Raw genomic sequence first — 63,486 nt, forward strand, 5'->3', positions numbered from 1 at the left:
TGAGAAACCATAAAACATCAGTAGGAATAGAGAAGTGCAAATTAAAATAGCAATGATTTTCCCTTTCCCTTTATCAGATGGCATTTTTTAAAAGAATGATACTCAATGTTAATGTTCAAGAACAGGATCTTTCACACTTGCTTTAGCAATCATTTTCAGGATGTTCTAATTTCTTGTTCGTCTTTAAAATTGCATAGATTTGAAAAAAGTCTTACTTAGTTACCTTATTAACTAAAGTTTCCCAATTTTTCTACAATAAATATCTACCCTTTTTACAGTTAACACTATATTCAAATGCATTTAAAAAAAAACTTATATAAATTAAAGGGAAGATGAGGAGAAAGAAGGAAAATATATTACCTTAACTCTGATAAACCTGATGGCCACTAACTACCTGTGATTAATCCTCACTTCAGAGAGCTATTGTTAAGATGAAAACAAACCCCCAAAATATGTGTAACCTGTTGCCACAGTATGTGGCATTTTGTAAACATTCAACAAATGATGGTGTCTATAATTTTTCTTTTGTATCCTCAGCATAGAGTTTTAGTGTTTGGGATGTGGTAGGCACTAAATTAAAATATCTACCTGATGATGTGCTTTCATTTGGACTTCTAGTATTCTTCCTACCAACCCTGGACTCTTTTTCCCCTTTTCCTTTCTTCCTGCTTCTTCCACACCTGTCCATCCATCCCCTTCCTCCTCATCACACTCCATGTCTTGTGGAATAATCTTTCCCACGTACTCTGAACAGCATTTTTCAAAATCTTTCTCCAAAATCCACTAACTTGTCAGCCTTACCTGAAGGTTAGCAGCAATGAAATGGGTTGCAGTCTTTTCTTCACTCTTGCTCCTTGTTTTACTAATACCTGGCTTGAAACTCACCTGTCCTCAGGATGCCTCCTACACTTGAGTGCACCTGATTCACATGAGTGCTTCCTGATGGCCTGTGACATGTTTGTCTGCTGGCCATTCTTTCCTCCAGGTAGAAGCTAATTCTATGTTTCTTATGATACTTCCTGCATATCTGTGTTTATCAGTCTTGCAAATTGTTTACAGCATTTACTAGTCAGCAAAATATCCCCCTTTTCTTTCTTATCTTCCTCCCTTTCATGCCTTCCATTCTTCACCCTCCACACCTGAAAATATAATTATTAATTATGATTTCTTTTTCTCTGGCATAAATTTGTATAATTTGTGAAAGTAGGGATTGGGAAAACAGGACTGTACCTATGACCCATAGGTACAATATTGACTATATGTCCTTGTATTGTTTCAGAAACATGCTCTAAACACTTTAGGGCAACTGATAAGAATGTGTTCCTGCAGCAAACCCTGGGTTGTCCCTCTATAATGTCATAACTTTTTGTGTATGATTATGGGGTGTGTCATTAGACCATATATGAATTCTCTCTCCAGTACTTTACCACCGTAGGCAGTTCACCCATCCTCTTTGAGCTTTGTCTATTAAAAAAAAATGATAACATTTATCTCAAAAGGTGGGAATTAAATGTATATGAAGCATAAAGAGACAATCTAATAGAATAGAAATAGGGACACTCTCTAACACAAAGGGAAATGTCATTTCCCCTTTCTCTTTCCAAATTCTTAATCTTTCTCTCTTTTTTTTTCCTCTTTAGATTGCCCCCACAGCGTATGGAAGTTCTTGGGCCAGGGATCAAATCTGAGCTGGAGCTGTGACCTATGCCACAGCCTCAGCAATGCTGGATCCTTAACCACTGCACCAGGCTGGGGATCCAGGTGTTTTTTGTTTGTTTGTTTTGTTGGTTGTTTTATTTTTTGCTTTTTAGGGCCCCACCCACGGCACATGGAGGTTCCCACGCTAGGGGTCAAATCAGAGCTACAGCTGCCGGCCTACGCCACAGCCGCAGAAATGCAGATCCTTAACCCACTGAGCGAGGCCAGTGATCAAACCTGCAACCTCATGGTTCCTAGTCAGATTCATTTCCATTGTACCATGATGGGAACTCCCAGGCTGGGGATCTAATTGCACTTCCACAGAGACAAGCCAGATCATTAACCCAGTGTGCCACAGCGGGAACTCCTCATTTAATCTTCACAACTGTTTTAAGTTGAGGAAACTGACATCCCTACAGGCCCTACGGTTAGTAAGAGTTGGAGCCCAGACAATTTGGTACCAGTTCCATGCTCATAATCACTGAATATTATTCTTCTCACTCGTGCCTGGCACATAGTAGAAACTGAAGAAGTGTCTTCAAGTATCTCCTAAGATTTTTGACCAAAGCAAAGAGCAATGCCCACACATTCCCAGAAAAGTACCCTTTACCTATTCTTTGATCCAAACAATTGGCTGCTTTGCATAGAATTTAAATTATAAATACCGTAGGATGTGAAGAGGATGACGTTTTTTCAAAGATCCCTTTGGACTCCACAGTTTCTTTCAGAGACATCATTTGGTAAGCTTTTATATTTTTCTCATTTAATTATCACAAATACCTTATAAAGTATAGTTTATAGACCTAATTTATGAGAAACTGGGGCTCATAAGTGTTCAGTTTCCCAAGGTCACCCTCGCCAAGACGCTTGTAGGACTTGAACTTTGGATGTCCAAAGCCACTGATGTTTCCATTATCCTCCTCTTAGTGATGGCAGTATCCATAAGGCTGGGCTGGGGGTCTTCCCCTTCTCATCACTGAGCCCAAACACCTTACCTGTGGACTCAGAGTTCTGACTACTTGTGTGAACCCAGGTGTGCTCATTTGAAAGAACTCTTTGTTCTCAATCCACAATGAAGGAGTAACTCTGGGAATAACATCTCCTGAAACAAAACATTTAAAGTACGTGTTCAGGACACCAAAGTATTAGCTCTGATTTAAAGCCACGATAAGGGGTAAGAACGTTTTGTTCTAGCCATTTTGTAGACTCTATCCATCAAATTAATGATACCAAAATACTTTGAAGGTTCAGACTGCTACAGAAAGACAAATTGTTAAAAGTCCTGGACTTTGATTGTATTTAACCATGATTCATCTTGCTGATTATGTTTTGCTGTCACTGCCTTGGAGGGGAGTTCCCTGGTGGCTCAGCAGGTTAAGGATCTGGTGTTGTTACTGCTGTGGCTCTGGTCATTGCTGTGGTGCAGTTTCGATCCTTCCTTGGCCTAGGAACTCCTGCACGCCATGGTCACAGACCAAATTAAAAAAAAAAAAAAGATATTTGAGGATGTGGCTAGGCATATGGTTGAATCTCGGTTGTTGATATTTCTTACTGAAATCATTATGGACACTGACTTAAAAATTTTTTTATTGAGGTAAATATTGATGTTCAATATTATATATTTCAGGTATACAACATAGTGATTCACAATTTTTAAGTTATACTCCATTTATAGTTATTATAAAATCTTGGCTATATTTCCTGCATTGTACAATATATCCTTGTAGTTTATTTTATTTTTTACTTTTTTTTTCTTTTGCTTTTTAGGGCTGCACCAAAGGCATATATAGGTTCCCAGGCTAGGGGTCAAGTCGGAGGTACAGCTGCTGGCCTACACCACAGCCACAGCAACACCAGATCCTTAACCCATTGAGTGAGGCCAGGGATCAAACCCACATCCTCATGGATACTAGTCGGATTCGTTTCCACTGTGCCACAATAGGAACTCCTAGCCTTTTTATTTTATACATAGTAGTTCGTATTTCCTAAACTCCTACCTATATCTTGCCCCTTCCCCCTTCCCTCTCCCTACTGTATCTGTGAGTCTTCTTTTATTATATTCAGTAGTTTTTTTTTTTTCTTTTTTAGATTCTGCATATTAGTGATATCTTACTGTATTTCTCTTTCTCTGACTTATTTCACTTGGTGTAATACCCTGCAGTTCCATCCATATTGTTGCAAATGGCAAAATTTTATTCTTTTTTATACCTGAGTGGGCATAGAATATATCTACCACATCTTCTTTATCCATTCATCTGCTGACACTTTTACTGAGGTAAACAACATAAACTCTAGGAGTTCAACAAATTTGTGGGGTTTTTTTTTTCTTTTTTCTTTTTTATTCAGGGAAGTTCCTGGGCTAGGGGTCAAACTGGAGCTGCAGCTGCCGGCCTCCACCATAGCAACAGTAACGCCAGATCTGAGCTGTGTCTGCAACCTACACCACAGCTCACGGCCACACTGGATCCTTAACCCACTGAATGGGGCCAGGGATCAAATCCCTGTCCTCATGGATACAAGGTGGGTTCATTACCACTGAGCCACAATGGGAACTCCCCAAGTTTGTATTTTTAAACAGAACCTCAACACTTCACAAAGAAATTCCAAAATGATTCCATCTCAAGGTGGATTTTTAATGAGAAAATAATCTAGTTCCAAGGTGAAGATCAAGCTAAACATAAGAACAAATAGATTTTGAATTCTCATTAACCTGTATATCAGCTATTTACACTTGGTGGTAATTTTGACTGGGTTTAGGGTAAATTTACCTAGCAAACCCTTTCTTCTTAAAACAATCTCACAGTATGGGGATCCTGGATACTTAACAGATCTGTGACAGTGGTAACAGAGGTCTCAGAACAGTTTCCAGCCTCAAGGGGGGACCCATCAAGCTAGCTTAAATGTTGACTTTGGGGTTGTAATGATGTACCGTGACAAATCAGCTCTAATGGGCAGCCACAGATAATCTTAACTATTAAAAATATAGTGAGGGGAGTGCCCGTCGTGGCTCAGTGGTTAACGAATCCGACTAGGAACCATGAGGTTGCAGGTTCAATCCCTGGCCTTGCTCAGTGGGTTAAATATCTGGCGTTGCCGTGAGCTGTGGTGTAGGTTGCAGACACAGCTCAGATCGGTGTTGCTGTGGCTCTGGCGTAGGCCGGTGGCTACGGCTCCTATTAGACTCCTAGCCTGGGAATCTCCATATGCCGAGAGAGCGGCCCTAGAAAAAGCAAAAAGCTAAAAATATATATATATATATATACATATATATATATAGTGAGGAGTTCCCATCGTGGCTCGGTGGTTAACGAATCCGACTAGGAACCATGAGGTTGCAGGTTCAATCCCTGGCCTTGCTCAGTGGGTTAAATATCTGGCGTTGCCGAGAGCTGTGGTGTAGGTCACAGACACGGCTCAGATCTGGCATTGCTGTGGCTGTGGCGTAGGCTGGCGGCTACAGCTCCGATTCGACCCCTAGCCTGGGAACCTCCATATGCTATGGGTGCGGCCCTAAAAAGACAAAAAAATAAATAATAATAATAATATAGTGAAACAATTATCATGAATTATTATAGTTTGATTAACAACATTTTTCAAAATTTGGAATCCATGATGTTAGGGGGTAAGGTCTATGTGCACCAAAAAAAAAAGTCCTTGATGGTGAAAAGTTTGGAAATTACTGTCCTAGAACGTAAATTAATGAAATCGGCAAGATCACGGAAGGATGTGTATAGTTTTACGTATATTACCCAAAATATTGAATGGGAATAACTAAAATGTAACAGTGGTTGTTTTTAGTTTAGACTCTACAAGTAATTTATCATTTTATTCTTTTCTGTATTTTTCAGATTGTATTTAATGAGTGTGCATTAATTTATACGTATAACTATATATAAGATTTGTAATTAAAAAATTAGATCGTGATTTCTAAGCAAGTAGAAAATACTAATCTAGACACACTTATGTATTATTCTCATCAGTTTTGTTTAATCAGGTTCTTGACTCCACTGACGTTTCCCCTATTTTACCTAGCTCGGACCTATCTTCCTCATTCAATGCCTTTAGGTTAATGATGAATGACCTGTTGGAGTCTGAATGTTGATATTGGCTTGCAACATTCAGAAAATCATTATCAAATCTGTCAATTTATTGGGAATAATCTAAAAGGGGGTAAGTGAAAATTTACCCCAAGACAGGGCTACAGATTCTTTTTAAGAAGTAATTCTTGGACTCTCCTTATGGCTCATCAGGTTAAGGATCCAGTGTTGTCACTGCTGTGGCCTGGGTTCAATCCTATCCTCAGGCCACAGGTGTGCCCTCCCTCCCAAAAAAGGAAACTCTTAAGGTTGTCTCAGTATCCAAGGGAATGAGTCAATTAAAGCTCTGGACTTCATGGACAAAGCTAAAATCTACTATTCCAGGACATAGCCTGGAAGACTTGTTTTTAATAAATGTATTTATTTTTTTCTTTTCCATTTAAAAAAAAGGGAACATGTGGTCAGTGTAGAAAAATTTTAAAATAATTCTAAGTTATAATAAAACAAAATAATTTTTTAAGAATCACCTCAGAGTAGTTTTTCTTCTTCTTCTTTTTTTTTTTTGTCTTTTTGCCTTTTCTAGGGCTGCTCCCACAGCATATGGAGGTTCCCAGGCTAGGGGTTGAATCAGAGCTGTAGCCACTGGCCTACACCAGAGCCACAGCAACACGGGATCCGAGCCGCGTCTGCAACCTACACCACAGCTCATGGCAACACCGGATGGTTAACCCACTGAGCAAGGGCAGGGACCGAACCCGCAACCTCATGGTTCCTAGTCGGATTCGTTAACCACTGAGCCACAACGGGAACTCCTGGGATAGTTAAGAAAAAAAAGGGGGGAGTTCCCTGGCAGGTTAGTGGGTTAAGGATCCAGCATTGCCATTGTGTGGCTTAGGTTGTTTCTGTGGTGCAGGTTCGATCCCTGGCCTGGGAACTTCCGCAGGCTGCAGAACAACAACAACAACAAAAATAACAAAAAAATCCCCCCAAACCCAAACCAACAACAACAACAAAACAAGCTCATATATTCAGAGAACAGGTTGATGGTTGTCAGCAATTCCCTTGCTGGTACAAATGCAAAATGGTACATCTGCTTTGGAAGACAGTTTGGCAGTTTCTTAAAAACTACACATACTCTTACCAAACCTCTAGCAACCATGTTCCTTGACAGTTATTCAAAGGAATTGAAAAACTATATCCTCACACAAACCTGCACACAGTATTTATAACAGTTGAATTCATTATTGCCAAAACTTGGAAACAACCAAAATGTTCTTCAGTAGATGAATGGATAAATACACTGTGGTACAGCCAGACAATGGGATGTTATTCATCCCTAAAAGAAATGACTTAACAAGTCATGAAAAGACATGGAGGAATCTTAAATGCATATAAGTAAGTGAAATAAGCCAGTCAGAAAAGGCTAATACTATATGTATGATTCCAACTATATGATTTCGGAAAAGAAAAAACTATACAGACAGTGAAAAGATCAATTGTTGCCAAGGGTTATGGGGAAGGGAGGGATGAGTAGGCTGAGCACAGAGGATTTTTAGGGCAGTGAAACTACTCTGTATGGTACTATAATGGTGGATAATGTCATTATACTTTTATCCAAACACATGCATAGTAGATACAACATCAAGAGTGAAGCCTAATGTAAACTATGGATTCTGGGTGATAAAAATGTATTTTCATCAATTATAAGGAATATACCAGGAATTCCTGTCGTGGCGCAGTGGAAACGAATCCGACTAGGAACCATGAGGTTTCAAGTTCGATCCCTGGCCTTGCCCAGTGGGTTAAGGATCTGGCATTGCTGTGAGCTGTGGTGTAGGTTGAAGATGTGGCTCGGAACCAGCGTGGCTGTGGCTGTGGTGTAGGCCAGTAGCTGTAGCTCCGATTCGACCCCTAGCCTGAGAACCTCCATATGTTGCATGTGAGGCCCTTAAAAAAAACAAAAACAAAAACAAAGCAAAAAAAGAAATATACTAATTGAAAGTTCCCTATGGTGCAGTGGGTTAAGCATCTTGCATTGCCATAACTGTGGCACAGGCTGCAACTGCAGCATGCATTCCATCCCTGACCCAGGAAATGCCACATGCTGCAATTGTAGTCAAAAAGAAAGAAAGAAGGGAAGGAAGGAAGAAAAAATGTACCACTATGGTGGGGGAATATCGATTATGGGGGAAGCAATGCATGTGTGAGAGAAGGGGAAATTTTGTTTTTTTTGGTCTTTTTTGTCTTTTTAGGGCTGCACCAGAGGCATATGGAGATTCCCAGGCTAGGGAATGAATTGGAGCTGCGGCTGCCTTCCTACACCACAGCTACAGCAACTTGGGATCCGAAAACAAGCTGCGTCTGTGACCTACACAGCTCACAGCTACGCTGGATCCTAAACCCACTGAGCGAGGCCAGGGATTGAACCCATGTCCTCATGGATGCTAGTCAGATTTGTTTCCGCTGAGCCATGATAGAAACTCTGAAATTTCTGTGTCTTCCTCTCAATTTTGCTGTGAACCTAAAACTACTCTGAAAAATAAAGTCTATTTTTCAAAAATGAGAGAGAAACACAAAAACATGATTTAGGGCTTCAAAAAAATGTAACTCTGTTGATTAAGTATGCATGCATTCATTCGACATTTATTGTGCACATAATTATCTAATAAGATACTGTGCTAATAAAGAGAAGGAATGTCTGGGTGAATTTTTTTCTTTTTATGGCCACATCTGTGGTGTATGGAAGTTCCCAGGCTAGGGATCAAATCGGAGTGCAGCTAGGGCCTACACCACAGCCATGGCACCGCCAGATCTGAGCTGCCTCTGTGACCTTCCCCAAAGCTTCTGGCAATGCTGGATCCTTAACCCACTGAGGGAGGCCAGGAATCAAACCTGCATCCTCACAGAGACAACATCAGGTTTTTAACCTGCTAAGCCTCAAGGAGAACTCTGGAGAAGTTTTTAATTGAGGTATAATAGTGACATATAATAGTGGAAATATTGTTTGACAATAATTTCTTCCAGGACTTCAAAATCTGTCTGTCCAGATCTGATAGGAAATGGATGTGTTGTAGTTACAGAATTTTATATCACATAATAAAAATTTCATGAAGGATGGAGGAAAAAATAGACATTTCTTGAGTGCCTACTAAATGCTAAGCATTATTATACCATTCTTACAAACTACCTCACTTAATGCTGACAGCCTCTGAGGAAGTAAGTTTTTGTTTTCCTGGGGCCAGTGCAGGGAGTGGGGGTGGGTTGAGTTTTTTGGTTTTGTTTTTGTTTTTTGTTTTTTTGATATATATTCTTCTCATGTGCAAGGCATATGGAAGTTCCCAGGCCAGGGATCCAATCCGATCCTCAGCTGTGACCTACGTCACAGCTATGGCAACACAGGATCCTTAACCTGCTACACCACAGTAGGGACTGCAGGAAGTAGATGTTTTTACCTCTTTTATAGATGAGGAAACTGAGGCTGGAGTTGAAGTAATTTTCCTGAAGTCACATAAAAACTAATTCTACTAATTCTGTTCTAAGTTCATTAATACTGAAGTTTTAGTGGTGGTTTCTCTATAGAAACAATAGTTATGATCTCAGGATTGGCTAAACATTTTTTTTAAATGACTTTATTTTTTTTTAGCAGGAAAAAATCCCCCAGCTTTGGTGGTGGAAGCTGTAGTTACTAGGGCATACAGAGCCCACAAAAGCCAACTATAAAAAAGGAAACTCAGAGTTCCCATCGTGGCTCAGTGGTTAACAAATCTGACTATGAACCATGAGGTTGCGGGTTCCATCCCTGGCCTGGCTCAGTGGGTTAAGGATCTGGTGTTGCCATGAGCTGTGGTGTAGGTCGCAGACGTGGCTCAGATCTTTTGTTGCTGTGGCTCTGGCGTAGGCTGGCAGCAATAGCTCTGATTAGACCCCTAGCCTGGGAACCTCTATATGCCTTGGGTGTGGCCCTAGAAAAGACAAAAAAAATAAATAAAAATAAAAAAGGAAACTCTCAGAAATGCTTGACTCGATTAAAATCCAAGCTTTTAATCTTAGGCTTTGGGGTTACCCTATATGCCTTGATGCTCCCCTGATAATCAGATACGGTGTCTGGGTTGACTGCCCTGTTCCAGGGTTTATTTATTGAATTGATCATAAGAATTTTTTTTTTTTTTGGCTGCACCTGCAGCATATGAAAGTTCTTGGGTAGGGATCAAAACTGTGCCACAGAAGTGACCCCAGCTGCTCCAGTGACAAAGCCAGATCCTTAACCCACTGTGCCGCAAGAGAATTTCAATCATCAGTAGCTTCAGCAGGGACCATCAAGACAGAGATTGTTAATCTTAAGGGAATATTTACATTTTCTATTAGCAGGACCCTGGAATTAAATTAGACCAAAGGAGGAGACCAGCAGAACAGTCCAGTTAATAGCAGATTAGGAATAAAATGCTAGGTACAGAATTGGGTGACTAAAATTCTGAAATTATGCATGTTTGAGCATTGCAGCCATAAAGTGAATTTGCATCATTATTCATGAAATTCTCTGTATTTCAGATTTTGCGATTTTCTGTGAAGCTTGAACTATACCTACTGTGGGGATAGAAATAGACTGAGGATAATTTCTGAAAAGAGTGCTTAGTGCTAGATTACAAGGTTGCAAGTGATTGAATGAAGTGTTGTCTGTTGGAAAGGTAGAACCATGGTCAGGAAGAGTCAAGTCAGTGTGATTAGGAGCAGGCAGGGAGAAGGCCTAAGGCTCATGAGAGAAAAGAGGGGAAAACCTGTGAGAGAGAATTAGGACTGAATGCATTTGGAAAGGGGGTCTGGTGTTCCCAGACCTATTCCTGTGGCCGAGAATGCCCCTACTCCTTGTGCTTAATGTTTCCTGTCTGGCCCCTAGATCCACACTTTGCTTTCTTTCCCCAACCCATGCCTAGGGCTTCAGTGCCCTCAAGTTTTTTGTTTTGTTTTGTTTCCCTTTTTATGGCTGCACCTGCAGCATATGCAAGTTCCCAGGCTAGCAGTCAAAACAGAGCTGCAGCTGCTGGCCCACGCCACAGCCACAGCAACACAGGCTCTAAGCCACAACTGTAACCTATACCACAGCTCACTTCATGACAACACCGGATCCTTAACCCACTTAGTAGGGCCAGGGATCGAACCCACATCCTCTTGGATGCTAGTCAGGTTCTTAACCCACTGAGCCACAAGGGGAACTCCTAGTGCCCTCAGGTTTTCAGTTAAGTTAAAAGAAACTCCTGGCCTGAGAGCAGAGGTGGGAGGGTAGGGAGAGGCAGGAGGGGAGAGCACGGTGTTTATTTCCTTGGCTTCCTCCCTGCAGCATCACTTCTGGCTGACTAAGTCCCTCCACCAAAGTCACAGCTCCTCTCGAGGTCACCAAATCTACACATCCTCTCTCCTGTGGTTCTGACTCCTCACTCCCCTTGCCCCTTTGGGCCTTTGGTTGTTAACAAAATAGCTGCCACTAACCCCCAGGTTACTGCACTGTGCCTTGTGGGACCCTGATCTTCACTTTTATAATCATTTCTTTGTAAATAAACCTTCCTTAATTTTGAGAGTACCAACTGTTGCCTTTTGGGATCTTGACTGTTATAATTCTTAATATTAATTTTGCCCTTCTTTGGAAGCAAAATGCTCATTTTTACTTCAGTTCGTTGTTACACAGCTGAAAAACTATTTGTCAAGTTTCCCTTGTAGCTAGGTAGGATCACAGTAAGTAAAAATGCTATATGGTTCTTCTTGTATCTGTTAAAAGGCCCACCCTTCCCTATTCCTCCATCCTGCGTCTAGATGATGATGTGATTCTTGGAGCTCCAGCAAATATGCTGAAATGGGAAGATTAGAGCCACACCCTAGATATTGTGGAGTAGAATGTGAGAAGCCTGGGTGTCTGACAACTTGATGACTTGCCCTAACAGTTGTGAACTGTTACCTCTTTTACATGAGAAATAAACCCTATGTTGCGTGTTCCTGTTATATTAGGTTTTTCTGTTATGTACAGCCAAACAAATCCTAAATGAACTGAAACTTTGTACTATGATAGCTACCAGTTTACATAACCCTTATCACCCCCTAATGTGATTTTTTTTTTTTTTTATTGCCTACTTCCTTTCTCTAGAATGTAGGTTCCTTCAGAGCAAGGACTTGGCTTATTCTGTTGTATACCAGCTCCTAGAACTAGAGTTCACCATCTAGTAGAGGCTCAATAAATATTTGTTGAATGGTCTCTGGTGCAAACTGCAGAGGTGGGCACTGCTGAGTGACACCAGGAAATGTTACTCTTATATTCATTAGCTTATAACAATTTAGTCATACTGTTTCACACCTCCATGCCTTTGTCTGAGCTGCTCATTCTGCCAAGAATGCTTTTCCTTTGTCCACCAGTCACAGTCCTACTTATATCTCAAGTTTTAACTTAATCACCACCTCCTCTGGGACACTATCCTCTTGTCACCACGAGTAGCATTGATCTTTCCTCTTTATTTAACTCTATTTCTCAGTTGAATTATAGCACTTACCACACTGCACTGCAATTAATTTTTTACATGTTTGCCTTCTTGACTAGACTCTGGGAACTCGAGGGTAAAGTCTGCAACTTGTCTTTGTGTTCCCAGCATCTAGCCTAATTCCTGGTTCATGATCAGGGTCAGTATATGTTTGCTGAGTTATTAGCAAGATGACAGATCTGAGGCTGTGATGTGAGTAAAAAACACCAGTGGGAGTAGAAAACAGAGATACTTTTGGATTACTTGTTTTGTGGGGAAAAAAATACTGTATTGGACCAGGCGAAGGACAACCTGGATTCTAGTCCCAATCCTGGAACTTCCAACGCAGTGAGCTCACTGAATGCTTTTAGCTTCTTTGAACATCTACACCCTCATCCATAAACTGGAATATGATGACCTCACAGGGTTGTAATGAGAATCAAGTGAGCAATTGTGGGTGAAAGCTTTGGGTAAATGAATTAGTAAGCTTCAGGCAAGAACAAATTTAAAACTGCTCAATTATAGAGTTTGTCCTTTTTTGTTTTTTGGTTTTTTTCTTTTTTTGGCTGTGCCTGTGGCATGCAGAAGTTCCTGGGCCAGGGATTGAACCTACGCCACAGCAGCAACCTGAGCCACTGCAGTGACAACATGGGGTCCTTAACCCACTGAGCCACCAGGGAACTCCCAGAGTTTGTCCCGCCCCCCATTTTTTCCTTTTTACAGCCACACCTGCAGCATTGGGAATTCCAGGCTAGGGGTCAAATAGGAGCTGCAGCTGTGGGACTATGCCATAGAGATGGCAATACCAGATCCTTAATCCACTGAGGGGGACCAGGAATCAAACCCACATCCTCATGGATACCAGTCAGGTTCTTAACCTGTTGAACCACAGTGGGAACTCCAAAAGTTTTAGCTTTTTTTTTTTTTCTTTTTAACAGCTTCACTGGCAGCATTTGGAAGTTCCCAGGCCAGAGATCATGTCCGAACCCCTCTACTATCCCCCAGCTTTTCTTTTTCTTTTTGGCCCACAGCAGTGACCCAAGCCACTGCAGTGATGAGGCTGGATCCTTAACCGGCTGAGCCACAAGAGAACTCTGTGTTTGTCCTTTTTAAGGCAATAGTAATCCCCATTAAATTCTCCTCCCAGTCCTCTGGGCACAAAGATAACTAAGCTGTAGTTTAGGTCTCGCCTCCTTATTCTTAGACCTTGAAAAAGCTTCCAGGAGCTGAGGCAGCTTTCAAATTTTGAGACCTCTCATCTTGAATCAGTCTTCTCCCTCTGATGTAACTAGCCCTAGAAATACCTGTTTCCTTTAGGATTGGCATTTATGAGAAGGCCCTTTGTTGCTCCTTACAGATTCAACTCGAAAGAGCAGCCAGTATCTGATGCCTCCTTGTGCTTGAAACCTGGGCCAAATGGCTACAGCATATGGAAGACCCCTCTCCTCAGCCTCTGAAAATTGTCTTAGTACCGTGAGGAACAATTTAACGCTTTTCCTTTTTTCTGTCCTTTGAGTCTCACCTTGATTTGCGCTAACAGGCTAAAGAATTTAGCAACTCAGTCACCGAGAGGGAGTCATTATGATTTAAAGACTTTGGGGAAAGGTAAAAAGGGGGGCCCAGGGAAGATTAGGAATGAAAGAAGTGCCTTCTAACTGGTTAGTTACCCTTTGGGAGGTTTTCATGGGCCTCACCTAGGGCTACACTCAGGATCAAACAGAAAGACGGGATCATTAACTCAGCCCTGGAATGCAGTCTAGCAGCACTGATGAGATGATTGCTACTGTCTGACTCCTTTGGGCTGGCTGCTCACAGAGGGCCCGCGTTATTAGGGGATGTGAGCATTTTGCAAGTTTCTCCATTGCTCTATTGCTTCTATTTCCATTTTTCCTTTATGGTGCCTATAATCTCACATTAGTTTTTTGGACTTTAAAGATTTCCTTTGCAGGCCATAAGTGTCTCACGAATATGCGAATAGTTATTAGATTCAGTTTTTCAGACCTGCCCCATTTGGATGATTTCCACCATACTTGCCACATCCTATCTTATACTTCCTCACCTTTGCTACCACTATGGCTCCCATCTAGAATGCTCTTCCCTTGCTAATGTTAAATCATCCTTCCATACGCAGTTCTCAAAACTCATCTCAGTTTAAGCCAAACTTACTTCAACTCCTACGGTCTATTATGTAATAAGCTTTGTGTTAGATTGTGGGGACGCAAAGACACAAAGGTTAAGGAAACGAGAATGTGGTTCCTGACCTCATGAGGCTCACATTCTTGGAGGGAAGAAAAGCTGGAAAACACATCCAATACAAGGTGATCAGAGATATCACTTAGCCGTGCGGAAATAAACAAGCCTAGAAGTGTTTAGGGCAACTCATACATCTTCTATGAAACGATTTTGAACCACTCAAACTCATATTTATGTATATTTACTGGGAAGTCATTCTACTCAGAGTCAGTTTAGTTCATGTTATTTTAGTGTCACAAACAGATTTAAGCCCCTTGAGTTTAAGAACCATATATATATATATTTTTTTTCTTTTGCATCCCACCTATGGCACATAATATTCAATAATACTGATTTAGCTTAATGATTGGTTGCTTGACTTGGGGTGGAATGGGGTTGGAGAAAGCTTGGATTGGGGGAATCAGGCAGCACTGGATTCTAATTTTAGCAGTGGCATTTGTTAGTGGTAGACTTTGGCAAGACATTTAGCCTCTCTGAGTCTCAGTTCTTCTTAAAATGGAGATGAAAGCGTCTTTCTTCCTCTCAAGTTGTTATGATTTAATTAGATAAGTGAAGTGTTTGGTATTAAAGTAAAATTCTTTCTGGAGGACTGCTAGGAAAGGTAAGATACTTGACACCTCTTCACAGCTAACACAACCATAATTTTAATTTTTTAAAAATATGAACACATGCTTTAAAAACTTTATTTCCAACTTGTGAATTTATTCATGTGAAGTCTTGCAAAAACATAAAAGTTAAACCATATCTAGTGAGTCATATAATTACAAGATTGTAAGTATCACAAGGGCAAGGACTATGTCTGTCTTACTCAATATTGTGACTAATACTAGGTTTTCAATATAAACGGAAGGAAAGGGGAGTTCCTGCTGTGACCCAATGGGTTAAGGATCCAGCCTTGTCCCTGCAGTGGCTCAGGCTGCTGCTGAGGCTTGAGTTTGATCCCCAGACTGACCCACTGGGTTAAGGATCCAGCATTGCCACAGATGTGGCATAGGTTGCAGCTGCAGCTCAAATTCGATCCTTGCCCTGGGAACTTCCGCATGCTTCAAGTGCAACCAAAAAAAAAAAAAAAAAAGAAAAGAAAGAAAGAAGGAAGGGATAAACTGATAATAATAAATTGACATAAAAAGAAATATACCAATTCACAAAAATCAGCTTAGACTATCTGGGATATTTGAAATTTTGACTGTCTCAGAAAATCCAGATCAAATCTCTATACCTCTGATCCCAGTCTGACTGCCTGTGGCACAAACCCACAGGTCTAATGGAATTTGAGTCAGGACGACTGGCAGCAGGATTCCACACTGAAGCCCTTGTTCCTGAACAGTTTTCCAGTTGCAAGCAGGATACACATAAAGGGCAGTTTCTCATAGAATGAAGTCTAAAGATGCCTCAAAATACTGATTTTGAGAAGAACAGAAAGTGTGACACCACATAGTCAACAATTTTCTGAAAAAAAGTAAAGTTTTGACCAGTCAAGGGGACAGATAGGTTTCTATAGTATTTTCTAGTTTTCAAAACACTTTTATATATGTTTTATCATTTGATCTCTGCAACTGTGTAAATTAGGTAACAATAAACATTTGAGCATTTTCTAGGTCCCGGGTACTGTGCCTAGTACCATGAGACATAAATACGGATAAGTCATTGGTGCTTTTCCTCAGTAATAATAATAATTGCCTTTTATTGAGCTCCTACTACTTGCCAGGCACTATACTAAATTATTTCTTGAAATGTCTCATCTCATTTAATCCTCAAATAACTGTGAAATTGGTATTATTTTTATTATTTGCTTGTTTTAGAAATAAAATGATGCTTAGAGATGTTAATAACTTGTCAAGGTCACATAGCTGATAGGTAAGATTAACAAGTAAATTACTAAGTAAGATATGGGATTCTAACCTGGGTTTACCTGATTCCAAAGGTCCTGTTATCTTAACAAGCTACCAAAAAGTCACAGTTAATATACTGGCTAACAGTAGCTCACTGCTAGAAATGTGTCTTAAGTCCGAAGTGAAATAAAATAAGATATGGTCATTTAAAAGTTAAAATATTTAGATGGTCATTGTTAAATAGGCATTCCTTGTACTAACTTTTTTTGGGGAGTATTAATAAAAATTTGAAATGTTTAACCTTTGTGCCAGGAACTCTACTTTAGCCATTATCAAATGAATCTAAGTAAACAAATATAACATTTTAGGTTGAGTTTTTCCTGAAACAGTCCTTGAGACAAGGATTTGTGTGTAAGCAGTTTATTTGTGACTTCAGCATCATTCATGAGGGAATGGAGAAATGAGAGGTAAGGGAAGCTGCAAGATTAATAAACAGATCACTATTGTTGGCAACTTGGGCTGAATCCTACTCAGGGACACTACATAGAAGTTGCCTCAGAGGCATCTTTACTCAAGAAAGTTGAGGTAGTTATCCACAAATTCCCATCCACCACTGGACAGTGAGCTACTAGGTTGTTAATGCCCCACCCCTGCATGATCCAAGCTCTCTCCTTCCATTCAGAAAGGCTAAGGCTAAAAGCCACAGGTGTCTGAAGCAGAAGAAGATTCCCTAGTGTAAAAAAAAAAATGAACAAACATCAAGGCCAAGGGACAATCTGTGGTGTACAGACAGCTCTGTTGTAGTATATCAATAATATACAAAGGTGTTTATTGAGTCATCATATATAATAGCCAAAGACTATAAACAACCTAAATATACTTTAGAGGGGATTGGCTAAGGTTTTCTGAATAACTTTCAACAAAGAGATATAATTTCTATTAAACGCTGTTTTCACTGTGCCCACAGCACAGGGAAGTTCCTGGGCCACGGATCAAACCCTTGGCTCAGCTCTGACAATACCTGATCTTCAACTGCTAGGCCACCAGGGAGCTCCTATTAAGCTTTCTCAAAGACTTAAAACTGGGGGTCCTTAACCTAGTCTGGAAGGTCAGAGACAGCCTCTTTAGGAAAGTGGCAGTAGCCATACATATGGTGTAGGGAGGGAACGCTGAGGGGAACAAGTCAAGAAGAGCGGCTGGAATTGCAAAGCCCCCAGAAAAGAAAATGCTTTGAGCTCTGCTTATAGTAACTGCAATAAAGAGAATCAGAGCTGACTGGCTTCCTGAGGCTCAGGGAGAGGGAGGCAAGGGCCAGGGTCAGTGGGAACTTGCTGAATTAGGGGCTTGATTCTGAGGCAGTAAGAAGCCATGGGAGGGTTTAGGTTTTTTCAGCAGATATTTAGCAAGATGGCTCTGGCTGCAAAATAGAGAAAGTAGGAACCTACATTACACTGCTTGGCCTCTAAATTCTTTGGCTAAATTAAGAATATCATGCTTTCAAGGAGTTCCCATCGTGGCTCAGTGGTTAACGAACCCGACTAGCATCCATGAGGACGCGGGTTTGATCCCTGGCCTTGCTCAGTGGGTTAAGGATCTGTGTTGCTGTGAGGTCTGATATAGTTCGCAGATGAGGCTCCGATCCTGTGTTGCTGTGGCTCTGGTGTAGGCCAGCGGCTACAGCTCCAATTTGACCCCTAGCCTGGCAATCTTCACATGCCGCTAATGCGGCCCCAGAAAAACAAAAACAAACAAAAAAAGAATGCCACGCTTTCAAGAATGTATCCTAAGGTCTCTAACAGCTGATTATTGTTATATTTAAACAAAAGTATGATATATTCATTTCAGATCATCAGAGATACTTTAAACTTTTATTATCTAACCTGACTAAACAAAGGATTTTGTTAATGTGAAAGTAAACAAATATTCATCAATTAAACCTATTTCCAACTTAATTGCATTTTTTAAAAACTTGAAACTGTATTTATAAACTCAATATTCTATTTTTTTCAAACACTTTTTTTTTCTTCTTAGGGCCACACTTGCGGCATATGAAATTCCCAGGCTAAGAGTCTAATCCAAGCTGTAGCTGCCAGCCTAAGCCATGGTAACACCAGATCTGAACCACGTCTGGGACCTATGCCACAGCTCACGGCAACACCGGATCCTTAATCCACTGATCGAGGCCAAGGATCGAACCCACATCCTCATGGATACTAGTTGGGTTTGTTGCCACTGAACCACAATGGGAACTCCTGATTTTATTTTTTCATTTTTAAATTATTTGTTTATTTATTTATTTATTACTTTTTAGGGCCACATCTGTGGCACATGGAGGTTCCCAGGCTAGGGGTCGAATCAGAGCTGTAGCCATAGGCCTACACCACAGCCATGGCAAAGCCAGATCCTTAACCCACTGAGTGAGGCCAGGAATCGAACTTGCATCCCATGAACACTAGTCATGTTTGTTACCGATGATCCACAATGGGAACCCCTAAATTTTTAATTTTTTGGTTGTGCCTCTGGCATGCAGAAGTTCTGGGGCCAGAAGTCAAACCCACATGATAGCTGTGACCCGAGCTGTAGCAGTGACAGCACTGGATCCTTAACCCAGTGAGCTACCAGGGAACTCCACATTGAGCTCTTTTTAAATGATATGATAGGAGTTCCCATTGTGGCTCAGCAGAAACAAATCCACCTAAAACCCATGAGGATGCAGGTTCAATCCTGCCTTGATCAGTAGGTTAAGGATCTGGCTTTGCCATGAGTTGTGGTATAATTTGCAGGTGTGGTATGGATCCTCCATTGCTGTGGCTGTGGTGTAGACTGGCAGCTGCAGCTCCCATTCAACCTCTTTGATTCAAGCCTGGAAACTTCCACATGCTGCAGGTGCTGCCCTAGAAAGAAAAAAAAAAAAAAAGATATAAGCCGAATCATTGCTCCCAATGCTTCATGACCTTCCTGTATTGCAATTCTACGTCCACATGCTTGTAACTTTTTACTGTCTCCTACTAGAGAAGGCAGAGGACATGTCCTCTCACCCAAACTGATGATGAACTTGACCTTGTAACTTATTTTGGTCAGTGAGATGCGGGCCAAAATAACAAGTGTGCCAGTTCCAGGCCAAGACCTCAAGAGGCATCTTATGTTTCTGCTTACTGTCTTGGACTCCAGTGACCCTACATGAGAAGAACATGTCTCAGGTAGCCACTGGTCCAAGAAGAATGAGGAAATATGTGGCACAGGCTTGAATCCAACCAGCAGCCTGAAGTCAAGCCTAACCGATTCCAGTCAAGCCTGGCAGAGCCACATCCAACCTACAGACCAGCGAGAGAGAAAATTATTGTTTGCTGCTGAAAGTCCCCGGAGAATTTAAAGTTGATTGATATGCAGCAAAAAGCTCTTTCAAACCAATGGTTAGTAGTAAATATTTTTTATTAAAAGTTTATGCTGATTTGGTTTTGTGAAATTTTCTAATCTGTTGATTTCTTTGTTTGGCTAATCAGGTAGCTCATCTATTTTCTGACTGACTGAATTGATGTTATTTTCAGATTCTTGTTTTGTCTATTTCCATGATTGTTATGATCATTCTAATAACAAAATCAGAGTAACCGCAATTACTAGGGTGTTTAGATTTTGTGTATTTAATTCTGAGGCAGTTTAATAAGAGGGTGTACATTCCAATAAAAGATTTTAAATTGTTTTACATTTTTCTTCTTGTTAAAAAAAGCTTTTTAAATAATGGTTTTATCTCAGGATAAAAAAAAAAGCGCTATATATATAATTGATTGAGCATCTGCCAAGCACTATAGAAAGTATATATATCATCTCTTTCTTTAAAAACAAATTTAACTTTTTGATTAGTTAACACTTTCAAAAGGCAAAAAAGAGAATGAAGTGAAAAAATTTCTTCTTACCCTATTTCCTAGGCTGCCCTGTCCAAGAGTAATTAATGTTACCAGTTTTTGTATATTGTTCCAGTGATAGTGCCTACATATTGTGTTTCTTGATTTCCAAAAATGGGTGCAGTCATAATATAGTATTATAGGGTTCTTTATCTTGCTTTTATTTATTTTTTTCTACCTTAACAGTGTATCTTAGAAATTATAGCAACACATAAAGCTTTCTCATTCTTCTAAAAAGCCACATAGAGAAGTTCCTGTGTGGCTCAGAGGGTTAAGGATCCAGCAATCTAGCAGTGGCTTGGGTTGCTGCTGTGGCACAGGTTCAATCCCTGGCCCAGGAACCACCACATGCCACTGTTGGGGAAACAAACAAAACCATGTAATATTCCAATGCAGTGGTTCTCAAAGTGACATGGGGTCTTGAGATCAAAATTATTTTTGTAATAAGATGTTATTTCCCTTTTTCAGTCTCTTTCACTAGAGGACAATGGAGTTTTCCAGTGTAGCAACAGAATGAATGCAGAAGCAGACCTAAAAAATCTGGCTCTTTTTTTTTTTTGGCCATGCCCATGGCATGCAGAAGGTTCCAGGTCAGGGATCAAACTCATGACACTACAGTGACACTAGCCACAGCGGTGACAATGCAGATCTTTTACCTGCTGAGCCACCAGGGAATTCCCCAGCTGTCTTGTATTGAGCTAGACCTTAAAGAAATTTGCAAAAATATGGAGTTCCCATTGTGGCTCAGAAGTAACAAACTTGACTAGTATCTATGAGGATTCAGGTTCAATCCCTTGTCACATTCAGTGGATTAAGGACCCCATTTTGCTGTGAGCTGTGGTGTAGGTGTCTCGGATCTGCTGTTGCTGTGGCTGTGGCTGTGGAGTAGGCTGCCAGCTGCAGCTACAGTTTGACCCCTAGCCTAGAAACTTCCATATGCCATGGGTACAGCCCTAAAAAAAAAGAGCGAGAGAGATTTGCAAAAATATAAACCATGCTACCTTTCCACTGATTTTTTGTGTGTGTTTGGAAAATGTAATTATTTTTAATAAATGTTTTTAACATGTAAATGGTTTATTACTGTTATTTTAAGTGAATAAATATTTTTATAGTGTCTAAATTCCAATTTCTAAAATGATAAACACTAATAGATGTAATTCATATAAACTAAAGCAATTTGGGGTTCTTAATAATTTTTTTTTGGTCTTTTTTTTGCTATATCTTGGGCCGCTCCAGCGGCATATGGAGGTACCCAGGCTAGGGGTCTAATTGGAGCTGTAGCCACCGGCCTACGCCAGAGCCACAGCAACGCAGGATCCGAGCCGCGTCTGCAACCTACACCACAGCTCACGGCAACGCCGGATCGTTAACCCACTGAGCAAGGGCAGGGACCGAACCCGAAACCTCATGGTTCCTAGTCGGATTCGTTAACCACTGCGCCACCACGGGAACTCCTTTAGTAATTTTTTAAGAGTGTACCATGATCTTGAGACTAAAAAGTTTGAGAACTGCTATTCTCTTGCAGAGATGTACCATGATTTAGCCTGTCCTCTGCCAATGGTCATTTCAATTGTTTTCGATGTATTGTTACTTCAAGCCATGCTGAAATGAATAACCTGCTACACAGTTTTTTCTCACATGTGAGTAAATCTGTCTTGTGTCCTTAGAAGTGGAACTGCTAGGTCAACATACCAGGACAAAGTTCACAATAATATCTATCATCTCATTTCATCCCTGTAATTGCCTTATGAGGTGAGACTCATCATTAATTCCTTTTTACATATGAGAAACCAGAAGCTTAAAGACATTAGACAGGAGTTCCTGTTGTGGCTCAGTGGTTAACAAGGTATCCATGAGGATATGGGTTCGATCCCTGGCCTTGCTCAGTGGGTTAAGGATCCAATGTTGCATTGGTTGTGGCGTAGGCTGGCAGCTGTAGTTCTGATTCAACTCCTAGCCTGGGAACCTCCAAATGCCACGGGTGCAGCCCTAAAAAGACAAAAGACAGAAAAAAAAAAAAAAAAGACCTTAGATAACTTTCTTAGAGTCATTGGGCTAAGAGGCTGTTACAGAGACACCTGAAATAAAACTATGTTATCAGCCTCCCTGCTTTGAACCACTACTCTGAGTTACATTTTCTGCATATAGTACCTGTATACACTCCTTCAGTTTAATTCACTTACCTGATACCAGGCTCTAGTCTTGCCTTGGCCTAAGTTATTTCCTGGTACAGAACAGTCCTGAAATTAGTGGCACTGGTCCTCTCAAAGCAAAATCAGTACCAAGAAATGACTTATGTGATAAGAAGGAAAGGGCTCTTTATTTGACCCACAAAACTTCAACCACTAAATTATCTGGGAAATGAATTTTAGAATGTGATGCAGTTAAAACTAATTTGCATAACAATCAGAGTAAACTTTATAACCAAAATATATCAAAATATCTTGAAGTATATTCACTGCCCCTCCCCCATGAAACTTATACTTTACTGTTACTTTTTGTTTAAATCATTTTCTGCTTAAATACACAAAAAGGACAACCCTAATTTTTTTGTGTGTATTTTTTTGTTGTTGTTGTATTTTTAGGGCTGCACCCATGGTATATGGAAGTTCCCAGGCTAGAGGTCAAATCAGAGCCTATGCCACAGCCATAGCAACACGGGATCCAAACCACATCTGCAACTTACACCACTGCTCATGACAATGCCAGATCCTGAACCCACTGAGCAAGGCCAGGGATCAAACCTGTGCACCTCATGGATACTAGTTGGGTTTGTTACCACTGAGCCACAACAGGAACTCCGTCCTAAGTGTTTTTTTAGATGTAATTAAATTTTTATAATAACTGGTATTGCCAGAATTATTTTTTGATATAAAAATCTGGCCACTCCCCATAAAAATCCTTTGGTGAACTCCCATTTCTTATACTATAAAGTTCACATCATTTGTGATTGTCTCATCGCATAAATTCTCTTGCACACATATTTTCATTGTTTTTTTTTTAATTTTTAATTTTTTGTCTTTTTTTTTAGGGCTGAACCTGTGGCATATGGAGGTTCCCAGGCTAGGGGTTGCATTGGAGCTGAAGCTGCCGGCCTATGCCACAGCCACAGCAACTCTGGATCTGAGCCATGTCTGTGATCTACACCACAGCTCACAGCAACGCTGGATCCTTAACCCACTGAGTGAGGCTGGGGATCGAAACTGTGTCTTCACGGATGCTAGTCAGTTTCATTTCTGCTGAGCCACAATGGGAACGCCAATTTTTTTTCTTTTTTTTTGTCTTCCACACATATTTTTTACCTGTTTTAAAATACTTGCAGATCTCAGAGATCTATTTCCTTCTTTGAACGGTCTCTTCAAATAGTTGGGGATACAGTGAAACCTCACTTACATGGGCCATGAAATTTTACATATATAATACTGAGTTCTTTTTCTCCAAGAAGATCTTCTAGTTTCTGTTTGCTTTGGGACCCATAAAACCTGGATCTACCTCTTTTTGCCTAGAATGGACTTTTCTCCCTTAATCTAGTCACTCCCATTCACTCCTTTGAAACCAGCTGTGAATCTGACTAGCATCCATGAGGACGCAGGTTTGATCCTTGGCCTTGCTCAGAGTGTTAAGTGTCCAGCGTTGCCGTGAGCTGTGGTGTAGGCCATCAGCTACAGCTCCAATCCAATTTGACCCCTGGCTTGGGAACTTCCATGTGCCATGGGTGTGGCCCTAACAAGACCAAAAAAAAAAAAAAAAAAAAGAAGGAAAGAAAGAAAGGAAGAAAGCTGCCAGCTCTCAACAATTCAGGGAGTGCTCCCCTGTGCACCCCAGTCTTTCCTGCTCACAGTCTATCCTGCTATCTTGTCATGGTGTGTAGCATGGCTCTTATCCCACTGTACAGTAATTGTTAGTTTAATTGCTTATCTCACCCAGCAGACTATGACACACATACACTCTCTCTGTCTCTCTCTCTCTAAGACAGACTGTATACATACTGTGTAAATATCTCCATGAAAAGAAGGGCCATGTTGAATGGACTAACAAGAAAATCTATCTACCTCTAATTTCTTATGAAATAATACTTGGGAAGTTTTCTGTTAGTATTTGCTGCATATTCTTTTGCTTTTTTCACGTACAACTGGAAGGAACTGCCATATGGTTAAGATAAATATATTGGAGCAAAACTCAAATTGAGAAGTTCTATGAAGTTACATTTTTATGCAAATAAGTGAAAAGATTGCTAGAAGTAGAGTTGCTGGCAAAATTTCTAAGGCCCCAAACTATGAATTTCTTTTTGGAACACGGTAGTCACACCGATTGAATTGCTAGTCAGCCTCTCCCCTCTGAAAATCTGTCTCTAAACTCCAGAACATCAAGTCCAACCTCTATCCTAGGTTCTCAACTGACCCTGTATTTGCCTATTTGAGCTAGTGGAATACAACAGTGGACAAGCAAAGTGAAACTGAAATCAGGAAGTTTGGATCAGTAAAAAAGTATTCATTGAGTTTATACTATATCCCAATTTTAGAACTTCCCTTAGAGCTAACACTAGATGTGCTTCTTTTTTCTTTTTTAAGAATCGTTTTATTCTTGATATCTAGCTTTCTAAGCCACACACTTTAAAAACAAATGCTTTGAATTATATAGCTTTAGATCTGCTCATGAAAGGATGTCCATTATACCTTGAGTTTAAAAAGCAAGTAATAAACAAACTTCCCAGAAAGAAACATCTCTGATGTGATGAATATTAACAAAAGACCCTTAACAGTAAAAAAAAAAAAAAGCAAGTAATAAACTCTATATAGTGATCCCCTTTTTCTAAAAATCAAAAATAAAAAGCTGTACACATTGTGTTTGTGTGTGTGTTTGTTGAAAAAGACATGGAATAATACATAATAAACTGTGAAAGTGGTTATGGCCAGGGGCAGAGAATGGGAACTTTCATTTTTTATTTATACATGTATTTGAATTCTTAAGAATAAGCATGCATTACTTTTGTAATTTTGTATTTTAGCCCTTCTGATACCATCAAACATTTACATCAATAAGACACCTGATTGCCTAAAACAAAGGTTTTTTGTTTGTTTGTTTGTTTGTTTTTGCAGGGGGAAGTAAGTCCTCTTGTAAACACTCTTATGAACCAAGGGAAGAGTATAGTTATTTTCCTCAAGAAAACAAACAAAACAACAACAAAAAACACCCCAAACTAAACATATTAACCAGTGGGCTTGATTTTTAAAAATAGCTCTGGGATGTGCACTGTTTTTTGGTCAGGTGTAATAATACTTTTTTATATTATTCCATGAGATTATAATTTGGCAATACATTTCATAAAGGCCACTCTAAGGGCTTGTTATGGTCACCACTGAACTTGGCATGGAGAGGTTAAATGTTGGTGCATAGTGTATTTGTTGCATATTCTGTTGAAAGAACTGGCATTGAAACTATAATGGGAGAAGCTTTGCGCATTCATTTGTGTATTTAACAATACTGATAATCTAGTTTGTTTTCTATCCTGAGGATGTAAAGTAAAAGTATTCTTGTAATATAGCACAGTTCAAATACAATTGCTACTTCGCTTTTTTGAATCTTTTATGGGTACTTAGATTTGCTCATTTATATGCTAAGCATAAATTGTTTACTCTCTGTGTAGTTCAGAGGGATACAATAGAAGCCAAATCAAAGCTTTGAAAACTTACTTTTCAAAAGTTTACTTCATGGTTAGGATGATATAAAAATAAGGCAAAGCAGATATTTTCAGCAACAATTTAGCAACTAAATTCATCTTTAAAATTACAAGGAATGGGAGTTCCCACCATGGCTCAGCTGAAACCAATCTGACTAGTATCCATGAAGACGCAGGTTCCATCCCTGGCCTTGCTCAGTGGGTTAAGGATGCCAGTTGTGGTTAGCTGTAGTGCAGGTCCCAGAGGCAGCTGGGATCCCGCATTGATGTGGCTGTGGCACAGGCCAGTGGCTACAGCTCCAATTCGACCCCTAGCCAGGGAACCCCATATGCTGCCTGTGCGGCCCTAAAAAGACAAAAATAAATAAAAATAAAAATAAATTAAAAGGAGAACTACCACAAGGACTATTTTACGGTGGGCATTTCCTTTCAGAAAATATGAACTTGGACAGTTGCTTAATTTAAAATGTGTCTATTATATCTACGTATCATCACTAACAATGGCATGAAATTGAGATCCGTAAGTACCTATACAACAATATTTCTTAGCCTCAAATAACAAAAGACAAGTTCTCCTCCCCAGGCTTTACCTCTCATTCATATGTGGTATCACGTTAAGAATAAATGAAAAATAAATGTGAACACAATCTTGTACACTTTAAATATGTGCAGTTTATCGTATCTCAATTACTTTCAATAAAGCTCCTAAAAACCCAGAAACAAAACAAATAAGTGAAAATGTTACTTTATATGGGACAAATAAAGGAATTACTTCATTTATTTCCTAAGAGCGATTTCTTCTGAGGAACAAAAAAGTATCTCTACTGAGCCTAGTAGCCTAAGAAGGACAATGAAGCACATTTTACGTAATTAATATCTAATTTTTTTAGCCTAAATTTAGTTTACTATCTCAATGAGAAAAATACCTTTTTAATGTGTTATGTTGCAGCTCCAAGGCAGAACTATTTGAAAGCTTTGTGTTTTGAGAGCATCATTTCCAAGCTCCAAAAAGGGATTTTAGAAACCTTGGAAAAGATCCCTTCAAGTAAAATACGTAATTCTTCCTATGTGACCCAAATTGCATATTCTAAGGGTGTTTCGAGGTGCAGAAGATCGAGCGAGAAGAGTTATCACGCTCCGGGGTGGGTGTGGCTGTTGTGAGCAACCTTTCCTAGAGCTGAGTGGGCTTCCCAAAGATTTCCTGAAAACCCTTATGGAAAAGCCTTTCACACACACACACACACACACACACACACACACACGCACGCACGCACGCACCCCTTCTAAATAAAGGCAATTTCCTAGGGGTTCAACTCTAGAAAGCTGGCGGAGGTGTTTTTGTTTGTGGAAGTGGCAAGCAGTGTATTAAAGCTGACTCTAGTGGTCCTTCTCAAGGTTCCGGTTGAAACCGGCGCCTCCCTCCAGGTCTCAATCCCAGGCGGGGTATGTGGGCCGCGGCAGCAGGACCCGCCCAGGCTCTCGGGAGCACCTGAGTCGAAGAGGGGGGGCGGGGCCGGCCAAAAGCCTCCTCCTCGCTCAACCCTCACCCCGCGCAGGGGCCGCCCGGCAGGCGGAAGGGAGGATGACTGACGGAGCAGCTCAGCTGCTAGGACGTTGCAGAGGGAGGGTCGAAGTGGAGACGCTGAGCTTTCTTGTTAAACTGGTTGGGTTTTGCCTCGGGAACAGCCTCCCTCAGGACTATTGGCCTCCCTGAGTGGGTTGTTATGGTAACAAATGACCGAACAGTCCCTTATGAATCCGCCAATGAGAGGGGCAGTCTTTTCCACCCCACCTCTAAGCCGTAAGTGTTGCGAAAGTCCGGGTAGGATCCCGACAAGAAGGCGGTGCCAGAACGTTCAGCGGAAGGGCTGTGGGCGGGGCTTGTGACGTTGCAGGACGAGCCAATCACGCTCGGCTTTATCAACGGCCCCGCCCTTTTACCGCACATTTCCCCTCCCCTAGCTCATTTCGCACGACGCAGCGGTTGGGAACACAGACATTTTCGGAGCTGGAGCCGCCACTGCCGCCGCCATTTTGTGTCTGTGGAGAAAGAAGCGTCTGTGGCGGCTGGAAGTGGACGGAGACCACCCGTGAGACGGCGGCGTTTCATACCCGAGGTTCCCCCTGTGTCGTCCCCCAACCCCCCTCCGCGGTCAGCATGTGGTGAAGCCGGAGCCGCGAGAGACCCGGGGAGAGGAAGAGGAGTCGGAAGGGAGGCGGGGTATCGAGAGCGGCTTCAGCTTCAGCTGCGGCGGGCCTCGGAGGGGGGCCGCGGCGCAATGTCAGAGCAGACGCCGGCCGAGGCCGGTACTGCGGGGGCCCGGGAGGACGCCTGTCGGGATTATCAGTCATCACTCGAAGACCTGACCTTCAATAGCAAACCGCACATCAATATGCTGACCATTCTAGCCGAGGAGAACCTGCCCTTCGCCAAGGAGATCGTCTCTCTCATCGAGGCCCAAACCGCCAAGGTTTTTATACACCCCGCAGCCTCCTATTCTTCTAATACTCCCTGATTTTAGTGTCAGCCTCATCCCAGGTCTCGCTTCCGTCCAAAGGGGGACAGTGTTCCTCCTCTCCAACCCCCCCCCCCCCAACTCAGGTTCGGTCTTTGGCCCAGGCTTCGAGCGTGGGCCTCGCTTGAAGGGAGGGAGTGGGGAGGATAAAGGGTGGAGTCCCACTTCCGCTTACCAGCTCCCTATTTAGGCCACCGCACCGTCTGTCCCGAGGCACACGCTTTAAGTAGAGCCGTTTGGGGAGGGGGGAGGCTTAAAGGCAGTTTGCGATGTGGGAAAGTAAGTGTTAAAACCTTTCTAACCCCCTGGGAAGGTGGGGAGTGGATCTTCCTCCGTGCCCCCCGCCCCCGTACCCTTTTGGGTAATTGTGTCTGTGGGTTGGAAGGAGGTGAAGGGGGACCTGGGAGCGAGCTGTTGGCGGGTGGGAATAGGGCACTGGCCCCGAGTGGAGCAGCCGCCTGTTAGGAGCCCAACATGGCGCCTGAAAAGCACATGATGCGAAAGGGAAGAGAGGAGAATCCATTCCCTGCCAGCCAGGCAGCTGCTCACACCCGTCAGCCCCGTTTTGGGGTGGGGGCGGCTAGGTATAACTAGTATTCTCCTGTCGGAGGGTCTCATTTGCCCCCAAATACGGGAAATTGGGGTTGAGGGTGGGGCGTGGGGGTGGGGGTGGGGAGGAGATCTTACCCAACCTGTAGGTGGAGAACCGGCCCACTGGGTAACAAGTACTTGTAGGTTTTTTTTTGAAAAGTTCAGTCCCTCCTCCTCTTCCTTTTCTCTTTTTTTCCTCCCTTCCCTGAGTGAAGACGTGCTTTGCCTCACCCCTTGACAGCAGTGGTCCTCTGCCACCCTATATTTCCCTGTAGTCCTCCTCTTCTGTGGATTCATGTGGGAGCGATATGTCATTTAAGTTACTGTTAAACTTAGTTATCATAATGAGTTTTAATAGCTTCCCAGTACTACGTTTTAAGTTATTTTTCAAGCTTGTACTTATGGTTTAGTTTTTTTTTCTAGTTGTTAGTGATTGAAATGATCAGGATGAGCCTCCTTTTAGCAGAGTGAACCCCTTTTAAAAGGCCACTTTAACAACAACCACCAATATATTGTTTAGAGGCGGTTTCTGTCTAGTGTAAAACTGAGTGGTCTGACTTTAATAAATGGTTTTGAAATGTGTGACTGGTATTATAAAATTTGTGAATAAAACATATAAAATATGTATTTGTCTTTTTTATTTACCTTTGTAAGGTGTAGATTTGTTTCCAAGATTTATTTTTATCTACGTGGTTGTGTGTTTTAAACAAAGTCTTTAAGTGACTTGGGTTCATTCTTTAGGTTCCATCCACTGTTTTGGGTAAATCTGTTCACAAGATACACGGTCTCAGGTGGTCCTTTCATGCCTTAAAGAGGACAAAAAGTGAAGTTTTTTTTTTCTTTTTCTTTTTGTTAAAGGCCCAGCAAGTTTGTCATGCTCAGTCTGACAGCTAAAATACAAGTCCTTATTCACCTTTCCCTGAATGTCTGTTTGAAACAGCTATTTTTTTAAAATACGAGATTTAAAAAGGAAGCATTCCTTATACTCAACATCGTTTTTATACCACAAACATGTTGGACATGAAAACTTAGTGTTTGCCTTGTTGAAGCCTTAACATTAAATGGCTTTTTAAAAAAACAAAATTGCACTTTTTTAGAAGAAAACATTGATTTTTAAAATCCTACCTAGCATTTTTGAGATTACTAATCTTCCACAGAGACTAATATTTAGCAGATCAGGTTGTCACTCAAAGAACCGTTTCCTTGCTGATTTTTAATGGATCCAGAAGATCTTCTGAGAAGTGAAACTAAATGCTGAAAATAGTGACCACATTAAAATTTGTATTGTGTATGGCTACACAGAGTGGTGAAAATAGATGGACTATTTGCTGATGAAAGACAGCTGAAATTATTTTGGCACACGTTTCCTGGTTATTTTTGTAAAGCCAGATTGAGGAAAAGATGTAAAAGTCACTGGGGGAAATAATCAGGGTTGGGCTTGAGGGTGAGGGGAGGGATTTTCTGTCCTTTGGTAGCAAACTGGCTTGGTTTTGTGTTTCTGGAGGTGAATGTTTGTGTCCTTATCCTCTAGCGTCTCAGCATTACTAAACTTAGGAATTCACACTTAATTTGACTCCCCCCATGAGGCAGTAGTAGGGAAAAAAATATTACATATAAGGATTCACTTGTACAATAAAAAGTTAGGCTGCTGAACAGATTTTGGTTTTAAAGAGATCCTGTTTATCTGCATAAGTACAACAATGACTAAAATGATATAAAACATGACATGGTAAGATAAAGACACAGCAATAAAGTAGTTAACATGTTGGTACTTAATAGTTTACCCACATGCAATGGCCTTGTGAAACCCTTTTATTGATAGTACCGTGGAAGAAAATTTTCATACAAAGTTATTCAAAGGTTTCCGTAGTCAACTTTGGTTGTAAAGGTGTTATCAGAAGCAAGAGCACTTCCACACACTTGTATGGGCAATTGATTTTGTGAAATACGGCATTGTGTACTGCAGAACTGTGTGCTTACCCTAGCTACAGGTAGCTATGGGTAAGAGTTGTTCAGGGTTAAGTTTCCTATACACATGGGGAGGGTAAATGGGGCTAATTTTGTTTTTGTTTTGAAATCGTGAGTGCTCCTGTGGAATGGGAGTTAACAGTTTATATGGTGTGTCTTAATGCTTCTCAACAAGTCTGTGAACCTGCTGATGCTTTCTGGAAACTTGCTGTGCTTTCTAAAAGCCAGAGATGGATAGGCATTACAGTTGAGCTGGGGCAACATTGCTTTGCTTTGGAAAGGGCCACCTGTATCGGCATCATCACACTGGCTCTGCACAAATTTAGAACCCCTGGTTTGTGCGTGTCAGAGGAAAAATTTCGACGGAGTCTGTGCTGTGAAGAAAATCTTCAGGACAAATGCTGGTTTCCAGAGTCAAGTTCAACCTGACTTACATGACTCAGCGGCTGCTCCATCCAGTTTTTCTTGTATCAGTAACAACTTGCACCTTCCTGCATGTTCATGTGCAAGTTAAAAATTTTTTTTGCCATTAACTTCATATGCGAAGTGTATTTAGTTTCTTTATTCATTGGATTATAGAGAAGTAATCCTAATGATTTTGCAGGTAACAAAAGCTTCATAGACTTTAACATATAAAGTGTGCCTATGGAAATTAGGATTTCTTTCAGAAGTCTAAAAACTTTTGTTTCATTGAGTCTAGGTACATTATCTTAAGTTAATGTGAGTCACAATGCTTACACTTAGATTACAGAAAATACCCTTTCCCTTTTTTGGTCACTTAAAAAAAGTTTGGTTTTGTTTTATTTAACCATAGGAACCTGAAATTCCATTGAGTGTTAAATGAATGTATTGGAGACTGGTTTTTCTTTCTAATAGTTCTGACCTTACTTTACTCTAAAGGTCATTCTAAGAGGTGAGAACTTGAACACTTATGTTTCATAAAGGTTAATATTCAAAAGTATATCAACAAAATAGAGGTCTGTATTTTAGGTTAAAAACTCATTTTAAAAAATAATTCTTTGGTGGCAATTCACTATACTAAACTTCTCAGTTTCTTTTTTATTACTTTAGGCTCCTTCCTCAGAGAAGCTTCCTGTTATGTACCTTATGGATTCTATCGTGAAAAATGTTGGAAGAGAGTATCTCACTGCCTTTACTAAAAATCTAGTTGCAACATTTATTTGTGTGTTTGAAAAGGTATATATACATTTAGAAACATTTGAATTTTGAAAAAATGTTCCTGATTAAATAAATACTTGCCTTTGTGTTGGGTTTTCTTGGGTGGTGAAATGTTTTATTGTCTTGGACATTTGCCATGCTAAAGTTAGTGTTTTATGTTTAAAGCGGAGTCTAGGTGTTTTGCATTAATCCAAGAATAGGTGGGTTTGCTTTTAGAATTTTTTTGATTGGGTTTATTCGCTTAATTGCAGATATGTTTCATCAGTAGAATATATGGGCAAAAAGATCTGAAGTTATCTCAAGGGTACTTCAAATTTCATTGTTTAGGTTCCTGGCTTTAGGATGTTGACTATTTCTACCAAAAAAACCAAAAAACAAACCAAAAACATTCCTATAGGATATGTCAACCTACGATTGATGCCTGAAACTTTTGTGATTTTTTCCCCCCCCGGAAATGTTTCCTTTTATTATTTTGTTGAAATGTATTTTATGTGAAAGTTCTAGGCATGTGTGAATGTTGGATCAGTGAATTGCTTTATGTTAATATGGAAATTACTCCCTCTCTACCCTTCTTAGTATTTAGAAGAAAGTCTTGTGAGTTCCTATACCTAGAGATTGTGAATTCCTTCTGTAACATTGTATCTGATGGTTTGGTTAGTATTACATTGAGGAAGACAAAGGATTTGCAGAAGGAATTCTCTTCCTGTCAGGCTTCATCTTTTCATGCTGAGCAAAAAGGCATTTACCAAGATACTTGGGTTTAAAAGTTGTTCCCTAACAAAAAATTGGTAGTCTTATATTTTAGTAGAGGCACCTTTTGTGTTTGGAGAACTCTTACAGTTGTTGGACTTGGAGAACTGGGATATTATCCGATTTTGTTTGTTAGAACAGAAAATGTAGTTGCTACTTCAGTAATTTTTTCCCTTTAAGTTCTTAGAGAAAAATAACTGCTGAATAAGTATGTGCAGAAGAAGTTTGGAAAGCTGTAATTTCAAATTGTATTATGGAGTTTGTTTTAGTGTATGGTAGACCTCTGGTAAATACTGCTTACCTGAGACTAGTTTAAGGAGAAGCCAGTTACAGAAATTGGTGTGCTAAACCAGTGTCTTTTGTTTGCAGTTTCAGTATATTCAAATTTATTTGGATGTTTGGTAGAGTACCTTTACTGGTGGACTGGGTCTTAGCATTGCAGAAGATGAAATTGACCTTGTAGAAAATAATATCTAAAGACTCAAATATAGTCAGAGCTTTATTCTAAAGTTAAAAAAATTGAATTCAGTTTTCCCAAGTAGTAGGTTTCTCTGGTGGGTAATTTTAAAAGTACTGTTGTTGTTATGCCCATTAGAAGCATGAGTGGATAAGTTATTTAAAACTAAAGCTCATCAGTGGCAAAGACTTTGTGAATTTCAATTATTCAGATGCCTTCCATACCACAGGTAGCTGGTTCATAGGTACCAACCAAATTATATTGCAGAAGATCAGTTAGTGAGATAGTTGTCTTTAACTTTGTACTACATGTAAACTTTAAGCTATCAGATAAACTATTTTCTAGTTTTTTTATTTTTGTTCAGAATAAGTAACAATAGGAATGCCATATCAAGCTCTAAAATTTGGAAATAGGTACTTTTAAAAATTTAGACCTGCCCAGTTTCTTTCATGAAAGCTAGGTGACAGTAAATTTTTCTAATTTTTTTGGACAAATTTAATAACTTCACATCTGCAAATATTCCTTTAATTATTACTGTTGTATATATATTTACAAATGCATAGTACGTGTACTATATGTAAAGTAGACTAGGGATATATGTAGCTTTATACTTGATATATAAAACATCCTATAGTACCTTAACAAGCCATAGAACTGTTCTGTTGTTCTAGGTGGATGAAAATACTAGAAAAAGTTTATTTAAATTACGTTCCACATGGGATGAAATATTCCCTTTGAAGAAACTTTATGCCCTGGATGTCAGAGTCAATTCATTAGATCCTGCTTGGCCTATTAAACCTCTGCCCCCCAATGTGAATACATCTAGCATCCATGTGAATCCTAAATTTTTAAATAAATCGGTAAGTTTTAACATGAATGGTATATAACTAATACTTTAACTGTCAAATTTTGAATTCTAAAGTTTCTTGCCAGAAAAAAAGTAGCAAGAATATCCTGTGCTGTTTAATTAATAAAAAAAATTCTCCCCTCAGCTTCACAGTGCATTTAAAATAAATACTCTGTTTGTTTAGGTTTCTATGATATATGTATTTTGTTTTCAAATTCCTGAAAATTTTCTGCCTGTTTTTATACATGATTGGCCATATACGATTATGAATAGTATTTATTAAGAGAGAAGCTGAGAATTTTTAGTTATCCCTTAGCTGCTTCCTTTTTAGCTGTGGTTTCTTTTTGTTTGTTTGTTTGTTTAACAAATTTTTTTTTCTTGTAGCCCGAAGAGTCTTCAACACCTGGCACAGTGGTCAGTTCCCCTAGCATCTCCACTCCTCCAATTGTTCCGGATATACAAAAGAATCTTACCCAGGAGCAACTAATAAGGCAGCAGTTACTGGCAAAACAAAAGCAGTTGTTAGAACTTCAGCAGAAAAAGCTGGAGCTTGAGCTAGAGCAAGCTAAGGCGCAACTGGTAAGTGGAGGAGATTTGGCATTTTAAATACTTTTAAATCTGTTTCAGTTGGAGAAGGAATTATTTTGTGTTTTAATTGTATTAACATGTTACTTTTATTAGTGGTATATTTTTTCCACTTTTATTTATTTTGCAAATTATTGTGTATTTATTAGACCAAAATTTTATATCCTTATTGTGAAATTCACTTGAATATAGACTGCACTATTTTTTTCAAATACTTTGTATTAGATTACTATCTTAAATGATAGTACCTTAGTTTTCTTAAAAATTATATCATTTGGACTCAGTATTAGTCTCAGGATGGTAGATGTGTTGTGGCAAATGTTTTTGCCTCATCTTTGATATTTTATGAGTTTACATTTCACTTCGTGAGCAGAAATCCTCAGCAGTTCCTTAGAAGCATACCAAAAAAAAAAAGCCATTACAGAATTAAGGCAGCCAGGAAGATTACGTATTTCTGTGCATGAATGACCTCATACTGAGTTACTTTACTTAGCACTTGATGTTATTTGAAAGTGAGGGAGTACAGGAAGGCAGAATTTTGTAAGTTCAATATTAGTGCCACTTTGAGAGGAACTAAATTTTATGACACAGTTCAGCTGGAATGACTTTGACTCTTGCATTTGGAGTGCAGTGATTTATTTAGTAGTGTTTTTCAAGTATCAATCTGGCTCAGAATTGAGTAATTAGGAAGAGAGAGGATTTTTTTTTCATTCTACCTAGAAGTTATACAATCCCAAAGTAGAGGACTAGTAAGAAAGAACAATAAGCATTATACACTGTAAATACAGTTTCTTGACAAATAATCTGCGTGTTTTACAGTTTTAACAGGAACATTTATTTTATGTTTTCAGGCAGTTTCTCTTAGTGTTCAGCAGGAGACATCCAACTTAGGTCCTGGATCTGCGCCATCCAAATTACATGGTTCACAAATTCCCCCTATGGCAGTTAAAGCTCCCCATCAGGTTCCTGTGCAACCTGAGAAAAGTCGCCCAGGTCCATCTGTACAAATTCAGGATTTGAAAGGGACTAACCGGGACCCTCGTCTTAATAGGATGAGTCAACATTCCTCTCATGGAAAAGATCAAAGTCACAGGAAAGAATTCGTAATGAGCACATTGAACCAGTCTGATGTTAAGACAAGTAAAACTATGCCCTCTGAAAAACTAAATTCATCCAAGCAAGAAAAAAGTAAATCAGGTGAAAAAATAACCAAGAAAGAACTTGACCAATTAGATTCGAAATCGAAATCGAAATCTAAATCACCATCACCTTTGAAAAACAAGTTATCGCACACAAAAGACTTAAAAAATCAAGAATCCGAAAGCTCAAGGGTTTCTGATATGAGCAAGAGGGATCCAAGATTAAAAAAACATCTTCAGGATAAGACTGATAGCAAAGATGATGATACAAAAGAGAAGAGAAAAACTGCAGAAAAAAAAGATAAGGATGAGCACATGAAGTCATCTGAACACAGACTGGTGGGAAGTAGAAATAAAATCATTAATGGAATTGTACAAAAGCAGGATACAGTAATGGAAGAGTCAGAAAAACAGGGGACAAAACCAGGGAGATCGAGTACTAGAAAGCGATCAAGATCACGATCACCCAAGTCTCGGTCACCAATTATACATTCTCCCAAGAGAAGAGATAGACGGTCACCCAAACGAAGGCAGAGGAGTATGTCTCCAACCTCAACACCCAAAGCTGGGAAGATCCGCCAGTCAGGAGTTAAGCAGTCGCACATGGAAGAGTTTACACCACCTTCCAGGGAAGACAGAAATGCGAAGAGAAGTGCTAAACAGGATATTCGAGATCCAAGGCGAGTAAAAAAGACTGAAGAGGAACGGCCACAAGAAACTGCAAATCAGCATTCTACCAAGTCAGGCAATGAACCAAAGGAGAATGTAGAAAATTGGCAAAGTTCCAAGTCTACCAAAAGATGGAAATCTGGTTGGGAAGAAAATAAAAGGTAGGATGTTAACACTTTTAATCAAGTAGAATAATGTTTTAAAATTCAGTGTAAATTTTAATATTGGATAGTATTGTATGCTATAATTAGTGCTTATTTTCTGTTTAATTCTTACAACTCTGGGTTAACTACTATTATTATTGCTATTTTATAGATAAGGAAACTAAAGTTTAGAAAGGTTCTGCCTAAGGCGGCACATCCAGGACGGCACAAATCAGAATTCATGTCTGATTTTCCTGACTTCAGAGTTTGTGCCCTTAATCATTTAATTAACTTTTATATTCATTTTATCCAGATTCTGTTAAGGATCTTTAAATATGGTCCTGAGAATTTAAAAATTTTTTATGAAGTAACATGTTGCTTTTATGGTTTCAGTTTACAACAGGGTGATGAACATAGTAAAGCTCCTCATCTAAGGCATAGGGAGAGCTGGTCAAGCACTAAAGGAATCTTGTCACCTCGAGCCCCAAAGCAGCAGCATCGATTAAGTGTAGATGCCAATCTTCAGATTCCTAAAGAGTTAACTCTTGCAAGCAAAAGAGAATTACTTCAAAAGGTAGCTACTATGCTCCTATGTAGTCATTATTCTCCTCTTGTCTGTAAGTTTTTTCGTAAGCACTTTCTATATTTAAAATATTTGATTTCCTTTTATCACCCCTATGCAGACGAGTGAACGTTTAGCATCTGGTGAAATTACACAGGATGAGTTCCTTGTTGTTGTGCATCAAATTCGACAGCTATTTCAGTATCAAGAAGGTAAACATAGATGCAATGTACGGGATAGTCCTACAGAAGAAAATAAAGGTGGATTAAAAAAGAAACCTCTCTTATCTGATGCTGAATTAACCTACTATGAACATAAAGCAAAACTGAAAAGGACACAGGTTCAGCATTCATTTCCAAGACTTGATCTCTTAGATCCTGATATTTTTGACTACCCTTTGACTGATGCCTTGTTGTCTGGAATAGAATGTGAGCCATCCAAAAGTAAACATGCAAGTAGGAATAGTGGAGCACAGTTTGACAGAAAAGAACAATTTAGTGAAAGAGCAAGACGTCTTTCTCCTATATCTGGGAGTCGTACTTATGCTGAGAATCTTTCACCCCATGAGGGCCGGAGAAGACATGACGAGCAAGTCTCTGCTAAAGGTAGAAAAAGTTAAATCAGATTATGCCTATTGAATCACACAGCAGTGAAGGGAAAATGAACAAGCTAAGTGGGATGGATTTTTGTGACTGTTCAGATTACTGTTTTTTTTCTTTGTTTTGTTTCATTTTTTTCCCTCAAAGGGAAGGGAAGGGAGCTAATATTTGTAAGGCCAACTGTGTTGCCAGGTATTTTACTAGGTTCTGTATGTGATCTGATTTAATCCTCAATGACCCAGCAAAATATATATTAATCCCAGTTTCGCAGATAGGAAACAAGACAGAGAGGTTAAATTACTTGCTCTCCAAGTCAAATAATTAGTAAAGTGACCAAATGGGGATTTTTTTTTAAATCAAGGTGTGTCTGACTCTAGAGGGCATTCTTTTACCTACTGCTTGATGCTTTCTTTTCCCTCCTCTCTAATAGAGTGAGATAGTTACGGATGTTTTGGATAAACATTTACAAGAATATAGAAAGAAGATTTTGAGATAATTGATATAAATTATCAGATTCAGGGAAAATAATTTTTTTTTCTTTTTAAAAGGTGTACGAGAAGAGCAGAGATCACCATTCAATGATCGTTTTCCACTTAAGCGACCTAGATATGAAGATTCAGACAAACCATTTGTAGATAGCCCAGCATCAAGATTCGCCGGACTTGATACAAATCAGCGGCTTACAGCTTTAGCTGAAGACAGACCATTATATGATGGACCTAGTAGGCCATCAGTACCAAGAGATGGCCCAGCCAAGATGATTTTTGAAGGACCTAATAAATTAAGCCCTAGAATTGATGGACCTCCTGCACCAGGTTCTCTTCGGTTTGATGGGTCACCAGGACAGATGGGGGGAGGTGGCCCTTTGAGATTTGAAGGACCGCAAGGCCAGTTAGGAGGTGGGTGTCCTTTAAGATTTGAAGGTCCCCCAGGACCAGTAGGGACACCTCTGCGGTTTGAAGGGCCAATCGGTCAAGCAGGAGGAGGTGGTTTTCGGTTTGAAGGATCCCCCGGCCTGAGGTTTGAGGGATCTGCAGGTGGTTTGCGATTTGAAGGACCAGGGGGCCAGCCTGTGGGTGGTCTGAGGTTTGAGGGACATCGGGGTCAACCTGTGGGTGGTCTGAGGTTTGAGGGACCTCATGGTCAGCCTGTGGGTGGACTTAGATTTGATAATCCCCGAGGTCAGCCTGTAGGTGGACTTAGATTTGAGGGAGGTCATGGTCCATCAGGGGCTGCAATTAGGTTTGATGGACCTCATGGCCAGCCATCAGGTGGGATCAGATTTGAGGGCCCTTTGCTACAGCAGGGAGTTGGAATGAGGTTTGAGGGCCCCCATGGTCAGTCACCTGGAATGAGGTTTGAAGGACAACACAATCACCTTGGTGGGAACCTTAGGTTTGAGGGTCCACATGGTCAACCAGGGGTTGGGATCAGGTTTGAAGGACCTTTAGTCCAACAAGGAGGTGGAATGAGGTTTGAGGGTCCTTCTGTACCAGGAGGTGGCTTGAGAATTGAAGGGCCTCTGGGTCAAAGTGGTCCAAGATTTGAAGGTTGTCATGCTTTAAGGTTTGATGGACAGCCAGGTCAGCCATCACTGTTGCCAAGATTTGATGGATTACATGGTCAGCCAGGGCCTAGATTTGAAAGAACTGGTCAGCCAGGCCCACAGAGATTTGATGGACCACCTGGACAGCAGGTTCAACCAAGATTTGATGGTGTACCTCAAAGATTTGATGGTCCACAACACCAGCAAGCATCAAGGTTTGATATTCCTCTTGGTCTTCAAGGCACACGGTTTGACAATCATCCTTCACAAAGACTTGAGTCTTTTAATCAGACTGGTCCATATAATGATCCACCTGGCAATGCTTTTAACACCCCATCCCAAGGACTACAATTCCAAAGACATGAACAAATATTTGATTCACCTCAAGGACCAAATTTTAACGGACCACATGGCCCTGGAAACCAGAGTTTCTCAAATCCCCTTAACAGAGCTTCTGGACACTATTTTGATGAGAAGAACCTTCAGAATTCTCAATTTGGAAACTTTGGCAGTTTACCTGCTCCAATAACAGTAGGAAATATTCAGGCATCTCAGCAGGTAAGTGTGTTATTGTAAAATTATATTGTATGCAGATATGAATGATTCTCTAGTGTTGGAGGAGTATTTTCAGGAGATAAACCATAGGTTGGAAAGGTTTTTTAAGAAATTTATTTTTTTTTAATTAAAAAAATTTGTGTCTTTTGTCTTTTTAGGGCTGCACCTGTGGCATATGGAGGTTCCCAGGCCAGGGGTTCAATCGGAGCTACAGCTGCCAGCCTACACCAGAGCCACCATAACGCTACATCCAAGCCATGTCTGCGACCTACACTACAGCTCAAGGCAACACCAGATCCTTAATCTGAGTGAGGCCAGGGATCGAACCCGCAACCTCATGGTTCCTAGGTGTATTCGTTTCTGCTGCACCACAATGGAAACTCCTAAAAAGTTTAATTTTCTAGTATTTTTTTTGTGTGTGGGTTGGGGGCAGTTTTCAACGTATTTCAAAACTCCACCTGCTAGAGAAGTGGGGTGAGAATCTTTTGGGGCTGAAATTTGCAATTTAAATACAAAGTTGATCTTAGTTCTTCCAGGATCTAGAGAAATCTATCAGCCCCCACCCCCACCCCCCGTCTTGTTTTTGTTTTGTTTTATTTTTTTCGTTTTTTGTTGCAGTTGTGGCATGTGGAAGTTCCTGGGCCAAGGCTTAAGGCTTGAACCCTTGCTATAGCAGTGACAACACCAGATACTTAACTCTCAGTACACCACCAGGGGAACTCCATCATGTTTTCGTTTTTGTCTATTAAAGACTTTATGTTTTAGAGTAGTTTTAGGCTCATAGCAAAATTGAGCTGTGAAGTACAGAGTTTCCCCATATATCCCTTGCCTTCACATATGCATAGCTTCCCCATTATGGAATCTGTTCTACACAGTGGCCTAAGCCAGTGCAGTGACAATGCCAGATCCTTAACCTACTGGGCCACAAGAGAACTCCTGGTTTTTTTTATTTTGTTTTGTTTTTGGCTTCAAAGGTAGTAAAAGTATGATACAATTAATGTGTTTCATAGACCTCTGCTACATTGTACAACTGTTCAGCCCTGATAAGCTTAAAAGTAACAGTAGAGCTGATTATTTATAGACTGTTCTTTGATTAGGAACTTCCTTACCCTGATTTAAACAAATAAGAAAATCAGATTGCCCATGCTTTTACAATCTATAATTGTTTTTCTTCCTCTCCTGCCTTTTACCACCTTTCCATCTTTCCGGTCAAATGCAATTGTTTGATGTTAATGTCAACACAGCAAGCTTGAATCTTATCTGCTAAATGTATTCATTATGTCACCTAAACACGTATGGTCAGTTGTTGGTATTCTTTTGCACTTGTTCTGCATACATGTAAAAATGCATATTGAAATAATGTTAAAGCAGTATACTTACAATTTGTGATTAACTCAGTCAATACTACTTTTGCTTGCTTGGTGAAATTCTCCTGGGCTAAATTTACTTTTTGCCAGGTGCTGACAGTTTCTTGGTCAAATTTATTTTATGCTAGAACATAGCGTACGAGAAATTATAAAACAAGAAGATTTTAAAAGTATGTTACAAACATTGTTGATAGAAAGCAGTCTTCTGTTGCTATCCAGTGGTTTGAGAAAACAACCTGCTTATTATATTGTTTGTTCTTAAAAGGAATGCTACTGTAAATGATTAAGATATTCTAGAATGGGATTTGACTTCATCTTGTGAACATTATACAGAGTGGATGGGGTTTTTATTATGTACACATACTGCTGAAGGTTCATACAGATACAGAACAAGGCTTATAGGTGGATATTTTTTTGCACTGTAACAATAGGTAAAAGTCCTACCTTGGAGTTCCCGTCATGTTGCAGTGGAAATGAATCCAACTAGGAACCATGAGGTTTCGGGTTCGATCTTTGGCCTTGCTCAGTGGGTTAAGGATCTGGCATTACTGTGAGCGGTGGTATAGGTTACAGACACGGCGTGGATCCTGTGTTGCTGTGGCTGTGGCTTAGGCTAGTGGCTAGTGGCTAGTGGCTGTAGCTCTGACTTGACCCCTAGCCTGGGAACCTCCATATGGTGCTATGAGACCCTAAAAAAAACCAAAAACAACAACAAAAAAAGGCTTACCTCACTCTTGACTACAAATACAATATTTGTATGATTGTACAGTATTTGTTTAATGACTTTTATTCTTTTAACATTCCCTTAAAATCTTTACAATTTCCTTTGTAACTCAAAGTTTGTTAGCAAAAAAGATGATCATAAAGAAGTTCAGATTGCTAATTAAAGCAGGCTTTTAGAGTTCTCATCATGGCTCAGCTGTTAATGAACCCGACTAGTATCTATGAGGACGCGGGTTCAATCCCTGGGCTCGATCAGCGGGTTCAGGATCCAGCGTTGCCATGAGCTGTGGTATAGGTCATAGATGCAGCTTGGATCCTGCGTTGCTGTGGCTGTGGCGTAGGCCAGCGGCTATGGCTGTGCTTCGACCCCTAGCCTGGGAACCTCCATATGCTGCAGGTGTGGCCCTAAAAAGACAAAAACAAAAACAAAAAAACAGGCTTTCAACATCTGTGTAAAGGGGTCAGTTCTGGATTTCTGGCCTCAGCTTTGCTGTTTACTGGCTATTACGACAGTGTATAGGTCACATCTTGATGTCAGTTTTTTATTTGTAAAATAAGGGAAAGCCCTAGCAAGGTAAAGTGAATTGTATAGGGTCATACAGTTTAGTTGTTGGCCACCTTATGTTTGCATGGTATCTGCAGCTTTTTAAAGAATTTTCTTTCTTTTTTTTTTTTTTTGTCTTTTTGCTATTTCTTTGGGCCGCTTCCGCGGCATATGGAGGTTCCCAGGCTAGGGGTCGAATCGAAGCTGTAGCCACCGGCCTACGCCAGAGCCACAGCAACTCGGGATCCGAGCCGTGTCTGCAACCTACACCACAGCTCACGGCAACGCCGGATCGTTAACCCACTGAGCAAGGGCAGGGACCGAACCCGCAACCTCATGGTTCCTAGTCGGATTCGTTAACCACTGCACCACAACGGGAACTCCTTAAAGAATTTTCATATCCATTCTTAGTTCCTTATAATTTTGCGAAAAAGACCAGGGATATTGTTCCTTTTAATGGAAAGCCTGGAAGTGAGGTGATCCAGTCAGGTTATACTTATAAATCTTTATTATCATAGAAATCAGGCCTTATGATATCTGTGAATATATTAATGTAATTCGAGTGTTAAAGTTTTACTTAAAATATAGAAAGGATGTTCTTAAAACCAAGGTTTCTCTTAAAGGTTCTGACTGGTGTTGCTCAGCCAGTAGCATTTGGCCAGGGACAGCAGTTTTTGCCCGTTCATCCACAAAATCCTGGAGCATTTGTTCAAAATCCTTCAGGTATGTACTTTCTGAATTTTGTTTTTCAAAAGACAGTTATTGTAAAATGACAAATTTGAGAGGACATAAGCTATATAGAGAAATGTAATTTGGCTAGAATGTTTTGTTTGTGTTTGTTTATATTGTTGATGTATATTCACACTGATCCCTTTTACAACTAGAGGTGTTTAGCCAGGACTTGTAGACCACAAAAAGAGGAAATAAGACCTATCTGGTGGAACCTGGAGGGTGAAGTAGGAATGTGGTGTGACTTTTGTGTTGAGGTAAAATGAAATTAATGACAAACCTCAGAAATTTCAATTATTTGGATTTTTTAAAAAAATTTGCTTTTTGAAAAGGGCCACGGTATTGCAACACAACAATGGGAGGAAAAAGTATGTACACATGTATGTGTAACTTGGTCCCCATGCTGGAGAGCGGGAAAAAAAAAAAAAATTACACACACACACACATACATACACACATACATACATATATGTACACAGGCACATACATACATATATATACACACACACACATACATACATATATATACACATGCACATACATACATACATATATACACACACATACATACATATATATATACACACATACATATACATATATACATACATATACACACACACACACACACACACACACACACACATATATATATATATATATATAAAATTCTAGAAGCATTAAAAAAAAAAGGGGGGGCCACAGGTGCAGCATATGGAAGTCCCCAGGCTAGGGGTCTCATTGGAGCTACACCTGCCAGCCTGCACCACAGCCATGGCAATGTCAAATCGTGGCAACGTTGGATGGTTAACCCACTGAGCAAGGCCAGAGATCAAACCCAGATCCTCGTGGATACTAGTCAGGTTTGTTTCTGCTGAGCCGCAATGGGAACTCCTGTTTGATATTTTGAATTTTTGTTTTGTGTGTGTGCGATGATCCAATAAACATTAAGTGAGTACTAGAGACATCACCTTATAAGTTGATTCATTCATGTCTTTTGGGGCACTCAAATAATTGTACACAGCATGTTAGAAATAGAAAAACACTTCTGTGATTTTCTTACCAGATGTCCATGATAAGCATATGTGGGGTGAGGCATAACAATAATGTTATGAATATAATAAAAATAGTAGACACAGGGGCTTTATAAATAAATTTTAGTATTTTGTGAAAAGTGGAAAGTATATAAATTAAAATTACTGCAAAATCAATGTATTGAGAACTAACTCAATCAAATGGTAATGGTACTTGCTTTATTTTTGAATCATTAAATTGGCCATCTTTAGAAACGTGGCTGTTGGAGTTCCCGTCGTGGCGCAGTGGTTGACGAATCCGACTAGGAACCATGAGGTTGCGGGTTCGGTCCTTGCCCTTCCTTGCTCAGTGGGTTAACGATCCGGCGTTGTCATGAGCTGTGGTGTAGGTTGCAGACACGGCTCGGATCCCGCGTTGCTGTGGCTCTGGCGTAGGCCAGTGGCTACAGCTCCGATTGGACCCCTAGCCTGGGAACCTCCATATGCCGTAGGAGCGGCCCAAAGAAATAGCAAAAAGACAAAAAATAAATAAATAAATAAATTAAAAAAAAAAGAAACGTGGCTGTAGTGTGGCTCTATTTAGTTTACATATGTAGAGAGTTTTCCAAAAGTTCTGAAGTAACTAGGGAAGTTCTAGCTAAGATCTAGTTTATGCATTAGGTTTTCAACTGTATCATCTCAAGAAATTCACTCAATTAATTTGAAAACACAGTGTTTTTAATTCCTAGATTGACAATTAGGATTAATATTTTTCATATTTTTTGTTTTCACTGTAATGGAAAGGGAAGGAAAGAATTTGGGGTCAGAAGATCAGGGTCAAAATTTCCATTCTGCTACCTTATAGGTGGGTGGGGTATAAACAAGCAAATAGAGTCTCTGGGGTTCAGGTTGTTTTTTCCTCTGTAGATAGTATATGATAAAAGTCAATGTTTCCCTGAGAATTTTTTCTTTTTTTTTTTTCTCTTGGACACTCAAATCAGACAGTGTGTGCAAGAGTACTTTGTTAACTTGTAAAGTGCTACAGTAGTGTGTTTTCCTTTAGAATTCACTTTTTCTGAATTTTTCTTTTAGGACTCTTTTTCTTATTGAGTAGAGGATTTGTTGTATCAGAGTTGATAGCATGAGATAATGTAGCAACTGCAGATTTTGCCCTTTTCTGTATGAGTTAATATACAAAACCAACTGCAGATTTTTGCCCTTTTTTGTATGAGTTAATATACAAAACCTGCAAATTGTTCTTTTGCTTTTATGGCCTTGGGTGTTAATGTAGACAGGGCATAGCAATGCCACAGAGGAAATCATATTTCCTGGGTTGGAGGTATCGAAATGAGATGTTAGCTTTGCCTTCCTTCTTCATGTTTTACTTAAAGAGATATGAGAAGTTTTCAGTGTTCTGTATTCAGCTTCTCTCGAGGCTTTTCCTCAAAATTGAAAGTGAAAACCTCCTTTTCCTAGTGGTAAATATACTAATGTTCATTATTCATCCAAACAAATACTGATCATTTTGCTATATGCTAGGCATTGTGGTAGAATGACTCTAGTAAAGGTTTATCTTTCTAAGAACTTGATAGTATAGCAGGATCTATGGACTGTTTCATTTTTCCTAAACAGCTATTCATTTCTATCTATTGATAAGCTAGTCACCATCATTGGGTACCAAGTGTGATATTCCAAGTATGGTATTCTGAGACTCACCTCTTATTCCTATTTCTAAATGCATAAAAAAATCAAATCAAACTGAGTATGTTATGTCTAAGTTTTTTTTTTTTTAATTTTTTCTGTTTTTTAAAAATCATGTTACAGGTATATAATATAGTGATTCATAATTTTTAAAGGTTTTACTCCATTTATAGTTATTATAAAATATTGACTATATTCCCTATGTACAGTATATCCTTGTAGCTTATTTTATACCTAATAGTTTACCTCTTAATTCCCTACCTTTTATTTATATTGCCTCTTACCTCTTCCATGTCTCCACTGGTAACCACTAGTTTGCTCTCTTTTTGTCTGCTTTTTTTTGTTATATTTACTAGTTTTTTGTATTTTTTTAGATTCCACATATAAATGATATTATACAGTAATTGTTTTTGTCTGACTTATTTTACTTGGGCTGTTTTTTAAAAAAAAAACAAATATTATATATACTACTGAATACCATGTGCCTTACAAATATTGATTCAATTAATTCTTATAACAACCTTAGGTAGGAAAGATATTTATTACCCTTTTACAGGTAAAGAAAACTGAGGCAACATGATCATGTCACACAACTAGAAAATGAAATTTCTAATAGTATCCCAGGAGTTTGGTTCTGTAGTTAATGCTCTTGATCATTAAACTTGGGTGCCCGAAGACATGCTATTAGCTAGTTATGAGTCTTGGACATATAAATAGCTAATTCTGATGAAACATAAATGTTGAACTAGTGTGTGAAATGGCTGTTGTAATTGTCTGTTGAGGTTGATTTATTCATGTAATCAGACATTTCATTTCAACAGCCTACTGTGTACAAGGCATTGTGCTGAGTGTAAACAGTGCAGTGTTTAGGGGCAGGGATTATTGTTTTCAGGTTGCAAATTGAATTTCTGCTATTAAAAGGAATTTTTAGTGGATCAGAACTTTTTATAGAGGTGTGGTAAGATGCATAGTAGTGATATGCATATATATTAATATTGTTTTTATAGTTGACTTAAAGAATTGTAATTATTAGATTAGTGCTTAGCAAAATATGGAATTGGATTGATTCCTCACGAGTGACCTTAAGGGGAAGATTGTTATCTATCCTTGTCTCATTTATTCAAATTATTGAAGCTGTAGTAAGCCTGACATCTGTTGAGCAATAGCTTGATCTGCTTTGCAAAGGCAGTAATTCAGCAAAAGGTCAGAGGGGCAGGTATAATCCTTGCCACTTGGCTCATCTCTCTGCATTAGTTCCCCTGGGTAATCATGGGGGCTGGGTAGGAATATTTCCACTTAGACTTCGCTATTTCTTTTTCCTAGAAGTCTGTGCTAGGAGATCTACTTAATCTGTACAAAACTTCCTTTCCCAATATGGTTAGATGAAGAATAGAGAATTAGAAGGGTGAAAAGCTGAACCTAGAGGTGGTGCTGCATTGCATAGAAGGGAGCATGGAACTCTCTGCCCTCTGTTTTCTGCTTTGCTTTGGCATGGAGTTAATTGGGCAACAGTTAATTGCTTTTTTAAGATCACACATATGTCCTTATAAAGTATTAGTGTTTTTTAAGAGGTGATGATTTGCTGACCTAAATGCAAAGTTCATTTTTAGGAGCTTTTGATAATGACACTCATCTTAAGATTTTTGTCAAATTTGATGTTGATAGGACATCTTGAAGAAAATTTTAAAAATGCTTAGTATAATTTACACCTTTAAGTTCATTCATTTTAAGTGTTTTTTTTTTTTTTTTTAAGGAGCCCTTCCCAAGGCATATCCTGATAATCATCTTAGTCAGGTGGATGTAAATGAATTGTTTTCAAAACTGCTGAAAACAGGAATTCTTAAATTGTCCCAGCCTGATTCAGCTACAACACGTAAGTATGATTCTATTATTTGTCTACACAGAGCTTTTTCATTTTTATAAAGATAATATGATAAAATATAATGATGTATTCTATGATAAAAGTTTTTACAATAATTGATTTCTTAGGTATACTTCGTTTTTTTGAAAATCAAATATAACTGGTTTATAATGAAATTTTAAAATATTTTCAAACATGGAACTTGTACCTTTATAGTGGACATTGTTTCAGTTAACATTCCTGTAAATATCAGTGCAAAGTTTTTTCTAATCTATGTTAGTTTAGCTTATAAAAAATGAGAATATTGATGAAATAAAATTTCTTGAAGATTGACTTTTAAGAGATCAGATCTAATATCACTAGTCAAAATATAAAGACTTGCATTAGGTTCCTTGGCTAGTAATCAATCAGAAGCACTGAATAGACAACATGGGATTCTCCATATGCTTTTAACACTATAGTGTTCTCTATAAAGAGTATATGGAAACTGGTATTGAGGAATTTGTTATGTTTCATTTCAATTGAAGAAGTAAACGAAGTTGCTGCTCAGCCCACTGCTGAGGAGGAGGAAGATCAAAATGAAGATCAGGACGTCCCAGATCTTACCAATTTTACAATTGAAGAATTGAAACAGTATGTAATATAATTTTTTAACTTTCTAAGGTACTTTCTAAGGTAAAAAGGACAGTGACTTTAATAACAGTGTACATTATCATTAGTGCTATTTGTTTTAACCCCCCTTCACTGTTTTTAAAATTAAGGATGCCTGGGAGTTCCCGTCGTGGCGCAGTGGTTAACATCCAACTAGGAACCATGAGGTTGCGGGTTCGGTCCCTGCCCTTGCTCAGTGGGTTAGGGATCTGGCGTTGCCGTGAGCTGTAGTGTAGGTCGCAGATGCGGCTCGGATCCCACGTTGCTGTGGCTCTGGCATAGGCCGGTGGGTACAGCTCCGATTAGACCTCTAGCCTGGGAACCTCCATATGCTGCGGGAGCAGCTCAAGAAAAGGAAAAAGACAAAAAAATAAAAAATTTAAGGATGCCTGTTTTATCTTTTTTAATGTGGTAAAATACATGTAACAAACTTAAGCCTACTTAAAAAATCAAGTTTGCACATATGTCTGCTGCACAAGTATTTAGGCCAGAAGTCTGCCCCAGCATTTCTATTTTTTATTATCTCTGTTTGGTATAGGGAGTTTAAATATTAGGTATTGATATCACTCATGGCTTCCTTTTTATCTTTATTTTCTCATATTTGTCATGTTTTTCTGTATTGACTTTCTCATGCCTTTGAAGATAAGAAAATGTGATTTTTGTGGTCTAGTATTTAAAAAATTCTTTCATTTTATAGAAAATACAAATAAAATCAAGGAAATAAAATTACCTACAATTCCGCCTTTATTAATAACCACTGTTACATTTGGTGCATATATTTTCTTAACTTTTACTCCCTATATTACTTATAAAGAAAACATTTAAAGTTGCTTTATGGATTCGTTATATTGTTATGAGTACTTTATAAAAAACAGAACTGCTAATGGGATTTACCCTTTTAAAGGCAGTTTTTCCCCAAGTGATACTTTCACATAAAGCTTTATAATGAAAGTCCTAAAGGATCATAATGAAAGATGGCATCTTTTTCTCCTAGTACTACTATTTACTTAAGGCAACCATTTAGTAACTCTTTTAAGTGTGGTTCCTGGCATTTACTTCTTTATTTTCAAAAGATAGAGTTTTCCGATTTATTACATTTTGCTTTAACAATTTCTAGACTTTCTGAAAGTAATTTAGCTAGCTCTTTTACTATCCTACCAGGTCTCCTCCATGTAGTTATACAACCATTTTTCATTAAATCGTTATTCAGTATTATTATTATGACTCTAAAGTTTTTTTTCCTGGTATACAGAGTACCTGGTGTACTTGTTTTGCCTTATTCTACACTGAAAAAATTTTTGGGGGTTAATAACTGCCCTGTTTCTTCATTTACTTGGTCTGCATACCTGTTTCTTTGGAGAGCCCAGAATTTAAAAAACTGATTATTGGCCAACCTCAGTTTCCCATTAGTCTAATATTTTTTCTTTTTAGTTATCCATACTATTATTTCTTCTGTACCTGTTTCACTATTCTTTAGACCAGGGTGGTGGAACAATTGAGTTATTTAGAACTTCAGAGATCTGGAGAAGTAAAATCTGATTGTTCTGCCATATCCCCCTTGATACTGACATTAATATAAGAACAGGCCAGCTATTGCCTTATTAGTTAGCAGATGATCATTCCATTATTATATCTAAGGAAATAAGTAACCAGGCTAGGCCTATTGATAAGAGGACAGACTCTCTGTTCCAGAATTAACTGAAGTTAAAGAGAGTCACTGGCACTACTGGAGAATAATATTGATCTTTGGATATTAACTCAGCTAGCTCTTAGGCTGGAACATTATTTTGTCACATAATAATGGCTTCACCATGGTTAAAATATGGAAAAATGAAGTACTTATAACTGCCCCCTTTTTTTAAAGGCCATGAAGCCATGTTATCAAAACTAAAGATTATTTCTGTGTTTTTCAATATAGACGTTATGATAGTGTTATAAACCGACTATACACTGGTATTCAGTGTTACTCTTGTGGAATGAGATTTACAACATCACAAACAGATGTATATGCAGATCACTTGGACTGGCATTATCGGCAAAATAGAACTGAAAAAGATGTTAGCAGAAAAGTCACTCATAGACGTTGGTACTACAGCTTAACAGTAAGTAATCCACATGCCTCTGAACTTTTAGCCTTTAAATTGTATCATTCTAGAAGTATATTAACTTAATTGCTGAATGCTAACTAGCGTATTTTTTGAATAAAATTTGACCCCTAGAATATAAAAGATTTTTAAAATAAATTTGAAGAGTACGTATTTACTTTTTATTGAGATTAGAGAATACAGGTTTCTTCTAGCTCTAAAACTCCAAGGTTCTATGACTGGTTTTTTTGTGAAAAATTGTACATGAAATTTATGTTGTTTACAGTAGTAATTTTAACTCTAGAGGTAATGGAAAGTAAACATTAAGATCTTAATTGGGAGTTCCTGTCGTGGCTCAGTGGAAACAAATCCGACTAGGAACCATGAGGTTGCGGGTTCAATCCCTGACCTCACTCGTGGGTTAAGGATCTGGTGTTGCCGTGAGCTGTGGTGTAGGTCACAGACATGGCTCTGATCTGCTCTGGCTGTGGTGTAGGCTGACAGCTGTAACTCCAGCTGGACGCCTAGCCTGGGAACCTCCATGTGCCTCAAGTGTGGCCCCAAAAAGCAAAAAAAAAAAAAAAGATCTTAATTGCTCATTGATTGCTTAATGTTGTCTACTAGTTATGGGACTCAAAGGTATAATTTTAAATAAAGCATGTTGTAGAAGAATGTATCCTTATGTTTAAATGGCATTATATTGAATGTGTGGAGAAAAATTTAGAAACAAATGAGTATACTCTTTGTAAATTAACTCTTTTTAAGGACTGGATAGAATTTGAGGAAATAGCTGATCTGGAAGAACGTGCAAAGAGCCAGTTTTTTGAAAAGGTGCACGAAGAAGTTGTGCTCAAAACTCAGGAGGCTGCTAAAGAAAAGGAGTTCCAAAGTGTACCTGCTGGACCAGCTGGAGCAGTTGAGGTAAAAGAAAAACGTTACATTTTCTACCTCTGATAGACCCTTCATGACCTTCACTTCCTTTAAGTAAATAATCATAAACTTATAACTTTATTTACATCCTTTTAATGATTTTTAAGGTTTTTTGGGAGTTTCCTGGTGGTTCAGTGGGTTAAGGATCCAGTGTTGTCACTGCTGTGGTTCTGGTTACAGCTGTGGCACAGGTTCAGTCCTTGGCCTGGGAACTTCCACATGCTGTGGGCATGGCCAAAAGAAAATGATTTCTTGGAAGCTCTACTCTTTAGTTTTACCCTTATGATCTGCCTTTGGGTTTCATAACCACTATAGTTATTACATAATTATCAGTGACCAAGAGCAGTGAGGTGTTAATTATTTTTGCATGGAAGAATGCACAATCCTTAGAACTTATTTTATATTATATTTCAACCATGTTTGAATTTTCAGAAAAATTTTAAATTACTTTCTCCACTCAACAAAATGTTTATGTACTTTTATGGGATTAAATATGTTCTGTTTTGTAAATTTCATTTTATATGATTATTTTAGAGTTGTGAAATTTGCCAAGAACAATTTGAACAGTACTGGGATGAAGAAGAGGAGGAATGGCATTTAAAAAATGCTATTAGAGTCGATGGAAAGGTAATTTTCAGTTCTTTATAGAGTACTTTATAAGGAAGGTGTTTTTTTTTGTTGTTTTATTGTAGGGGTAGCTCACCACTTTGAAAGAAAAATGTTAATTGTTTTTGATTTTCAATAAAAAAGGTATTGCTAAGTATTGAACTTCAGTCACAGAGTGAATTGGAAGGGATTTTAGCAATCATCTGGTCCTATACTCTTTTTATGTAAGAGGTTACATAACTAATGATAAATTCAGGACTCAGTCTTCTGAGACTATGGAGTCTGCTTTCTACATAACTATACTATTTTGATTCAATTAATATTTCATTATAAAACTGTTTCTATCTTGAAAACATATTCCGTGTTATTTACTTATGTAAAGGAAGTTTAAGGAGAAATCAGGATGAAAATTTTGTTTTTATCCATTTTCGTCACATTTACAAAGATAGTTTATCTTCTGGTTTAAATTTTAAAAGAAAATATTATCACTATAGTCCACTAGAAATGAATATGCATGTGAATACTTAACTTTTTCATTTTTGCTTCAGATTTATCATCCATCATGTTATGAAGATTATCAAAATGTAAGTTCTTTTTGGTTGCTGTTTGTTCTCATTAACATTAATAAATTTTGTTATTTTTTGCATCAGAACAGCATTGTTATTTTAATCTTGATATGTTCAGCTGTTTTAGTTTTTATTTATATAGCATTTTGATTGCTCACTAAATATTGGTGCTAGATTAATAAGATCTGATTTAAATTCTGAAATTTTTGTATCATTCTTTGCATTCTCTTCTGTTCAATGTTGATGATGTCTTCTACCAGGTCACTAGGCTTAGAGAAATGTGAGGAAAACTAAAGATGAGGTTTATGATGGGAGTAGTTTTTGTAAAAGTTATGGGTAGTGTTTATTGCTTTTTTTCTTACATACTCCACTCAGCCACGTAATACAGGAATAATTTTTGAATGCTCATACATGAAATCTGAAAATCAGCTCGTAGACCCTTAGAAGTTCAAGTTTTCATATTTGTAGCATGACCTTTTCTTTTTTTAATGGCCTAATCCATGGCTTTGGAAGTTCCTGGGCCAGGCATCAGATCCGAGCCACAGCTGTAACTTGCACCACAGCTGTGGCAACGCTGGCTCCTCTACCTGTGCCGCGGTAGGAACTCACTCCATGACCAGTTTTTTTAAAACCAAAGAATGGAACAAATTAGCTTCCAAAGAATATATGTTTCACAAGTTCAAGGGACAGTTTAGAATATTTACTTAGGTTATCAAAAGACTAGACTTCATAGGATGTTTTGATCGTTTGTGGGGATTTTAAAAAAATCCTGAGTTTTTGAAGTTAGGAGTCATACATCCCAGGATATTTATTTCTAGGTGTTATCATCTAGATATTGGGGTTAAACATACAATCATGTCTAATCAATTGATTTCTTTTGGCCTTACATTGATTACTGCTTTTCTACCTTAGCACATTGCTGAGTACATATCAAATGCTCAATGTACATTTTATTAATTGGCTGCCTTTATGGCATGTTTTGTGGAAAAGAAGGGTTTTCAATTGCATTTGGTGTATGTTTTTTCCCCCCATACAAGGGTTTTACAAAACTGTCATTTCATGTGATACTTTTGAACTTTGATCAGTATTTAAAGGGCTTTTCATTTTATAGACGTCTTCATTTGATTGTACACCATCTCCCAGCAAGACACCAGTTGAAAATCCCTTGAACATTATGTTGAACATTGTCAAAAACGAATTGCAGGAACCTTGTGAGAGTCCCAAGGTTAAGGAAGAACGAATTGACACTCCACCAGCTTGTACAGAGGAAAGCATAGCAACACCCACTGAAATTAAAACAGAAAACGATACAGTCGAGTCAGTTTAAATAAAATGAGAAAGGTATGTTTTTCTTTTTTTAAAAAAAAAGCTGCTGTTGGATCTAGAAGGTGAAGAATTTTTTATGTATATATAGACATATATCTATATAAATTGGCTGAGGCAGGGCCTTCAGCTATCATTTGGTTAATAAATACATTTTAGTATTTGCATTTCCTACTGCCTGCACAGTTTCAGGTGCTTGTTGTGTGAAAGTTCTGTAGATGTGTGCAAATTTAACAAAATGAAATTGTATATGTAAAAAATGTACGATTTTCACTTGTGAAACTGTAAATTATAAATAAAAATATTTTTGCTATCCATGGAGTGTAATATTTATGCACACCATCAAATAAAGACAGTGTTTCTGTAATTTTTATTGGGTGAAAATGGAATTAAACAGCAACTTCAACATAAGATTTTTTTCTAGTAGCTTCCCATGATTAAAGAAGCAAAGTCTGAGTTTTATCCTTCAAAAGGGGGTTGTGAGAGCACTGCAGGACTTTTCTCAAACTGAAAAGCCAGGGTCAAAAATTTTTTTTAATAAAATAGGACATATTTGCATATATATATATCTATATATCTCCAGCTATAGAGAACCATCCAGATGTTCATTTTTGAAAACTATCTAATGAAGCAACTTTTATTCTTAAACTTTGACACTGATGCCATCAAACGATTAACAAATATATTTAAGTACTAAAGCTGATTTTTTTTATGACATTTTTCAAATTTGTCCAACGATTTAATGGAGGTGAACATATTTCTATTTTAAGTTACAGGGGAATCTGTAAGAATGTTAATTTGAAACATGGTTAACTTTTTTCCTTTGTTGGTTTTGACTGAATTAGATGGATGCCATGAGATGTTAATATTCACACATGTAATAAATAGAATGATGATGAAATTCCAGTTTCTATCTCTTTATTTCTTGAGTGGTTTTAGAGTGACGTCTTATGTCTTTCATCACTCTGTTCTTTAAAACATGAATGAGTGCTATGAGCCAGGCACTCTGAGATGCAGGCTTTTTCTTTTCTGCTATTTATTGGAGGAGATAGGCATATAAAACAATCAAAATTAATGTGTTGAGCACTTACTATATGTAGGCATTAGCAAAAAATTTATATTTTCTCTGATACTTACAAATAATCCTAAATGGTAGATGTGGTCTCCAGTTTACAGATGAAATTGAATCATTCACTTAAAAAGCTGTAAACAAGAATGTGAACCTGGTTCTGCTTCACTTTACTCCGTATTATTTACACAATTTATAAAAATAGCCTAAGATAAATGCTAGCTAGAAATAGGCACACCAAACTGTCTGGGGGCTGGCTGACTTTATAGAGGTGGTAGTATGTAAAAATGAGCAGTAAAAGTGAAAACTTAGGAAAATACTTCATGTGTTTTCAAAAGTTAATTTTTATATGGTTAAAACAGCATTGAATAGATTATGAAGAGTCTTTTGGTCATGTCAAGTTTGTATTACATTTATGAACACTGGAGCCAGGAGACATTTTAAAGCTGCTAAGGAGTTCTCTGATGGCCTGGTAGGTTAAGGATCTGGTGTTGTCATTGCTGTGGTGTGGGTTCAATCCCTGGCCTGGGAACTACTGCATGTCTTTGGAAGTAGTCGAAAAATAAACAGAGGTAATAGTCTACTTATGTCTAAGGTTGCTTTTTTGTTTTTTCAGGGCCACACCTATGGCATGGAGGTTCCCGAGCTAGGAACTGAATCAGAACTATAGCTACTGGCCACAGCCACAGCCACAGCCACTCCAATCTACACCACAGTTCACAGCAACACCAGATCCCCAACCCACTGAGTGAGGTCAAGGATTGAACCTGTGACTAGTAAGATTCGTTTCCACTGAGCCATGACAGGAACTCTTTAAAAAAAAAAAAAAAAAAGAAGAATCAAGTAAATATTTAAAAGATTGTCTAATGCTATAGAGAGGTTCAAGTAAGAAAACTGGTGTCCACTGGATTTGAGGGAGATAAACACATTATGTGACAGCTGAATTTATGAATATTCATTAACAATGTCACAGAAGAAATGCTGGGATTGGAATTAAAACACATAGGCAAAACTTTCTGTTGTGCCTTTTCCAGGGATGACTGTCTATAAAGTATGTCACAGTCAAGAGGAAGGTAACATTCAAACCTACAAGAGTATTCTATGGAGGAAGAGGTCCAAGGACAGCCTCCTAGGGAACAAACACTGAAAAACAGGGAGTTAGTTCCCTGGTGGTTGAGCAGGTTGAGGATCTTTTAACTGCTGTGGTGTGGGTGGCTACTGTGATGTAGGTTCAATCCTGGGCCCAGGAACTTATGTTTGCTGAGGGTAAGGCCAAAAAACAAAAACAAAACAGAACAATGTACTGCCCCCTGCCTCCCAACCCAGCAATGAATGGAAAAGAGCCTTTCTTTCAAATAGGTAGTCAATAAAGTCAAGATTAAGAAACATCCCCTAATGACTGAAGAAACAGTTGAGTATGGGTGAAAGGTGACAGCTCCTCTTTTACGAAATTTAATTGGGTATTTAACCAGTTAGGCAACAGGAGGGATGTTAGCCTCTGTGTTAAAAAGAGCTCATTAGAGACACAGAAGACAGAGATAACTGATAGGCCAGTCTCAGAACTGGAAAGAGATACTGTCAATAGCACAAGAGTAATCAGTTGGAATAGAGGAAAAGTACTTTCCCTGAGATATTTGCAGTTGGAATTGAGAACAATTCCTAGTTTTCGTTTGATGTAGTTGTCCGGTATTTGTGAATTAGAGTCACAGCGAATGCTAAGAACAGATGCTTATTTCCAAAGAGTCTCTGGTAGAGTCTCATTCAGAGACATCTCTAATATTTAAAAAGCTCCAGATACACTTGAAACCAATGTCTTAAGACAATTACATCTCAATTAAAAAAAGCTCCATAGTTAATCCTAACAATCAGATCTGACAGTTGATCTGGAAATTGGCAATGCTTAATTTTAGAATCCTAAGAAAACAGAAAATAGTCAACACATATCATTGGGAACTAAGACCATTATCCCACACAAAAATGTATAGCAAGGATAGCTAAAGAAAGTCTCAGGGAAGATGGGAACACTGTCTTGTAGTAAGAATTGAAGTTTGTGAGAAGAAATAAAAGGAATATTGTTTTCTTAAAATCTACAAATTTCAGGAGTTCCTGTCATGGCTCAGTGGCTAATGAATCTGACTAGGAACCATGAGGTTGCGGGTTCAATCCCTGCCCTTGCTCAGTGGGTTAACGATCTGGCGTTGCCGTGAGCTGTGGTGTAGGTTGCAGATGAGGCTTGGATCCCGAGTTGCTGTGGCTCTGGTGTAGGCCGGTGGCTACAACTCTGCTTGGACCCCTAGCCTAGCAACATCCATATGCTGCGGGAGCGGCCCAAGAAATGGCAAAAAGACCAAAAAAAAAAAAAAAAATTGCAGATTTCATTGCTTATACCCTCTTGACAATATCCTTATTTCAACAATTTACCTACTTTTAAACTTCCAACTATCATGTTGTGTTAAATACTACAAAGTAATTTGTTAAAATAAGTTTTGGGGAGAAAAACAAGGACCTAATTATAAATTGCAAATTTAACAAATACTGTGTGAATCTTAAAAAAAAGACTAATGAATATAACAAAAAAAGAAAATGACTCAAAGATAGAGAACTAGTTATCAGTGGGGAGACAGGGAAGGGAAGAGGAAAGGGCAAGACATGAGTAGAGGAAAAAGAGGGATAGACTACTATGTATAAAACTACACAGCACAGGGAATACAGCCAGTATTTTGTAAGTTATAAATGATACAGTCCTTTTGAATCACTCTGTTGTACATCTGAAGCTTACATTTATCAACTATACCTCAACTAAAAAATTTAAAGATTCTCACAGAACAGTTTATCTGAAATAGACAATTTTAGATTTTAGTTATATTTACCTGGCTGGATTTCTTCATGGCCTACCTGGCACCTAATGAATGCTTTGGAAGGTTTATACAAAATATTCAGGGAGATATACAGAGGTATCTAAGCGTATCTCCAAAGGGAAAGATTTAGATTTGGAGGTAGAAATGGAAAATCAGGCTATTGTCAAAAAGGCCTGAACTTCTATTGTAGCAGTATATGGGGTCAGCTCCCTGAAATAAGGGACATTTTGTTGGGCAGAGGGGGAAGAGCAAGTTAAGTAAGAGCAAAAATGTACCCCTGGGGTGCCCTAGTGAGGGTATAGAGGTGAACACCAAAGGGAAACCAAGAATGCTTGGGAAGCAGGAGGGTATAAGATAGAGAAAGGAGTGACATCAGTTCTCTTGGGTTCCCTTATCCTGCTGCTCTCTACATTCCCAAGTCTTGCTTTGTTAAAAAAAGAGGGAGGGGGGAAAGGGAGAGGATAAAACCAAACTGCACTTAATTCAGTTTTTGTCCCGGGGTTGCCCCACTCTCTCCTCTGGAACTAGATGGAAAGATGAGAGGAACAACCTGATCTATCACCCTACCTTAGAAAAACTGAGGCAGAGGTGGATGACTAGCTATTTTTACTAATTACAACCACAAGCTTCCTTCCTGCTGATTCTCTGGGATGCTGAGATGCCCATGTTGGTGCATTCTGAAACCTGTTTCACTTGACGGACTTCTTTTGTAGTCAGCCCATCACTTACCTTGAAATCCTGTGCAATCTGGTTTTTACATCTTGACTATTTCATTAAAATTGCTGAGTATTATCAATGACTCCTTGCCAAAACCAGTGTGCTTTTTTTTATCCTCAAAGTATCTTCTTTTGCCTTACGTGAAAGTACATGTTTTCCTATGCTTCTGTATTTTAAGAATTTTTTTTAATTAAAAAATAAAAAAACAAAAACAGACTTCCCATTGTGGTGCAGTGGAAATGGATCCGACTAGGAACCATGAGGTTGTGGGTTCAATCCCTTGCCTCGCTCAGTAGGTTAACGATCCGGTGTTGCCTTGAGCTGTGGTGTAGATCGCAGATGCAGCTCAGATCCTTCGTGGCTGTGGCTGTGGCATAGGCCAGCAACTGTAGCTCCAATTAGACCCCTAGCCTGGGAACCTCCATATGCCTCGGATGCAGCCCTAAAGACAAAAGACAAGTAATAATAATAATACCTGAAGTATAGAAAATAAAACTTCCTTTCACATCTTCTTTCTGGTTCTAAAAAGTAACCATTGAGTTAACAATTTAGTATAGATCTTTACCAACTCTGGAAAAAAAAAAAAACTCTTAGAAAGTAATTTTTAGAAATTAAATGACATCACATATGTATTATTTTGTCTTTTCATTAACTCTCTACAACTATTTCCACTTTGATTAATGCATGTAGATCTACATTTCTACCCCTATATATTAATATGAATATAGCATAACTTATTTAGCCATTCTTTCAATGTGTATTCAAGTTCCTATTATTTACAAAGTATTGCAAGGACTATTCTAGTACATACAGCTGAGCAAGTTAGTTTTGATTTTACAACTGAATAGTTGCTAGTTCAAGGGTGATGTGTATTTAGAATTCTGATAAATGCTGCCAGTTGTCCTTCACGGGTCACTCCACTTTAGTCTTCACCAGCAGGATCTTCAGAGAGCTTTGTTTAGCCAATCCCTTCCAAAGCTCATTATCCATAATCTTTTAGTTTTTATTATTGTGACGGTGATGTATAAACGGCCGTCTTTCTTTGTAGGGTTGCTCTTGGTATTTTTATCACGGTTCTTCCTCGTTAATTTTTCTATCAAGTTACTCTTTATCACTGACTTAATAAATATAATAAATATTGAGCCTATTCCTGGTCTCAACTTCATGGTACTATTTCTTGCAGCTTAAACCTTTAAGTTTACATAGTAAATTTTTTTTTGTGTGGGGCTTAGCTTGTTTGGGAAGTCCTTCCTAAGATTTATAAATCAAACGTTCTTTAACATTTTATATTAGTATCTTTTAATTCTAAAATTTTTGTATATGAAAAATCTGAAGACCCCTCATTTCTCTATTTGAAATGCCACCTCTATAGTAAACAGTTATTTCTGGATTTGTTTGTTCCACTAATCTATCCAGTCCTGTTCCAATACCACTCTGTTCTAAATACTCTTCACACAATAGTTCTGATAGGTATTTGGTTAAGTCCTCATTAATTCTTCTTCAAAAATATTTTGGCTAACACAGTACATTTATTCTTCCAGATAAGATCACCTTGTCAATTTCCACTACAAATTACATTAGAATTCTTACTTGTAATGCAACAAATTTATGGTCTAAGAAGAATCATCTTTATAGTACTAAGCCTACTCATGTAGGGAACATAGGTTACCTCTCCATTTTTTTAGATCTTCTGTAGCATCCATAGGTGAAGTTTTTATGGGTTTTTTCATTTAAATTTTATTTCTTGATAAGTTTATTTCTAGGATATTTCACTATCACTGCTGCTATTGAGAACAAGATTTTCCCTTACATATAAAATTTGATTATAGGGAGTTCCCGTCGTGGCGCAGTGGTTAACGAATCCGACTAGAAACCGTGAGGTTGTGGGTTCAGTCCCTGGCCTTGCTCAGTGGGTTAAGGATCCGGCGTTGCCATGAGCTGTGGTGTAGGTTGCAGACGCGGCTCGGATCCTGCGTTGCTGTGGCTCTGGCGTAGGCCGGTGGCTACAGCTCCGATTCGACCCCTAGCCTGGGAACCTCCATATACCGCAAGAGTGGCCCAAGAAATAGCAAAAAAAAAAAAAAAAAATTGATTATATAATCTAGTATATAGGTAATCTTAATTCTGTATGTTGCTCTGATAGTTTATCATTTTACTACTCTTTATTCTAATATTTAATGGTATCTAAAAGGTGCCTTAGATTTTCCAGGTATACAGTATCATGTCTTATATTCCTCCCTTTCTAATATCTAACCTTATTTTTATTATTATACTGGGTCCAAAATTCTCAGAACAATGCTGAATTGCAGCAGTGATACCAGATAACCTGGAGTATGACATTAAGCATGCTGTTTATTCCTAGTTGATACCTTCACCCAGTTAAGCAAGCTTCCTTTTATTTGTTTAATACGAATCTTATTATTTTTGAATCAGTAATAGGTGCTAATTTTTCAAATACTTTTTAAGATCATACAATTTTTCTCTTATCTATCGATACTGGACATTTTCATTACTATATTGTTTACTGCTGCCTCATCCTTCTACTGCTTGAATAAACCCAACTTGGTTATGACATTATTCTCTAAATGCATTGCTGGCTTCATAGTTTCCTTGGGTTTTTTGCATATTTATTCATAAGTGAGTCTAAGGTTTAAGTTTTTTTTTTCCATTATCCTTGTTTCTGTTAGGGTTATGCTACCTCCAAAATTGTTAAGTCCTTGTTCCAAGTGACTTCTGTCAGGCATACATACGATGTTCTTTTATGATTACCAGTTTATTAAAGTTTTTTAACCCTTGAGCCAATTTTTTAAAATTTATATTTTCCTTAAAAATATTTCACATCCTATGTCGTGGCTTAGGGGTTAACAAACTCGACTAGTATCCATGAGGACATGGGTTCGATCCGTGGCCTGGATCAGTGGGTTAAGGATCTGGTGTTGCTGTGAGCTATGGTGTAGGTCGAAGATGTGGCTTGGATCCTGCATTGCTGTGGCTCTGGCACAGGCTGGTGGCTACAGCTCCAACTGGACCCCTAGCCTGGGAACCTCTGTATGCAGGGGTGTGGCCCTAGAAATGACAAAAAAAAAAAATTGTCCAAGTCAATTTTCAAGATTATTAGTATAAAATTACACTAAATAATTCACTTCTATTTTCAAAGTCTCTCATATCTGTAATATATTCCCTTTATTTCCAATATTTTCTCTCTCCAGATTTGCTATTTATCTTTCTTTTCAAACACCAGTTACTATTATGATCAATTTTATTTTCTATGTCATTACCTTCTACTTTTAAGTTCTCTTTAAGTTAATTTTGGGCGATTTTTTTCTGTGTCTATTTCCTTTTCTGATCTTGCCCATCAAAAGTGTATCCTTTAAGAATGTGCTGCCTTATTACCTCAGGGTGTTTACCCATAAAACAAAGCAAAAAAAAAAAAAAAAATAGAGCCTTAACGTTATTATCTAAGTGGCTACACTGTACTAATTTAGAGTCAGTCATAGTGGGTTCCAATTCCCCACCTCCTAGTTATGTGATCTTGGCCAAATGTGATTTCTTCATCTGTAAAGATAGAAATAATAATACAGATTAAGCTTATTTGCACATTAGTTAGCATAGAAACAGGCCCATATTTGTAACCCAAGAGACATCTGATTAAGACAAAGGGCCTCAGTTACCCAGTTTTTAAAAATGAGGGAACTGGGCTGACTAATCCCAAATTCCCTTCCAAATGAAAAATTTTACTTCAATCAGTGCATCCTACAGACAATCAACCCACCCATTCACCCACACAATAATTAGTAAGCCCTTCCCTTGAACTAAGTATTCTAGATGTTAGGAATGCCACGATGAATACAAACATAGTTCCTACCTTCCAGAAGGACAGAAGGGGATGTAGGTGTGAGGATCAGCTGTTAAATAGGTAACTACAATGCAAAGTGGTAAGTGGTCTAACAAAGGCTGTGGGAATTCAGAGACTTGGAGGAGTATGTACAACAAAACTCCAAGAACTAGGTTGGGAAAGTTCCCTTGTAGTGCAGCCGGTTAAGGATCTGCTGTTGCCCCAACTGTGGTGTGGGTTTGATCCCTGGCTGGGGAACTTCCATATGCCATTGGTATGCCCCTCCCACAAAAGGTCTAGTTGGAAACCTAATTTAGGGACTTACTACTTAGTAGCTGTGTATGATCAGGCAATTAACTTTGGTGCATCTATCTGCAAAAATGAACAGTAATACTATCCAGGTAGTTTATGTTAAAGATTAGACAAGAAAACACAAAGCATTTGCCAGACTCAGGAACTCAACAAATGGAAACTATTGTTATAAAAGGCTAAAGAACGGTATTTGCCGTACTTCAAGAAAGGAAAGGCAGGGTCAAGGGAATTTCCCAAATGTGTTCACAAAACAAAATTTGTCGGAAGGCAGTAAGGATGGGAAAAAACAGGGTGAGAGGAGAATCAAGGTGGGTGATGCCCTTGGAGGGCAGAGAATTCTAATTTCTCTATTTTCAATTGCTAGCGCAAAACCTGACCCATATACTTGCTAAAAACATGAATGGAAGAACATACCTTAAGCAACAGGGTTGGAGAAAACAATCTGGGCCAAACTGCTGAAAGTAAACATTTTATAGTGAAAGGAACCTTGGAATCACGACACCTGGTGCGGTCTTTCGACCAATGACCGGTGTTTTATACTGGCTTTACAACTTACCTGCTGTTCAGCCTTAGCAAATTACTGATACCT

At 38.7% G+C, this 63,486-nt stretch overlaps 1 protein-coding gene across 4 annotated transcripts; it reads left to right on the plus strand.

Annotated features, from left to right (window-relative positions):
- The first annotated feature begins 27,847 nt into the window (after window positions 1-27,847).
- PCF11 (PCF11 cleavage and polyadenylation factor subunit) lies at window positions 27,848-55,007 on the plus strand. 4 transcript variants are annotated; one of them, XM_047751847.1, is made up of 16 exons: window positions 27,848-28,373; window positions 32,049-32,174; window positions 34,035-34,223; window positions 34,595-34,789; window positions 35,647-36,764; window positions 37,140-37,320; window positions 37,430-37,913; window positions 38,456-40,011; window positions 43,266-43,365; window positions 47,839-47,958; window positions 48,474-48,579; window positions 50,516-50,699; window positions 51,447-51,602; window positions 52,146-52,238; window positions 52,766-52,801; window positions 53,895-55,007. In XM_047751847.1, the coding sequence occupies exons 1-16, from the start codon at window positions 28,182-28,184 to the stop codon at window positions 54,108-54,110; spliced, it is 5,052 nt and encodes a 1,683-aa protein (XP_047607803.1). In that variant the 5' UTR covers window positions 27,848-28,181; the 3' UTR covers window positions 54,111-55,007. The 4 variants fall into 4 exon arrangements, with proteins under 4 accessions (XP_047607803.1, XP_047607804.1, XP_047607802.1 ...); XM_047751848.1 differs by having other exon boundaries at window positions 27,891-28,373; window positions 37,430-37,520; XM_047751846.1 differs by having other exon boundaries at window positions 28,048-28,373; window positions 48,477-48,579.
- The last annotated feature ends 8,479 nt before the right edge of the window (window positions 55,008-63,486 follow it).

Source organism: Phacochoerus africanus, chromosome 11, assembly GCF_016906955.1.
Source record: "Phacochoerus africanus isolate WHEZ1 chromosome 11, ROS_Pafr_v1, whole genome shotgun sequence".
Classification (NCBI taxonomy): Eukaryota; Metazoa; Chordata; class Mammalia; order Artiodactyla; family Suidae; genus Phacochoerus; species Phacochoerus africanus.

Excerpts from the sequence above, each read along its gene's own strand:
- PCF11 (XM_047751847.1), top strand. The coding sequence starts at position 28,182 with ATGTCAGAGCAGACGCCGGCCGAGGCCGGTACTGCGGGGGCCCGGGAG. Across the intron at positions 34,224-34,594 it reads CTAAATTTTTAAATAAATCG|CCCGAAGAGTCTTCAACACC; the intron begins GTAAGTTTTAAC and ends TTTTTCTTGTAG. Across the intron at positions 52,239-52,765 it reads CTATTAGAGTCGATGGAAAG|ATTTATCATCCATCATGTTA; the intron begins GTAATTTTCAGT and ends TTTTTGCTTCAG.